This window comes from Sardina pilchardus, chromosome 12, assembly GCF_963854185.1.
Source record: "Sardina pilchardus chromosome 12, fSarPil1.1, whole genome shotgun sequence".
NCBI lineage: Eukaryota > Metazoa > Chordata > Actinopteri > Clupeiformes > Clupeidae > Sardina > Sardina pilchardus.
In genome coordinates, this window is record NC_085005.1 from 31851222 (window position 1) to 31923310 (window position 72089).

The window sequence follows — 72089 nt, forward strand, 5'->3', positions numbered from 1 at the left end:
CAACAACGTACTTTTAACTTCCAGGCGTGAATGTGTCATTGACACATTTGTAGAAGATTCTATGAGGACTTATCACCTCTCCCACAAACACCCCTATAACACACTTCTGCAGAGTCATGTGACTGCTCTGCTCTGAATGCAAATGCACAACAACAACTTCCCTATTCTGCACTGTTTTGCCCGAGATAATAACCTGGGGCTACAACACATATGTGCCCAATAACCTGTACAACACATATGTGCCCATGGTAATAACACACATGTGCCCATGGTAATAACATGTACAACACATATGTGCCCATGGTAATAACACACATGTGCCCATGGTAATAACCTGTACAACACATATGTGCCCATGGTAATAACCTGTACAACACATATGTGCCCATGGTAATAACCTGTACAACACATATGTGCCCATGGTAATCACCTGTACAACACATATGTGCCCATGGTAATCACCTGTACAACACATATGTGCCCATGGTAATCACCTGGAGCTACAACACATATGTGCCCATGGTAATAACCTGGGGAATCTCACTCTCACTCACACTCACTCTTGTTCAAATGGGATTTCTGAGGATACCACAAAATCTGATCTACTACATGCAGTGTCCTCTTTAAGCTTAAGGGCAGCTGAATAGGTGTGGTGGTATATCCTATAGTGGAAGGTTGGTGGAGGATTGGTACTCAACACCCAATCAAATCAGCCCATCCCCCCCTGACTCATGCTGCTGAGGGCTCTGCATTTGTGTCCCACGGCCAGGACTATTCAGGACTATTCGGGACTATTCAGGACCATGCAGGACTATTCAGGACCACGTGCAGGACTATTCAGGACTGTGCATGACTATTCAGGACTATTCAGGACCATGCAGGACTATTTAGGACTATTCAGGACCATGCAGGACTATTCAGAACCATGCAGGACTATTCAGGACCATGCAGGACTATTTAGGACTATTCAGAACCATGCAGGATTATTCAGGACTATTCGGGAATATTCAGGACTATTCAGAACCATGCAGGACTATTCAGGACTATTCAGAACCATGCAGGATTATTCAGGACTATTCCAGACACGCTGGACACACAGTTTGAGGAACATCAAGAGAACTTTTCTGAATCTAGAAAGTTTCACTGATTATGATCAAGGACCTCATTTTTAAAGCATGATTTAGCGGCAAATGTCTCCCTGTCACAAGCCTATTTGTGGTTTTGGAGGTTTGTGTGCGTGCGTGCGTGCGTGCGTGCGTGCATGAATGCGTGTGTGTGCGTGTGTGTGTGTGCCAACTTGTAAAATAAGTGCCCTGCTGTAAAAAAAGACAAGCACTAAATAAACATAGCCCATTCAGTGAAATAGACCATCTAGCCCAGGGGTGTCCAACATGGTGCTCACAGGCACCAGGTAGCCCGTGGGACGCCTATGAGATGCCCACAGCGCACCTTCTCAAAATAGCCTACAAGTCGCCTGCAGATCACGCTCTAAAAAAATTAATAGATATTTAGCTGTAGACAAGAACAAGTGTAAGAATATGTAGACCATCCCTCCTGTGCTCCACTGCAGCTGCTCCCCCTAGTGTCACGTGCTGGTCACTACAGGCCCTTGGCCAGAGCAGGACAGAGGGAAGTCCACAGGCACATTTGACCCCGCAGGACGCCATCATAAGTGTCTCAGTCCAGGTGTAGTTCACACACACACACACACACACACACACACACACACACACACTACAGAGCAGGTGTCGCTCACACACCAACATACACACCCTCTACAGTCCAGGTGTATCTCACACACACACCAACACACACACACACACACACACACACACACACACACACACACACACACACACTCTACAGAGCATGCAACTGTTAGGTAGAGCAGTAGTATACCAGTCATTGACTGTGCGTGTACTGAAGTGAAGTTCAACCTTATAAAGAGATAATGTCACTTTACTCTGGTGTTTATTGATTGTTCGTTGTGAAGTGAAGAACACAACAGAGGCGACGAAGGAGTTCAAAGGGCTGATGTGAGGATACTCAATAGAGAACACCCCCCACCACCAGGCTTGTGCAAAAGTCAGAATTGAATTGAGAATTACTCCTAAATTCCAATTCAATTCTTGAGTTTGAATTGAATTTGAATTTTGAAGTCAAAAACAGGATGCAGAATTACAATACATATACATAATTTAAGGGTAGTGTATAACAATGAAGTTTCACAAATAAGTCAATGATCGCAACAAACACACAACTTATAATTGAAAACAGTAATCAATTACATTTCCAAATCTTCCAAAAACTGAATGTATGTGAGATTCAACACATTCTTCCTGTTATGTGACTAGAATTGTTTTGGATTGCCATGAATTGAATTCCACTTCCTGTCATTCAAATTCAAATTCAAATTCATCTTCCTGTGGGGTGGGGCCAATTCAATTCAAATTCCAATTTATGAATTGAGGCCAATTCTAAAATTCGGAATTGTGCACATGCCTGCCCACCACACGCACACGCACACGCACACGCACACACATACAAACATGCACAGTGTATTTTACACGCAACCCAATAAATATAAAGACCAACTACTCTTTAATAGGGATGAGATTTACAAAAGAAATGATTCAACATAGTATATTTCTGACTTTACAGACACACTTTAGCACTGATGGTGCTGCTGATGGATGAATAAGAATAAGCACACACACACACACACACACACACACACACACACACACACAGATCAATTTCATAAATTCAATCTGACTAAGAAGGAAGCAGAACAATCCATCAGCTCTTTGGAAACATTGAGAGAGAGAGAGACAGCTTTGGCCACTAGGTATGTTGTGTATGAGTGTATCACGGTTTACTACATCCTGGACTTCTAAAGACGTCATCCTGAATACATCACATTAATCCAGCACCTGCAGCTCAATGGTTGGTGCAGCCTCTGTGAAATGACAGAAATTATTTATAAAATCATTACAAAATAAACTACTGAAACAATCAAATATGCATCTAAAATATATTCCCCGGACTCGACTGACTGGACTATAGGCCAGAGAAGGCTGTTTCAGCAGCACATGTGTTTAGGCTGCAGCATCAGCAACAGCATCCTCTGTCATACAGTGCCTATAGAAAGTCATCATACCCTTTTGAAATAGTTACTTTTTTTGTCTTACAGCCTGAAATCAAAACCCATTTTAAAAACAATCTTTTTCCAGTTTTATTTACAAATTTAGCTGTACAACATCAAAATAATGAAAAAAAAGTCAACAGTTCTGAAAATTAATAAAAAATTATATTATATTAAGAATAACAGGGTTGGAAAAGTCATCATACCCCTCAATTAATACTTTGTAGAGCTTCCTTTTTCTTTCTTTACAGCCATCAATCTGTTTGGATATGTCTCTATTAAAGCTTTGCACACCTACCTAGATTGGGGAATATTTGCCCAATCTTCTGTGCAAAATTGTTAAAATTCAGTCAAATTCTGTAGGAAACAGTGATGGACTGCTCTCTTCAAGTCAATCCACAGACTTTGTATAGGATTTAAGTCAGGGCTCTGACTTTGTCACTCAAAGATATTCACCATCCTATCCTTAAGCCACTGCTTTGTTCTTTTGGTAGTATGTTTAGGATCATTGTCGTGTTGGAAGGCGAATGACCTGCCCATCTTCAACTGTCTAGGAGAGGGACGCAGGTTTTCCTTAGGACCCCACGTCCATTGCAATGGACATGATGGTTAATTGGGTCTAAACCAATAAAAATCTGTCATTTCACCATTTGAAAAATTATGTTAAAATGCAGTTTTGACCTGTAACTTGATCTGAGGGCACTTCAGACATCAGACAAGACAAGCATGGCACTGAAGCTTGACAGGAGGAGGCGTAAGCATGTTTTAACCCTCATAAATATGAATTTATGTGTATGCTAGTCTAATCATTTTGGACTCATTATAATTCTAACCATCTTAAGTGATGATATGTGAAGTAAATTTGAATATATTTCATAACAGTGTAGTACAGGATTTTTTTAAAGTTTAATGTCCATTGCAATGGACATCAGGTACTTGGAGAGGTTAGCCAACACCTAGTTCCCTAGTTGTTTTCTTATGAGTCATTTTTTGTCAAGGATTCCTGGGACACTGAAAGACCAGGGTGCACAAAAATTGGTGGGCATGTAGGCCCACAAGGATAGCATGGAACCATAGTTTTTTGTTTTGATCCGTGGCCCCCCCGCCGGACTGGACCCCCCAAAAGGAGGGTACGGCGGACACGGTTTTCTGTGAATATCTTGAGAACCATAGGATGTAGGAGGACCATATTTTTTTAATGTTGGTCTTAAGGGGTCATGTCAAACCATCCCATAACCACTAATTATGTATAGGGCAACCTAGTTAAAAATTATGAAGCAGAATTGAGATGTTGAATCTGAATGCATGCCAAGGTTCATGGAACTCCGTTCATGGGGGGGGGCATATAACAAATTATTTTATGTGTACATTCAGTGACTGTACACCAACTGGCCTGTAGATGGCCTGACACAGTTTTCTGTGAATATCGAGAACCACAGGGCCTAGGGGCCATGTCAACCCATCCCATAACATGCCCATCATATGCATGAAATTTAAAGTGTAGGATCATTATGACACCCTCTGAATGTATGCCAAGTTTGGTGCAATTTGGTTAACGGGGGACCATGTAGTGTACATGTAGCGACTGTACACTACACACACACGCACACACACACACACATATAAAGATACATGCACACACATGTAGAAACACACACACACACACACACACACACACACACACACACACAGACAGATACTGAACCACACAGGCACACACACACAAACACACACACACACACACACACACACACACACACACACACACACACACACACACACACACACACACACACACACACACACACACACAGACAAGCACACACACACACACACACACACACACACACACACACATACTTGATCACACAGCTATCCAGATTGTTTCCTAAGAAACTACAGGGTCTCAGCTTTCCAAAGAGGTCATTTGATAGGCCAAAGTATGTAGGAGCAATGCCCTCCTAAGTAGATGATGTGCAATTCCGGGCAAAAAATGGGGCATATGCATAAGAGTTTAAACACAATCATACATTATTTTACTTAATGTGCATGTTTTGACCTGCTCTCAGACATATAAAAACATTTAGACACATGAAAACATTCAGTTCTAAATGTATAAGTCATGTGGGATTATTTGTTGCAAGACTACTATGTTAAAAACATAGTGTTTTCCCCCTAAGTTCTCACGTCATTTTACACCCGTTTAGTCGAAATGTCCACTGGAATGGACATTAAAAAAATCTTATAAAGAAATAATTTTTCCAAATTTTTTTTTTCACGTTTATCTCTACATTGGATAGGAGTAAGAATCAGCTGAATATTATTTTTTTTGCCCAACAGAAAAAATGCGGGTCTGAAGGGGTTAAGAATGTGGGTGTACTTGGCAGCATCCATTTTCCCTTCTATCCTGACCAATTGCCCAGTCCCCGCTGAAGAGAAACATCCCCACAACATAATGTTGCCCCCATAATGTTGAATATCCTTGAGTGGCAAAGTCAGAGCCCTGACTTAAATCCTATAGAAAATCTGTGGATTGACTTGAAGAGAGCAGTCCATCACTGTTTCCTACAGAATTTGACTGAATTTTAACAATTTTGCACGGAAGATTGGGCAAATATTCCCCAATCTAGGTGTGCAAAGCTATAATAGAGACATATCAAAACAGATTGATGGCTGTAAAGAAAGAAAAAGGAAGTTCTACAAAGTATTAATTCAGGGGTATGATGACTTTTCCAACCCTGTTATTCTTAATTAATTTTTTTATATATATACATTTTCAGAACTGTTGACTTTTTTTCATTATTTTGATGTTGTACAGCTACAACAAATTTGTTACTAAATTTGTAAATAAAACTGGAAAAAGATTTTTTTAAAAAAATGGGTTTTGATTTCAGGCTGTAAGACAAAAAAAGTAACTATTTCAAAAGGGTATGATGACTTTCTATAGGCACTGTATTCTGCTCCTTTCATATTCACTCGAACACTACACATCTTGTCTATGACCAACAGGGCAACTCTTTATTCAACTCAACACACACACACAGCAATCCTTCAGCGTTATGAACAACTAACCCATCTGTCACCAGTATGAAGTCGGTGTGTGTGTGTGTGTGTGTGTGTGTGTGTGTGTGTGTGTGTGTCACTCTCACCTCTACTGGTCTGCTTCCTCCTCCTCACTAAATGAACAGTTCCAATGAGCCCAGGAATAATCAGCACCATGGAGAAGATGCTGAGTCTGATGGCAGCCTCTGGAGGAGATGGACACACACACACACACACACACACACACACACACACACACACACACACACACACACACACACACACACACACACACACACACAAATGCACACTCATAAATACTCTCACAGACCTGATGGCCACTAAGGATGTATTTAGTGGAATGAATTCCAATATGTCCACAGCTGCTACCATCTAACAAATGGCCGTTGTTCAAACAATGTTTGTGGAGGCCAATTATTAGTACTGTAGTTCACATAGAGCTAGTATGATAATTCATTTGTATTTGTATAAGGCTGAGCAAGAGAGAGGGAGCGAAACAGAGAGAGAGAGAGAGAGGGAGAGAGAGAGAGAAAGAGAGAATAAAAGGGAAATTAATAAATGATAAGAACATGTATTGTTTTGGACACTGCACTGGAATAATATCATTTCTGGATGACATGCCACTCCTACAGTATCACAATGACAAACTCTTGTCCTCGTGGGTTTAAATGAACTCATTTAGGATGATTTGACATCATGAGAAAGGACACCCATGACAGATGACCAACCTGGAGACATGTGACACCTGGTGGAGGACACAGGGCTTGTTGCTGTTGGTGGTGCTGGTGGTGTTGCTGTTGGTGGTGCTGGTGGTGTTGCTGTTGGTGTTGCTGTTGGTGGTGCTGGTGGTGTTGCTGTTGGTGTTGCTTTTGGTGGTGCTGTTGCAGAGGGGAAGACATGTGATTCTAGGGTGACCACAGTGATTACAGCAATTAACATCAGGGTAGTGATCAGTAGAAACGGTGAAGTCAATGTGTGGCATTTGTGGCATAGTACAATAAATGACATAGGCCTATCAGAAAATAATATCAGGAAAACACTATTTAATACAATAGTCTAACTGGATGATATGTCCATCCTATAGAGTCTTCAGTGGGAAAATCCCATAAGCACTCACTAGCCTCTCCAACGGTGTGGGATGCAGATGCTTGAACCTGCCCTCCTGCGGTTAACTGGCATCTCCAGGTCCTCTGGGTGAAAATGGGGAGCTTCAGAGTCAGACTAACGTCACAATGAGTTATTCTGCCAATCATGACGTCATCTGAGCTCCTCTGCACAACTCCTCTCTCATTCAGCCACTGCAGATCAAGACGCCTCTCCTGAACTAAACGGTCACAGCCAGCAGTGGTGTTCAGGACGCAGAAGACCATCAAATCAGGAGTCAGTCTTGAGACAGCTACAAAAAAGAAAACACATTATCTCTGAGTGCACTGAACAGGAGACACTTAAGTATTATTAAAGCTTCTTTTCAGACACACATGTGGACACGTGAGAACAACAAACCAAAAGAGAATTCATGTTTGATCAACTGCATGTACTGTAGCACTTAATCTGATGGCTATCTTAATTTATGCATTCATTGTATGTGTGTTTAATCAGAATATATACAAGATTAAATCTAAAACTGTAGAGCTACAGCAATAATATCAGATGATCTAATAATCTGACCGACACACTTACTGTAAAGAACTGAGAGGTGGACTGGGGCATCAGGTCCATCTCTCTGTTTGTTCGGGTACTGCTGACAGATGTAGAGTCCAGCATCCTCAGTGGTGACATCAGTAATGTGGAGAGAGCAGTCAAGGAGCAGACTCAGTCTATTAGCTCTGTGTGTGTTCTCTGGTCTGATCTTCCCCTTGGTGACTTTCTCAGTATAGTATCTTGCTTGATTGTTCCTGCTGTAGATCCATGTGGTTGATGAGCAGTCTGTGTTACCATGGCGCACATTATCACAGGGCAGAGTGGCAGTCTCTCCTTTAGTAGAGAACACAGCTGGGTCTCCAAGGACATCTGGACAACACACAATGGCAATTAGCATCACCAACAGATATGAGAATTTTTGCTCATACACGATCTGAAATCCTTTTATACGCCTCATACAACTTCAACTTCATTCATTCCACTTCAAAATACATGGACATGTGAATATTTGTCAGGACATTATGTTCTGGGATATCTGTTGAATAAAATGTGGAGAAGAAGCTGAAGTGATTACTCTCTTAATTACCATCTTAACACTGGATACATTATTACATTTCTGTATCCTGCTTGACTTTGTAATGTGAAAACATCTCTGTAGATGCTTAAAAGGTGTTGGTGTTATGACCTTGAAATCCCAACAGATAAGGAAACTGATGCTTTCACAGGTCCAAAACACCATGTGAAATCTACAGGCACCATGTAAACCAGCTCTCTTGTAATATCACTTTGTGCCACTGTCAACATCTTATGTACAATGTAAGTCAATTGAACTGTGCTCTGTGTCTGATCAAAACAATTTGAAGCCTACAGAACGCAATATAGCTACTTTAATATATATGAGTCTCACCTTGCAGTAGCAGCAGCACAGTCAGCAGTCGTCCCACTGTTGGGTTGTGCAGCTTTGCCATTTCCTCTGCTCTCTGAGCTGCTGTGTCTCTGCTCTGAGCCTCACACAGGCGGTGATGAGGGTCCATATGCCCAGTGCACACACATGCATCACTTCCCCAAACGATGACATGGTGCTGTGTACTGACCACTGTAACCCAACCACTAGCTATGACTATTTTAACTTCTCCCATGAGAGAATTGTTTGTGAATGTTCTCACGCTATGCTGCTGTGCTGTCCAGTGTCTCGCTGGGGGATTGGGAACAACTTTCTCCACTTCTTCCACTACACACAATCAATTAATTTATTCATTTATTTTGATAGACTGACAAGAGAGTGGGAGAGTGAGATGTGATTGGATAGGAAATTACCTGGGCCAGAGAGCGAGATGTGATTGGATCAGGAAATGACCCGGGCCAGAGAGCGAGATGTGATTGGATAGGAAATGACCAGGGCCAGAGAGTGAGATGTGATTGGATAGGAAATTACCCAGACTTGAACCCGGGTCCCCATAGGCACCCCCTGCCCACCCAACCCCCCACATACACACACACACACACACACACACACACACACACACACACAATCACACATACAGACAGATACACTCACACACACACACACACACACGCACACACACACACTCAACAGAGCAGGAGGCGGCCCAGGAGCTGATTTGAGGATACTCAATAGAGAAACACTCCCCCACCACACACACACATACACACACACACACACACATAAGTCCCTTTCCCACATGAGCGAGACATCCGGATGTCAAAAGGATATCAAACGGGTGGCTGTATGTGGGAACGCAAAACTCGGGTATTTTCTTACTCGGAACTCACCCTACTAGCCCCCTAGTACTACTTCTAGATGCGCTTAGGTGGGAACGCAGCCGACACAGTTCTGGGTAGAGATGGTGGGCGTATCGATGACGTATAGAAATGCGCCCTTGCAGCCTGCTTGCAGCACGAGGCAGAAAGTACAAATTGCCATGGTAACGATAAACATTGCCCTACGACTCGAGTATGAACCATGGTATGAACACAGACGAGAACACGGGAGTACAGAAAGTCCCCTTATCTCACTCGGACATAAAGCTCATGTGGGAAACGTCCGTGTCGTGCCTCTACCCGGGTAAATATGTCCGGGTAACTTCTAGAAGTTATGTGGGAAAGGGACTATAGAGTACAGTAGGTCTACACAGCTCATATTAATATGCACTTGTGTACTTATAGTTTACTTACAGTAAACGTATCACTAGTTCTGTGCTCAGCCCACTACAGGGAGACTACAGTATTACCAAGACTATTACCAGAGAGGGTTGAAGTGGATCTTAGCTATTAAAGGGGCTTCATATTGCACACGGCATGTGGTTCATTTGCCGCTAGGTTGCTCTTGGTTTTGGTATAATGTCCAAAAGACTATTGTTGTGGTTGCTGCCGGGCAGCACACCGAGGTCAGAGTTCAACATGGTTGAACTTTGACCGCAGCACACACAGGAGCGGCAAAGCTCCACAACGCGCTTTGCACAGTACAGCGGCAGACCGGTTGTTACGCACGCAAGCCATTGAAAATAATGTGTCTCATATCATAGCGCAGTGCCGCTGTTTGGGCATGCAATGTGAACCCAGCTTTGCCGTATGAGTCATCTGCTCTGCCCCCTAGTGTCAGATCAGGGTCACTACTCACTCACCCCTGGCCCAGAGCAGAAGAGAGGGCCCCCAGCCTCCCATTCAGCCCTGTGGGACCTCACCTCTAGTCTCCAGTAATGCTGCCCTGTGGGACCTCACCTCTAGTCTCCAGTAATGCTGCCCTGTGGGACCCCACCTCTAGTCTCCAGTAATGCTGCCCTGTGGGACCCCACCTCTAGTCTCCAGTAATGCTGCCCTGTGGGACCTCACCTCTAGTCTCCAGTAATGCTGCATTCAGCCCTGTGGGACCTCACCTCTAGTCTCCAGTAATGCTGCCCTGTGGGACCTCACCTCTAGTCTCCAGTAATGCTGCATTCAACCCTGTGGGACCTCACCTCTAGTCTCCAGTAATGACCTCACCTCTAGTCTCCAGTAATGCTGCATTCAGCCCTGTGGGACCTCACCTCTAGTCTCCAGTAATGACCTCACCTCTAGTCTCCAGTAATGCTGCATTCAGCCCTGTGGGACCCCACCTCTAGTCTCCAGTAATGCTGGCTTTCGTCTTTTGCGTTACGAAGTTAGCCCATGCATTTCAATGGGCGATTTTTCCAGTGCAGTGTCTCCTCATATATAAGTGTCTCTGCTTTCACTGCACACAAACAACTCTCACACACTTCAACAGATAGCATGCAAACCAGCTAGCATTGGTCCAGCTCTCGCACACACTACACACACACACACACACACACACACACACACACACACACACACACACACACACATACACACACACACACACACACACACACACACACACACACACACTGCTACAAACAGCATGCAACCCAGCTAGCATTGACCTAGCTCTCTTGTGTCACTTCATATGAAGCGAATTAGTTGCTGTATTAGAAGGTCAACTGAAGTGTGCTCTGTGTCTGCATTCAACACAACACAACACAACACAAGTCAGTCAGGGAGTAATGGTGGGCAGCAGGGGATGCCACACAGAATCAGGAGAGACACGGCTCTGCCCACTGCATGCTTGTCACCTGATGGAGTAATCGGCATTACAATAGCTCCACAGTAGCCTGGGAATATCCACACCAGCCTTTAATTTGGCACATTTGGGATGTGCTGGAATATCCACACGAGCCTTTAATTTGGCACATTTGGGATGTGCTGGAATATCCACACGAGCCTTTAATTTGGCACATTTGGGATGTGCTGGAATATCCACACGAGCCTTTAATTTGGCACATTTGGGATGTGCTGGAATATCCACACGAGCCTTTTATTTGAAACACAAACACAATGGCTAAACTGGCACAGACGTGTATTTCTTTGAAATTGAGTAAACAACTGCATTTAAAACCGAATTCGTTTATGAGATTGCTACACTTCTGAAACTATTTTAATGGAGTTTAATGCACCTATTTAAGTTTCATTTAATTTCTATTTACGCCTCTGCTGGAAGTTGTAAGTCAATTAACTTTTCCAGACCCACTCACAATTACTTTGACAAGGACTGCATGCTAACCAGGCTAGCTCCAGGGAATATCATATGGAAACACATTCACTCTGGTGACCTGTTAGAATAGTCTGATTGGATTTCTAAATGACAGAAACTATTAATGAAATGAAATATGGACATTTAGAATTATTATGAATTATCATGACTAAAATGACTAAAGCAATGTGACACTATAGCCTACATCTCAAATATAATTGGGAGATACTCTGACTGTGTGTGTGTGTGTGTGTGTGTGTGTGTGTGTGTGTGTGTGTGTGTGTGTGTGTGTGTGTGTGTGTGTGTGTGTGTGTGTGTGTCTGGAGAGAGAGAGAGAGAGAGAGAGAGAGAGAGAGAGAGAGAGAGAGAGAGAGAGAGAGAGAGAGAGAGAGAGAGAGAGAGAGAGAGACTACCGGGCCTGGCACAGGAGTACAAAGGATATTACCCACTGCTGCTTACTGCTTGCTGGGAGATCTAGTGAAGGTGATTTACAGTATTGCCTGCTTTGTTTTGCTGGGAGATCTTGTAGACTACACACACTGCACTTTATACTCTGTCTTGCTATTCATTAAAAAAATATTTTTTTTGATCTTTCATTCTTCACACTCGCACAGAAAAATCAGAACACAAAATGAAATTTCACCATATACTTTAAGTTAAACCTCCTTGTATCCTTGTATCATTGTAGTGTAGCAGGGGGTGAATTACAGTATTGTCTGTTTTGTTTTGAATGTATTGCCGTATCCAGCCTGTCTATTTTGTCACCCAGTATCAGTGAATAATCTGTGTGACTCAGTAATGTAAATATACAGAGAGATTGTGAGCCCAACTCCCTTTGTCTGGTTCTACCGTCCACTGTCTGACACTCTGCACATAAATAGCCATTAGGGGCTTTCACTGTCTCCACTTGCAGCGTATGGTGGCGGCGCCTGCCACTATAGCGCCCTGTGACATCAGTATGATCTAGTCCAGTTCTCTTAATCCTCTGTGTGTAAGCAAGACCGGGCTTGGAATCAGCCCATTCTCCCTGTTCTTCTCTGTGTGTGTATGCTATGCTGATGTGCACTTTCAAAACAGTTCTCTGCTCTGCTCTCCACGCTACAGGGAGCAGCATGCGAGCTGAAAGGAGAGGACTATGAAGCAGCTGCTCTGCAGTAGCTCCCTCTAGAGTCTGATTATGGTCACTACATGAGAGCTGAAGAGAGGGAGGCCCTTCGACCTCCAGTTCTCAAATCAGTGGTTCCCAACCTGGGGGCCGGGGACCCCAATAGGGGCCGCCAGAGATTCCAGGGGGTCCACACAATGTTGCCTGGGGCTAAGGTTGTGAGATCACCCAATAACATCCCAATAACACACCCAGTTACACAAGTCTGTATCATCCAAATTAAAATATATGTTTGTTCCACATTTAAATTCATATAGCTATTTATTACCTTTAATCTCTGAACTTGCACAAGGCAAACCTTCAGGTCGGGTTAGGCTAGGCATTGGTCATTCATCCCCAGACCGCGATTGTTGAATAAAACAATGTCTTGTGTGTGTATGCGGGTAGGAGTTCAGGCAGGGGGCCCTTGCTTGTTTTAGACACAGGCAAGGGGCCCTTCAAGGAAAAAAGGAAACTGCTCTACACAGTCAGTCTCTTTCACAAACTCAGACTCACACATGGCCATCGCTTAAATCAAGGCCCTTGGAGTGGGACCAAGATAACCAATGGTGCCAAAGGGGACAAGCCCCCATCAATACCACAACTGGCACAACCGCAAAAAACAGCAACACCAACGTAATCAACACCACAACTGAAAACACCACTGTGAACACAAAAATAGCATCACCGCCACTGAAAACTACAATGTAAAAACAACAATAGCGTCACCACCACTGAAAACTACACTGTAAAAACAACAAGAGCGTCACCACCACTGAAAACTATAAAAACAACAATATAGCGTCACCACCACTGAAAACTACACTGTAAAAACAAGAACAAAGGGATCAGTCCACATAATAGCCCAGTCAAGTTTATGGTGTTACGTGTGTGCATGTGTGCTAGTTTATGTGTAATTCTTGCCGGTCGGCACCATCCTATAAGCTCTGTGATTCCACTTTATTCCCCAACTGGACCACATTAGCCCATGATGAGATCTGTTGTCTCAGCCCTCCCTTAGCATAAGAGTTCAGACAGGATTCTTCATACAGAATACACGTTGCATGTGCTGTCTGTTATGTTGTGTTAACTTCACCTTTCCTTTTTAACCACCATCTGTCTAATAACAGATGTAGCCTAATTGAACCTATAGGCTACTTTGAAACCTTTACTGAGGGTTATTGCCAATATTGTAATATTTTAATGGTTTGTTTTTTCCAATAGCCTAACTGATTCTGTTCATGTTAATTCAGTGATTAGAGTCGTTGTCAGCTGTTGTTGTAGCGTAACTGCTTTGGGACAATGCATAACCACCCTAAGCGAACCAGAGACCTCCTTCTCAGAATTTAAGCATGATTCCAGATTTTTTTTTTCTCCAAAACGAATCTCTCTCCCTTTAAGACCAACTTCTAGACTTCGTTTCACCCACTAACCTTCCTTATTTTCCCAAATCTGGAAAACAATCATTCCTCAGTCATTCCTCATTCCACAAGCCTATTCCAGACCAAGCCATAGCTGTTCGCAAACCTGTGGCACAACCCACACTTGCAGTTCGAATCAGAACGTCCAATAGGCCAAATTGTAACCACAGAATCAACACATTCGGACCGTGGCGATACGCAGTCATTTGGATCCGCTCCCAAATGTAATTGGTTCTTTCTTCGTAATAGGTTATAATAGTGTCAGTGTGGTAGTCACTACTCAAATGTATAGGCGTAGCCTATAGGCTAAGTGTTATAATCTCTAATGGTGCTAAAATAGCCTGTCTGCCTGTTCGCGTAGATTAGTCTAAAACGTGGACACGTGTTTTGTTTTTACTGTCGTACAGTGATAATATCCTACATTTTAATACGCCACACACACACTATCTGTCCTGTTCTGCCCTATGGAAGACACAAGTTCGGGTGTGAGTGTGTGTGTGTGTGTGGCTTACATCTCCACAGGCTATTTCATTCTCAGCGCCGAGTTTTGCCACTTGACGATTTCTGAATGCAAACGTAGCCTACATTGTGGTGTCATCTACTCAAGACATGGCCATACTAGTATGGGATGGTATTCATCAACAAAATGTGTTGCATTCGTGTTTGAAGCCTTTATGGCTTCCCTTCCCTTCGAGAGACAGCGCTTAGTGGTCACTAATGAAGTGGTAGCCTACGAGTCACCTCTGGAGGGAGCCTGCGTATTGTTCGAAAAGCCGCCATGGTGCTTCTTACGTCACTCCTTGTGAGCACGGATGTGTGTGTGATCTGTGTGAGTGTGAGCGAGAAAGAGTGGTGGAAGTGTGCCGAGTACTACTGCTAGTGAGAAGCACGGTGGAAAGCCCGTGAGAGTGTAAACGACAGAAAATAACAAGGATCTGAACTTCCGACAACTTAATCCACGAGACATGCTGATGGGTAAGCGATACACGGTTTGTATGCACGAGTTTTTGACGGACTTTGGAGTGTGCGCGAGTGGAGCTCGGTGGTGGTGACCACCACGGGATGGACTCACGTTCCCATCGCGGTACTGCAGGAAACACGCGCCATTGGGGTTGATGTGCATGCGCTCTGACTGGCCTTTGCAGCCTAAGCACGATCTGCGAGTGGCGGCCTCCATTACAGAGTTTGAGGTGTTCGTCGAAGAACAGAAGTCTAGAGACCTCTCAGCGAGAGACCTATACACAACAGTTCGATTTGGTTTGTATCCACAACAACATGTAGAGTGGGTTGGGGGCTTGGAAGGCGAGGCGCGGTGATATTTTGGACTAAAAAGTTCGACCACACCTGGCTAGCAGCAGGGCGGGCCTGGCAAAGAGCTACACGACGAAATCACTCGTGCCAGTGTCGGGGTTTCGATGGTAAATCTAACTTCGTTTACATTGTATACGTGTAGAACTTTCTTGTGTAACCACTGCTGAAAATTGAGTGATTGCAACTCATTTTGGCGCTTTTAGAGCTCGTGACCTTGCGTTCACCAAGTCTGCGTCAACGCAACTTTAGGCCTAGCGTCGTCGTGAAGTGGAGGGGCTTGACAGTCGAACAGGAAGTGAACTGAGTTGTGTTTTTGTGTATTTTAGCTACGCTTTGGTGACTTTTCGAACATATTGTTTTATTATGTCAGTATTCAACTTAGTTTAATAGCGGAGTTTGTTTAACCGTTTTTAGGGGCTAAATTACACTTAAATGAGCCTCGGGGTCAAGGCAAATTAGGACAAAAATCATGTTTACATGTTGTTATACGCTTATAGCAAGTTCTTTCCCAATTTCATTGTTACATCTGCTCGCCAATGAAAATGGCACAAGAACGGCAGTTATATGGTTCCAGTGATGTTGGGGCCCCACAAATTGGACCAAGAAATGACGTTAAACATATGTAGCCTACACTATACGAAACCCTAGAGAGGTCATCGCAAGATATTCGCTCATTTTAATAACATTTTACTAAATAGTGTTCTCAATTTAGTAAATCGTGTGCACAAATTTGTCAATTATGCGCCAGTTTTACTAATTAGTGAGCTCAGTTTGCTAAATTGTTCTATATTGAGTTCACACTTTAGTCAAATGTGTGCACAATTTCCTAAATTTAGAGCACAATTTAGTTAAATGATATTAATATTAATTAAAACGTGCACACAAGTTAGTTAAATGACCGCAGTATACTAAATTGTGCAAACAATGTAGTAAAATGAGACCACTATTTAGTAAAATGAGTGCACAGTGTAGTACATTTACAGCACATACATACAGACGGCATCTCGTCATAATCGTGGTTACCGCCCCCAGTTACCGTGTTAACCATGGCTGAAACATCCCCCGTGGGGGAAAACATTTGTTTTCTGCTAGCGAGTTAGCCCATTAACTTTCATGTGTGATGTTAGCATGTTTTCCCCCACAGAGGGGGCGGCAACCTTCTAACCGTCTGTATCTATTCTCTCGACACACAAAAATATCTTCCAATGACTCCTCCTGGCCTCTAGTATTCAGCGTAGTGTTGGATATTTAATTGTGGCGTAGTATTCAGCGTAGTGTTGGATATTTAATTGTGGCGTAGTATTCAGCATAGTATGTAATTGTGGCGTAGTATTCAGCATTTGCCACACCATGCCTTTGCATAAGTGTGTGTGCAACTGTGCATTTCCACTTAAAGGGATAGTTCGGATTTTAAGACACGAAGTTGTATGGGTTCCCTGTCAGCAACGTAGTGCATCAGCACTGACTTACCCCCGACAGCGTCCTGTGAGCCGAGATCCAGCCGGTTTTTGATCGTTTTTGATGCCGGACTATTTTCTTCAGCAAGTTTCTGGGGTCACGAAAGTAAAGTGTTTTTCTTCTCAAAACCATATGCGTTCAACAGAGTGATATATTTGCACCACAAAAACGTTGTCCAGCTGTCAGTAGCGCGCAGTGATAGGAATCGCGAAAAATAAGTAAGTGATAACGAGGTTTGAATTTTTCCTGGACAACGTTTTTGTGGTGCAAATATATCACTCTGTTGAACGCATATGGTTTTGAGAAGAAAAACACTTTACTTTCGTCACCCCAGAAACTTGCCGGACTACTTTCTTCAGCATCAAAAACGATCTAAAACCGGCTGGATCTCGGCTCACAGGACGCTGTCGGGGGTAAGTCAGTGCTGATGCACTACGTTGCTGACAGGGAACCCATACAACTTCGTGTCTTAAAATCCGAACTATCCCTTTAACCTTGATTCATGCTATTTGTAGTGCTTAACTGCACAATGCAGACAACCAGTCTACACATTGTATGTGTAACAAAGTCATGTAGGCATTTGGTCAAAACTGTTATCTGACATTTCTGTAAACCGGTTTTCATGAATAACTTTTTTAATCTTGTATCTTTCCTCTCTGGTCTTCCAGAATGAGTCACCAGCACCGCTCAGGACCTCAGATCAGCAGGCCAGAGCTGAAGCTGTGTGCAGCATTGCAGCTCCACTAAACCCACTCCGCTGCCCACAGCCCCAGTGTGGCATGACTGGCTCCGGGGATGAGGAAGAGGAGCAGGACGTCCGCCTCTCATCCTTCCTCTCTGCTACGCCACGCACGGCTGCACAGCGCCGTGACGACCACGGAGCTCCGTCCGCTCCCAAATCTAAGATGGCCGACCGACGCGGCGCTCTCTGGCCCTCGGACGTGGACACGGACAGCGCGGTCCGCGTCATGCTGGACAACGACGCCGTGTGGCAGGAGTTTCGCGGCATCGAGACGGAGATGCTCCTGACCAGGAAGGGCCGCCGCATGTTCCCGTTCTGCCGCTACCGTCTGACCGGGCTGGCCCCCCGCGGCCTCTACTTCCTGGTCATGGACTTCCAGCTGGTGGACGAGCAGCGCTACCGCTGGACCGTGGAGGGCCGCGTGCCGGGCGGTCCGGGAGAGGCGCACGCCACGGGCGGCCGCGTCTACACACACCCCTCGTCGCCCACCATGGGCTCGGTGTGGATGGACAACCCGGTGGTGTTCCGCGCGGTCAAGCTGACCAGCAACCTGCGGAACGACGACGGGCTCGTGGTGCTGCACTCCAACCACCGCTACGTCCCGCGGCTTCACGTGGTGCCCTTTGACCCCTACGGGAGGAGCGCCGTCGACCTCGACGGCCCCGAGACGCAGACCTTCGTGTTCCCGCAGACGGAGTTCTACGCCGTCTCGTGCTACCAGAACCCGCAGCTCATCAAGCTGAAGATCAAGCACAACCCGTTCGCCAGCCAGTTCCGCCACGACGGGATGCAGCCGGGCGAGCTCGTGCAGTCACCACCTGGGGGCGCTCATGAGCCCAGCGTGTCTCCCTCCCCCGATAACCAGCAGGCCAAAGGCAACAAGTGGTAAGAGGGGTCGCCATGCAACACACAAGCACAACAAATCAGACCGTTGCATCAGGAATGAGGGCGGGACTCACTTCAGAGTCACGCTTCCTGTGCCATGAGCACGTCTCTCATAGCAACAACTGCTGCCTCTGAAGCTAAGCAAAACAAAACCTATGTTATTTAAACAACGTAAAACAGAGCTAAATCCCCACATGATATGCAATGGGTGGTGGCTAGATAGTGAGTTGGCTTGTTGTCGTAGCGGCAGGCAGCTGATACAAACATGCTGTTCACTTTTTAAGCATGTGAACTAATGCAGACATTCTATTCACTTTAAATGCACATGTCACCTTTTTGGGAGATGAGCTTATGTGCCATATTCCCCTAGAGTAGGTAGGTTAGAGGTTAGATTAGAAGACACATCCTCTTCTCTTTTCTGTATGCAATAACCCAGTCCGACACCATTAGCCTAGCCTAGCGTAGCGCAACATAATTTACTGGAAGTGGGTTAGTCCAGTTGGCCTGCAGGCTGCAGCCCCCTTTTAGCTATAGGCTAGACATGTTCCTTTAATCCACTTCACTGATATTAAAGAGTGCTAATCCACTGATGTGTAATAGATAGATCGATAGATAGATAGATACTTTATTGATCCCTAAGGGGAAATTCAAGAATAGTGTACATCCCGGATTCAGGAAGTAACACTAATTCCTGCCACATATTTGATTCAGTCATTTACCAGCTAATCCTTATTAGTTGCCCGCTAGGTTATCAAATTAGTGGTATTGTTAAGCACACAGGCAGAACGAATACATGGCAGGACTTTCTTTCTGAACCCGCGATGCCTGACTCTGATAGTAGTGTGTGTTGTGTGTTTGGTTAAACGGGCCTCTCTCTCCTGACCTCCCCAGGGCTAAAAAGCGTTCGTCCCTCCCCACCTCTGACGAGTTTGGAGTCGGCGCGTCTCCAGTGCTGAAGAAGAGGATGCACCTCTCGGAGCGCTCGTCACGCGACGACTCCTCCTCGCGGCTGTCGGGAGGCCTGGACTGCACCGAGGAGATGTTCTGCACGGACGACGAGGAGTCCAGTCAGTACGGGGACGACGAGTCCAGCGAGTGGCCTCCAAAAGCCCCCCTCAGCGCTCCGCTCCCGAAGAGGCACGTCCCAGCCAAGCTGAAACCGCGCGCCACTGCTTCCAAAGCGTCCGCACGCCCCTTCACCTCAACGCCGCGGGTCATTAAAAGGCCTCCGCTGACCTCTCTGAGAACGCCAAAGATACCCCCCCACAGGGGCAAGATACCCCCCCACAGGGGCAAGATACCCCCCCACAGGGGCAAGAGCAGCGCCAGCGGCAAGCACGCCAGGAGTTCTAACACAGTCACAGAACCGGCTGCAGAGCCTGCAGAACCCGCGGCCCCAGTGGCCTGTGAGCTAGCTGTGGATGACGTCGAGGGCATGCTGTTCGTCTCGTTCTCCAGCAAGGTAAGGGGCAGAGACTCCAAAGCTCTCCAAAGCTTGTGAGAATAGCAGGATTGTGCAAAAGTTACTCGTTTCTCTTGCATTCCTATGAGTTCCTATGTTTAGATTTTTATGCATTCTGTTCTGTCGATTAAGTCAAAAACTATTCCTGTGATTTCTTCTTTTCACAACTAGCCTCCAACATTTGCTCTTAGAGTAAAAGTGTCTGGTGGATTATTATAAAACATGATGCTCACTTGACGGTCATCTACCAGATACCTAGAACAACTGAAGATTTAATACAAAAGAAACCAAAACAAAATGACACGACCGACGTCTGTATGCGCTTGCTGATCTTGACCCCGTGGTTTAGTCTGTCGGTCTTCTCAACACTTCCTCTGGCGATTCATGATTCCTCTTTTGCGCATGACAGGCTCACTAGCCTGTTTATTTACTGAAGTTGTAATGGTGTACTACACGATTCTCTGAGACTCGTCCTTGATCATGTGCGGGTGTGTGTTGTCTGCAGGATTCTCACGATACCCACGTGCCTTTGAAGAGGCAGCCGCCTCCGCTGCCCTCACCGCCTCCGTTGCCCCCGCCACCCCCGTCGCCGCCGCCACCCCCGTCACCTCCGACTAACTGCCCCCCTGTCCTGCCGGTCCAGGTGGTGACCAGGGCAACAGAACCTGAGGAAGTCACTGAAGGTAGAACCGACCCCCTGCTCTCCGTGTAGCCTCCTGACCAAAGCCTGTCAGGCCTGTTCTTCCTCCATCGTCCATCGACATCTTCCTCCCCTGTTGCCCACACACTTTTATTTTGTGTGTGTGTGTGTGTGTGTGTGTGTGTGTGTGTGTGTGTGTGTGTGTGTGTGTGTGTGTGTGTGTGTGTGTGTGTGTGTGTGTGTGTGTGTGTGTGTGTGTGTGTGTGTGTGTCTGTGTCTGTGTCTGTGTCTGTGTGTCTGTGTGTCTGTGTGTCTGTGTGTCTGTGTGTGTGTGTGTGTGTGTGTGTGTGTAGAAGGTCCAGAGGTCCAGCAGGAGAGTATTGTGCAGCTGCAGAAGGCGTTGCTGTTGGATCTGGGCTCCTACAAACACAGACAGGTCATCCATCCTGCTCTGCAACAGGGTGAGCACACACACACACACACACACACACACACACACACACATACAGGATGATGCAGAGAGGCCCAAAGAATATCAAGGCCATTCTCGGGATTCTGCTCCAAGAAACTGCTTGCACATACACACACATATCCGCTACTCATTGTCTGGGCTCATATGTTGTTTTTCTGCCTACATGATGAATGGAATATCCACTTGGTAATCTATCCATAGTGTTGTGCTGATGAAAGGTATAATCCATGATTTTATGGACCCATAGTGCTGTTCCTCCGCAGGCCTTCAGGCTGATTTAAAGGGGAGGTCCATGATTTTATAGACGTATAGTGCTGTTCCTCTTCAGGCTGATTTAAAGGGGAGGTCCATGATTTTATGGACCCATAGTGCTGTACTGGCCACTCACTTGCAACTCACTGACGTCAGGTTCACTTTAAGAACACAAATAGGCCTAGCCTATTGTTGTTTTTGTTAAAAGCTGTACCATTGAGGACTATTGTAAGTTCTGTCTATCATTGGTGATTACTGCAATTAAATGATTCTTATTAAATGCCGTCCCCAATTCACTTTTCACAATTTTTTTTTTAAGAGTACTATTATCAGTTATTGTATCTATATCGACCATAATAAACTAAAAAATATCGGTTATGGTTATCGGCCCTCAAATTCCACACCGGTGCTTCTGTAATTTGAATGGCTGTTGAGTTCAAGTGAAGCGCACACCAAAGACTGTTGTTCAAACAGAGCGCACGCTCTGGCTCCTTATGGAGGATATTATTCATGATAAAGTTTCAGCCTGAGGCCTTCTGCAGATCATCAGAGTGTGCAGCGCTTTCTCTATCCTCAATGCAAATGTTCAAATGTCAACCACGTTTCACCAGGATTGTAGATTGTGCCTTTGTCTTCGACATTGGGTGCCTCCCCAACATGCCTCCTCGATCCTCGAGGGGCGTTCCCACTGATCTATAACTAACACTGGATAGTCTATCCCATTGTTTCCCCCCCATCATTCTTTATGTAGATCAGTGAGGATCGAGGATTGAGGCCTGAGGAGCGAGGGAGGACATATAAAAGCCCAAATGAGAGGCACCCATATTGTATTTATTGAACCAGCACATCATCAGTCCCATGCCACGAGTGGAAGAGCTTAATTTGTGCTTCTGTTCTCTCCCTCCAGTGGGCCTGAAGCTGCATCTGGTGGGTCCTGAGGTGGCCATAGACCTGCAGTACCTGGGCGTGGCCCTGCCCCTGCCCCCCTACCCACAATCCTGTGCAGGTCAGTACGCATCTCATGTCACCCCACTGCTCTCTTCTGGTGGGTGCAGCGGAGAACTAGTTAGTCATAGCCAGTCCTGGTATGGATAGTCCAAATGTATATGGATAGTCAGTTTACATTGCAAAAGTATGGCTTTTCAGTTTGTATGCCAAAATAATTGATAGACTGCAAATGTATTGTATGGATAGTCCATGTATAGTGCAATGTATGGAGAGGCTGAAAGAGGACATCAGGTGGCTACTTGTGTGAATATATATACAGTATATAGATGTCCAGTCATGCTGATAATGGAATAAAACACTGGCGAGTGTCTTGATTGGACTGCCGAGAGTTTCAATTGCGCAATTACTTTAGTGTAATGAAGCATCAGCAGGCTAGATGGCATTCAGTCAGCATCACGACTGAGTTCCCCACCAACAGACGCCAATATAAAGTTTTGTTTTTAATGTTGTCATCTATTATGGGAGATTTATTTGGTCTGTTTGACCTGGAAGTTGATATGGCAACCCGGAAGCTGATTGTTTGTTTTTCTGTGACCCCATTCTGTGCAGAAGGGACCATTCCATTTGTTTCGCGCACAGGGAAGACCAATGACCTCACTAAGATAAAAGGCTGGAGAGACAAATACAGCAGCTCTGCAGACCTCCCCCCTGGACCACCACAAGGTGAGTCGGCCCGTTGCTGCAAGCAGGAAATCTTGAAAAGAAAAGCGTCACACACAGACACAAACACACACACACACTGGTGTGTCTCATGGTGATGTGTTTGCAGTGCGCTGGTGTGTGTGTTATGATGGATGTGTTCAAAAAGTAGTTGTGTTAGTGTTATCTTTGTAGTGTTATCTACTGTGTGTATGTGTGTGTGTGTGTGTGGGATGTTTCTTCATACGGTGTGTATTTAAAGAACTGTGTGCGTCATGCTGTGTGTGATGAGTGTGTGTGTTTCAGATGTTGGGGCTGTCTGTATTTTGCATGTACCTAACTCTGTGTGGTGTTCGTGTGTGTGTGTGTGTGTGTGTGTCCAGAGAGGGCGGTGAAGGTGAAGGTGCCGTCTGCGTTCAGCAGCTCGCTGCTGGACGAGTATCTGGAGAGTGAGGGCCAGAGCATCAGCGCGCGGGCCGACGCCTTCTCGTCCCTCTCCGCCGGAGTGGCCTACAGCCTGCCCTCCCACAGCAGCAGCTACGTGCGCACCCTCGACAGCGTCCTCAAGAGCCACGCCCCCAGCACCACTGGCACCCTCGACAGCGTCCTCAAGAGCCACGCCCCCAGCACCACTGGCACCCTCGACAGCGTCCTCAAGAGCCACCCCAGCACCAGCACCAGTGCCAACACCAACACCAGCACCAACACCAGGCCCAAAGCGCCCACTCACAGTCTCACGTGGCCAGCTGGCACCAGCGATGCCAAGCCGAGTCCCAAACCCGGCCCGAGTCCTCGCCAGGTGGCGGTGCCCGTGATGCCCGCGCCCACACACAGCCCCATTCCGGGCGGCATGTCGCCTGGCGTGACTCACACGAAGGGCGTGGCGTCGCTGGCCCCCAGAGTGCTGCCCGGCGGCGGCGGGAAGTCGCTGCTGCTGAAGCGCGACGCCAGTCTGGTGGGCATCGGCCGCTACGTGGGCTTCACGGCGCCACAGCGCCACCTGCAGGCTTTAGAGAGGCACGCGTTCTGCAGGGGACACGCCGGCACCCACGTCACCACGCAGAGGGCCACCGTCGCCCTGGGGGTGCTCCTCACCGCACAGGTGAGGCATCATGGGACAGTGATGGGGGGGGGGGGGGGTGCTCCTCACCGCACAGGTGAGGCATCATGGGACTGTGATGGGGGGGGGGGGGGGTGCTCCTCACCGCACAGGTGAGGCATCATGGGACTGTGATGGGGGGGGGGGCGGGGGCACTACAGTGAGGCATCATGGGACTGTGATGGGGGGACACTACAGTGATGCATCATGGGAGAGTGATGGGGGACACTACAGTAATGCATTGTGGGAGAGTGATGGGGCACTACAGTAATGAATTATGGGAGAGTAATGGGGGGCACTACAGTAATGCATTATGGGAGAGTGATGGGGGGACACTACAGTAATGAATTATGGGAGAGTAATGGGGGGCACTACAGTAATGCATTAAGGGAGAGTGATGGGGGGGGGGGGGCTCAGAGGACTCTGTCAAAGTGTCTTTTTTATTCACACTTGCGCTTTCCTTTTCCTTTTTAGATAATGGAGTCATGACTCCAGATTTTCTCAGGCTTCATGTTGCACCCGTATTTATCTAGAGTCCTCAGCTACTGCTGTGTTCTGCACAGGACTATAAAGATGTGCCTCATTACCCTACAGTCACACACGCTACAAGAGACAGCGACAACTCCACCAACTTGCCGTTGAGTGGGGAGGTGATTCGCGAGTGATTGACGGCTAACGATTGCTACGTGGCTGACCGATAGCTCCTACATACCTTCAGATATATTTTTTGGTTACAAAACCTGGCTTTTTGGATTTTAAAGTTCATATTCCTCACAAGAAGTGGCAAAATATAAGGCAACAAACCCTGAACTTACTTGTTAGTACAGAAATACTGCCTTCGATTAGTTAGCTCCGCCATCTTGGATAAAAATTTCAACTTTACTTTCAAACAAGGAACGTCACGCTGCCTTCACTCCGATTGACAGTCGCTTTGTCGCTTCGCTCAACATTTGCATAAAATAGCCTGCTTGTCTATTTTAGCCCCGCCTTGCTCGCGACAGCGGCAAGCTTGTCGCTTGTCTCTGGCAAAAGCCTACTCCCATTGAAAATGAACGGCAGCCTGTCGTTTTGTCGCTGTCTCTTGTAGCGTGTGTGACTGCAGGGTGAGTCTGTCCTGTCATTGATGATCTCCTCGTTGATTGGCTCTCTGTGTCCTGTGTCATTGGTGATCTCCTCGTTGATTGGCTCTCTGTGTCCTGTGTCATTGGTGATCTCCTCGTTGATTGGCTCTCTGTGTCCTGTGTCATTGGTGATCTCCTCGTTGATTGGCTCCCCGTGTCCCCTCAGGGCTCGGTGAAGGCGGAGCGTGTGGGCTGGACGACGGCGGACGTGCTGGGGCCGTGCCAGAGGGACTGCTGCAGGCTGGGGTGTGTGTGCCTCAGCCTGCAGAGGGAGCCGCGGGGCCCCACACACTGCCGCCGGCCCCAGTGCATGTTGGAGTGCGCCTGCTTCAGGCACCGCGTGCTGCTCATGAGGCCGCACCACCCCGAGAGCAGCGCCACCCCCGCCGCCCAGGACAACGCCAAACCCGCCGCCCAGGGGTGGAGGAAACCGCGCCCGCAGAACACCACCCACGAGGAGCCCAAGTTACTGGCCTACCGTAAGTCTGCAGATGTGATGAAGTTACTGGCCTACCGTAAGTCTGCAGATGTGATGAAGTTACTGGCCTACCGTAAGTCTGCAGATGTGATGAAGTTACTGGCCTACCGTAAGTCTCCAGATGTGATGAAGTTACTGGCCTACCGTAAGTCTCCAGATGTGAGGAGGTGTGGAAATACACAATCAGAATTAGACTTCATAAGCACAAAAGAAAGGACACAGATAGGACGGTCACACAGATAGAGGGAACACAGATAGGATAGTAGAGAGAGAGAGAGAGAGAGAGAGAGAGAGAGAGAGAGAGAGAGAGAGAGAGATGGATCCATTCCAGCCTTGTATTCATTAACACACAATGACCATAGTTTTCTTCTTACCCAATCCAACATACAGTACACACACACACACCATGAGAACCAATTTCACTGTCTTTAAAGACCCAAATCAGCCTTTTAACCTATTCCTATTAGGTGTGATTATATGTTACAACACTTAAAGAGAAACTATGCAGGATTGGCGATTTCATCTCCGGTTTCGTTTTCGCTCGTTTTATGCTTGCATATTTCTCTGCAGAGCTTCCCCTACAGCTTTAGCCTGTATATTTATACATAGGCTATATATAAATATATAAATGGCAAGCGTGGTTCTTCTTGTTCCTTACGAGCGATCGCATAGGGTCTCTTTAAGCAGTAAACTTGAGCTTATAAATAACCATCTAACCATCTCTCCCCCCCCCCCCCCTGTACAGCCATCTCTGACGCTAAGAGCCCCCGGCCGCCCCCAGGCCAGCGTGTGCGTGCGCTGTGGGGGGGCATATTGAGCGGGGCGGACCCTGAGCCCCTGCACCAGCCTGAGAGGCAGCGTGTCAACACAGACCGCTCCCTCCCAGCGCCCCCCAAACCAGCCAGCAAACCCCAGCCCCGGGTAAGGAGCGGGGATGTGTCTGGAACATTAAAGGCCGTATTGCAGGTTCATTTTCCAACAAATTTGCATTATTAGCTTGTTGGTACTACAGTACTCATTCAAACTGGTTATCCATTGTATTTGAATATAATACGCAAAAGTATACTATTTTACAGAGGTTTGCAATGATTCTTCTTTCATCAACCGAATTCCGTTAAAATTCCATCAAATACCAAAAACAACAAAAACTGGCCTTTGACAACACCTTGAGTGTTTTATTTACCCATTAATCAACAGTAGTTGTTAGCCTGCACTACGGCCTTTAACTTGTCTGACTGCATGAGTTACCTTATGTCCTTAAAGGCGTGCCAAGTGATGTTATGCGGTTTCTAAGCTAAAACATTTGTTGTCACATAAAGCAAACATTACTTCAGCATTCGCTAGCTGCCTGTGCCCTGAATACGCTGTAAAAAACGTTGTGTGTACCGGTCACATGTTATATTAGTCCCGGCCTGCTGTGATATTTTGCTGTGGTCTCATGTTGATGATGTGTTTGCTCTGCAGGGTGGTGGTCTCATATTGATGATGTGTTTGCTCTGCAGGGTGGTGGTCGTAGGGTGGACGAGGTGGAGAAGGACAGTCCGGTGTACATGTACTTTGACAGCATGATGACGTGCGCGCGCGTGCGCCCCATCAATAGCAAGCCGCCGCCCCAGATGCACATCATACCCGTCGCAGTGACCGACAGAGCAAAGGTGAGGTGACCAGTCCTCAAGTGTGTGTGTGTGTGTGTGTGTGTGTGTGTGTCTGTTGCATGTGTGTGTGCTCCATCAACAGCATGCTACATCCAGCATGCACATCTGGTCCAATGTCAGCTATACTACATCAGTGCCAAAGTGAGACACTCAGTGTTTTCAAGTGTGGTGTGTGTGTGTGTGCGCGCGTGTGTGTGTTTCCAAACAACATGTCACGGCCACGGGTGCAATGCACAATCCACGTCCAGTGTTTGCAACAGGGCAGAAGTGAGACACTGAGTGTGTGTTATTGTGATAAACGTGTGTCATTGTTAGTGACGCGTTGATTGCCTTGTTCTCCTACTCTAGGAGAAAGCTCATCAGTCTCCCGAGACGTCTGCAGGCAGGTTAGACGCCGCACCCTCCAAGAAGGCTACGAAAGGTGAGGCATCACAACACCATTGACTTGAATGAATGCGTTAGCTCTACAGTATGTGTGAATGGGTTTGCTCTACAGTATGTGTGAATGCGTTTGCTCTACAGTATGTGTGAATGTGTTTACTATATGTGTGAATGTGTTTGCTATACGTGTGAATGGGTTTGCTATACGTGTGAATGCGTTTGCTCTACAGTATGTGTGAATGTGTTTACTATATGTGTGAATGTGTTAGCTATACGTGTGAATGGGTTTGCTATACGTGTGAATGCGTTTGCTCTACAGTATGTGTGAATGTGTTTACTATATGTGTGAATGTGTTTGCTATACGTGTGAATGGGTTTGCTATACGTGTGAATGCGTTTGCTCTACAGTATGTGTGAATGTGTTTACTATATGTGTGAATGTGTTAGCTATACGTGTGAATGGGTTTGCTATACGTGTGAATGGGTTTGCTATACGTGTGAATGTGTTAGCTATACGTGTGAATGGGTTTGCTATACGTGTGAATGGGTTTGCTATACGTGTGAATGGGTTTGCTATACGTGTGAATGTGTTAGCTATACGTGTGAATGGGTTTGCTATACGTGTGAATGGGTTTGCTATACGTGTGAATGCGTTTGCTTTATTACTTCTGCCAAGGAGGTTATGTTTTCATCGGGGTTTGTCTGTCTATTCGCAAAATAAGTAAAAAAATTATGGATGGATTTCGATGAAATTTTCAGGGAAGGTCTGAAATGACCCAAGGAAGAAACGATTAAATAAAAAAATGTAGGAGTGATCCGTATCACTGTTTGGATCCAGAAGGCGGTTATGTTTTTGCTTGGAGGAGGTTTGCGCTCCCTGAGTGCTTTTCTAGTACCCTGGAAATCCAAAGCTCTCACAAGAGCACAATTTGAATTGTGTCCGCAAGATACTCTGGCCACGAGCAATGATGCACGTTACGTTTACCTCAACCATCGGGGGTAGCCAAAAAAGGTGTGGGCGAGTTAAACTGATGACGACAGTGCTACAACTTTCATTTTTTGGTCGTAGTGTTATCCAATTGCATCGAAGTCCAGAATCAGTCAGAGTAAACATTGGTCGTAGTGTTATTCAGTGCGTGCAGTGAGATTTTCAAATGCATGCTTGATGCCGCCCCTTGAATTGGGCCATTTTCATTATTCGTGGCCAGACCCTTAATCTGAAAGATGTGTTGCAGTGGCTACTAGGCTGCTTGTCTAGTGTGTGAGTGTGTGTGCTCTGTGTTGCAGTGGCTACTAGGCTGCTTGTCTAGTGTGTGAGTGTGTGTGCTTTATCGGTTGCAGTGGCTACCAGGCTGCTTGTGTAGTGTGTGAGTGTGTGTGCTCTATGTGTTGCAGTGGCTACCAGGCTGCTTGTCTAGTGTGTGAGTGTGTGTGTGTTTTATGTGTGAGTGTGTGTGTTCTATGAGTGAGTGTGTGTGCTATGTGTGTTGCAGTGGCGACCAGGCTGCTTGTGTAGTGTGTGAGTGTGTGTGCTCTATGTGTTGCAGTGGCTACTAGGCTGCTTGTCTAGTGTGTGAGTGTGTGTGCTTTATCGGTTGCAGTGGCTACCAGGCTGCTTGTGTAGTGTGTGAGTGTGTGTGCTCTATGTGTTGCAGTGGCTACCAGGCTGCTTGTCTAGTGTGTGAGTGTGTGTGTGTTTTATGTGTGAGTGTGTGTGTTCTATGAGTGAGTGTGTGTGCTATGTGTGTTGCAGTGGCTACCAGGCTGCTTGTCTAGTGTGTGTGTGTGTGTGTTCTTTATGTGTTGCAGTGGCTACTATGCTGCTTGTCTAGTGTGTGAGTGTGTGTGCTTTATGTGTTGCAGTGGCTACTATGCTGCTTGACTAGTGTGTGAGTGTGTGTGCTCTATGTGTTGCAGTGGCTACTATGCTGCTTGACTAGTGTTTGAGTGTGTGTGCTCTATGTGTGAGTGTGTGTTCTTTGTGTTGCAGTGGCTACCAGGCTGCTTGTCTAGTGTGTGAGTGTGTGTGCTCTATGTGAGCGTGTGTACTTTATCGGTTGCAGTGGCTACCAGGCTGCTTGTCTAGTGTGTGAGTGCTTGTGCTTTATGTGTGAGTGTGTGTGTTCTACTGTATGTGTGAGTGTGTGTGCTTTGTGTGTTGCAGTGTCCCAGGCCCAGGAGCAGGAGGCCGAGCAGGAGGCGCAGCCCACCAAGCTGCTGGAGATCGTGTCGGAGTGCAACTGGGAGCCGCACCGCAGCCTGGTCCTGAGCGCGCTCAACCGGCGCCTGAAGCTCAACCTGCTGACGCCGTCCTTCCGCCTGGGCTTCTACCGCGTCCGCTTGCTCTCCGCCAGCCAGCAGAGGGGTCCGCACAACTCCACCATCACCTACAAGCTCAGCATCTCCAACGTGGACGACGACAGCGACGACGGAAACGCCGCGGACAAGGAGAAGGAGAAGGACAAGCCGCAGAAGAAGCAGAAGCTCCAGCCGTCTCAGCCCCCAAAGCCCGGCTACCTCAAGGCCTTCAGGCTCAAGCCCTGCGGCTCCCCCAACAGGCTGGTTGAGGTAATTGCTGAATGCCGAGGTGCATGTATCTGTACTGTTGTGGGCGATATTCCTCAGGACCATACACGCTAATGTGAATATCTGTACTGTCAGGACCATACGCACTAATGTGAATATGTATCTGTACTGTCAGGACCATATGCACTAATATGAATATCTATACTGTCAGGACCATGCGCACTAATGTGAATATGTATCTGTACTGTTGGGGGCGATATTCCTCAGGAACATACGCACTAATGTGAATATGTATCTGTATTGTTAGGACCATACGCACTAATATGAATTATATGTATCTGTACTGGTAGGACTATACGCGCTAATGTGAAAATGTATCTGTACTGTTGGGGGCGATATTCCTCAGGACCATACGTGCTAATGTGAATATCTGTACTGTCAGGACCATACGCACTAATATGAATGATATGTATCTGTACTGTCAGGACTATACGCGCTAATGTGTATTTGTATCTGTACTGTTGTATGGGCACATTTAGGTGAATAGACGGCCTGATGACTAGATCTGCTTGCATTTTAACATTACCAGCCAGAGGAGGACAGAATCTCGGCCCTGAGTGTTTGAGTGGACGATCAGTGTCCGTCTCTTATTCTAGTCAAGTTAAATGAAGCAGGTTATAGCGGCTCAGACTGCTCATAGAGGGCTTGACCAAGTCGTGTCCAGCGTTGGTCAGCTCTGGTGCGTGGCAGGCAGGTCATGGTGTGTTCCTGAAGCTGATGTTTTGTGTGTTTCAGGTGAACGGGAAACACTACGCAAAAGCCAGACTCATGCTGGGTCGGATGGGAGCGCTGCATCCAGCCAATCGGCTTGCAGCGTATGTCACGGGCCGGATGGTGACCTTACCGGAGACGAAGGCTGAAGAGAGGCTCAGGGCAGCGGCTAGAAAGGCCGCAGAGGCTCTGAGCTCCTCAACAGCGTCCACCCAAACCCCAGCGTCCACCCAAACCCCAGACGCCTCCGTCGAGGAGAGAGCAGAGCCTGAACCACTGGGTGAGTGGGTCTCAGTGTAGCATCCGTCATTATTTAACCACTGAGGGAAACTACTGAGAGAAACTGGTTGTGTATGTTGTTTCAGCAATCTAAGCAATGATTCCAGCTTTGCATTATTTAGGTTTGTCTGTTCTAACACTCTGAGTGGAGTTGTCATTTGGGTCCAGTTCAGTTTAATCAGATGTCTGATCATGCAGCCCGGAATGCAGCTGCCAAGAAGCATTTCTCCTCAGATAGACCTCCTCCTTTCCCGCCAACAGAACCGACTCTGATCACGCTGCCCAGAATAGCTTCCTCAGATAGACCTCTCCCGCCAACAGAACTGCAGTACTGCAGAAACTGCAGTATTTAGATTCATTTATGTTTAGCTTTGCATATATTGTATAGATCTCTCTGTGTGATTGTGGTAATGTTTTGTTTCAGCTGATGCTTCTCCAATGGAACCTTGCGCCTCTCAACTTCTCTACATCCCCATTGGAACCCCCGACGGAACCATGCCACTTGTCCCATCGACCCTTGACCCCTCCGGTTTGGCGGCTCACGCCCAGGTCATGTTGAAGCCGGTGGGCAGCACCCAGACTGGTGCTCTCTACCGCCAGCCCAACGGCCAGCTGATACAGCTGGTGCCCCTGAAGCCTCTCAAGGTTATCAGGCCCAAACTCACCCCAGGTTCTGCTCCAGGTCAGTTCAGTGGGGTTCATCACACAGCCACAAGCCTGGTCTCCAATTCAACTGAATTACACAGCGGGGAATTCAGTTCAATTCAGTTCAGTTCAATTCAATTCAATTAACCAAGATGTGACTGAGTTGCACAGCGCTGTATGAAATGAGGGGCTGGTTCTAGAGCTGATCCAGCGGTTCTGCTCAACGTTAGTGTAGGGGCCTTTAAAATGTCATGGAATGGAATGATACGGAATTAATTGAAAATGAACTAGTTCTAGATTAGAATTCACATTGTTATTTTGATCTAATATTGCCCATTGGTCTGATATTGCTGGCTTGCATTGGACGTGGTGTCAGATGTTGATGACCTGCTGTTTGTGTTTGTGTTTCTGAGCAGGCACTCCGAGTGGCTTCCTGATGCCCAGTGGTCCTTGCCCAGAACTCGCCACCTCCTCCGTGTCTCAGGACGGAAGCACAGACCCAGACACTCCTCCCGTCGCCCCCGACGACCTGGCTGTTCTCCCCAAGCCCTTCTCGCTGTCAGGGAAGAGCACCATGTGCATCTCTCAGGGTTCCGTACCCGTCAGAACCCTGCCTGGAGCCGGTTCCTTCTCCTTCAGGATCTGCCCTCCCTCGGAGCAGCCCAAACCGCTGGTGCCGGACTCGCCGGTTCTCAGGGAGGACGAGAACCCGTCTCAGAACACGAGCTCCTCGCTCGCCCTGCCAGGGGGCTTCACGCTGATCCAGCTGCCCAAGGCTTCTGACGGGGAGGGGAGTACATCTGTGGGGGGTGCTAAGACGGCTACCACAGCGTTCCCTCACGCCACCGACAAATCATACGGAACGTTGCCCAGAAAGGGTTCTAAGATCGCAGGAATGTCTAAGCTGGGTGCTCAAAATGCCGGAACGTTGGTGGAGGAGAAGAAGAAGGTAGTCGCCCCTGTGGTGGTTCCACCAGCGGTCTTGGGAACACCAAAGCCTAGTTACATATCATCTAGAACATTCAAACAGGGTTCTGGAACCCCTCAGGCTAGTAGCTCATCATATAGAACCTCCAAACAGGGTTCTGAAATATTTCAAGTTCGTGACCTATCATCTACTACATTCAAACAGGATTCCGGAACACCTCAAGTTAGTACCATATCGCATAGAACATCCCAGCAGGATTCCGGAAAACTTCAAGTTAGTAACATATCACACAGCGCATCCAAGCAGGATTCTGGAACATCGAAGGCTAACGTAGCTGCAGTTCCTCCCAAGGCCACCGGGGCGTTGCCTAGAGGCCCTGAAGCGCAGCAGTCCTCGGAGCCGGAGCTCTCCAGCCACAGCCAGGCCACTAGGGAGCGCCATCGCCGCTGCCTCCAGGAGAGCGGCTTCAAGAGGCTCAAGGAGGTCCTGCGCATCAGCAACCTCAAGGTCACCCAGCAGGACATCCTGGACCAGGTAGGCTGCCCTCCGCCGAGGCCCCGACGGCTCATTTTGAAAAATTACTTTCTTAATAAAGTAAAAAATAGTTGAAAAACAGTTGCTGGTGAATCTTTTGATCTTTTTAAATTCCAACGGTCAAAATGGCCGCCTTGGTAGTTGTAGTAGTTTTGAAATTCTTGGCAGCTCTAGTGTTCAGTGTCACCCTAGAGCAACAGGCAACAGTGTGTGTTCAGTGTCACCCTAGGGCCACAGGCAGCGTGTGTGTGTGTGTGTGTTGACGGTCGTGTGTGTCTCAGGCCCGGCTCATCATCAGTGCGCTGAAGAGCAGAGAGAGGAGCCTGGAGAGGAAGAAGAACGCCCTGAGTGGTGCGCAGGACGCCTACATCAAGACCATCTCACAGCTGTCCGGTAAGGGTCCCTATAGGAGTCTTGATGTGGTGTTGCTCCCTATGGCTGTGTCCCTATTCACCCCTTACTGAAACGTCACAAAGTGACGTGACAGCGCCGGACGGCACCATGACGGACGGCAGAAAGATAGGAGATGTACGGCAAATTACATTATGAAGAAGTGAACATCTTCACTTTAACATCTTTTGTAGTTCAATGTATTACTTTCAGCGTCTGGTAGTCAAATAAACATGGCAGATGTGTTGTAAGGTGAAATGGGTTGTGATCGCAATTTTACATAGTTATTAAACTAGTGATAACAGCACTAACATAGGGCTGCTAGATCGTAGTCTACTGCTAATATTAGCCTACTGTATATTAACACCCATATTAGTATTTCTGGGCTAAAATATTTCAAACCGATTTGGCCACTTTATTTGTAATGCTCTTAACAGATGTAACATAGTCAAAACATAACACATCAGTATATGAAATAACGTTAGCGGTCATTGAACACTATTATTAGCTAACCTAGCTTACGTTTATCCTAGCACTGAACTCGTTAAACGTGCCGTCCCATTCAGAGTTTATGGTTGCTATAACAACCCTTGCTGAGCTAAGTAGACGGGCCAGATGACAGTGCAATCATGGTTGAAATACTCCCGAAACACTCAAGAAAACAAAGCAAAATATATCTGTTTCAAGTAATCGGATGTTGATTCATTACAGACAATATGCTAACAGTGGTGGAAGGACATTATGAAGGTAAAATTTCAATATAATCTCTGAGCTAGCGCTATACGTCCCATCAGAACCCATTGATTCGACTCGTCTTCTTGCCGTCTAGTTAGCTATTTCGCTGTGGAGCGAACTTTTATGACATCATTGGCAAGGGGTGAATAGGAGTTGATGACGTTGTGTTGTTCCCTATAGGAGTCGTTGGTGTGTTGTTCCCTATGGCTGTGTTGTTGATGTTGTGTTGTGCCCTATGGCTGTTGTTGATGTTGTGTTGTGCCCTATGGCTGTTGTTGATGTTGTGTTGTGCCCTATGGCTGTGTTGTTGATGTTGTGTTGTTCCCTATGAATGTCGTTGATGTTGTGTTGTTCCCTATGGCCGTGTTGTTGATGTTGTGTTGTTCCCTATGGCTGTGTTGTTGATGTTGTGTTGTTCCCTATGAATGTTGTTGATGTTGTGTTCCTTATGGCTGTGTTGTTGATGTTGTGTTGTGCCCTATGGCTGTGTTGTTGATGTTGTGTTGTGCCCTATGGCTGTGTTGTTGATGATGTGTTACTCCCTATGGCTGTGTTGTTGATGTTGTGTTGTTCCCTATGAATGTTTTTGATGTTGTGTTCCTTATGGCTGTGTTGTTGATGTTGTGTTGTGCCCTATGGCTGTTGTTGATGTTGTGTTGTTCCCTATGGCTGTGTTGTTGATGTTGTGTTGTTCCCTATGAATGTTGTTGATGTTGTGTTGTTCCCTATGGCTGTGTTGTTCCCTATGAATGTTGTTGATGTTGTGTTGTTCCCTATGGCTGTGTTGTTCCTTATGAATGTTGTTGATGTTGTGTTCTTATGACTGTTGTTGATGTTGTGTTGTTCCCTATGGCTGCCCCCCCCCCCCAGGCAAGTCGGAGGAGCTGATCAGGAAGAAGCTGCAGGAGACGAGCAAGCGGCAGCGCCTGCTGGAGCAGTACCGGCAGCGGCAGCACGAGCGCAACAAGCCCACGCAGGTGAAGCTCACGGCCAAGGAGTGCGACTGGCTCACGGAGCGCTTCGCCATCTGGAAGCGCCACAAGAGGAAGCGCAAGAGGAAGCAGCTGCTGGACGAGGAGGAGCCGCAGGAGGAGGACGCCGCCGCCGCCGCAGGGGAGCTCGCCGCGGGGATGCCCAAACCCAGCTGGCGCTCAGGCAGGTTCATGGGGGGGGGGGGTTGGGGGGGGGGGTGTGATGGTAGGCAGGTTTATGGGGGGATGGGGGGGGGGGGTGATGGTAGGCAGGTTTATGGGGGGGTTGGGGGGGGTAGGTGATGGTAGGCAGGTTTATGGGGGGGTTGGGGGGGGTAGGTGATGGTAGGCAGGTTTATGGGGGGGTTGGGGGGGGGGGTGATGGTAGGCCGGTTTATGGGGGGTTGGGGGGGGAGGTGATGGTAGGCCGGTTTATGGGGGGTTGGGGTGGGCCTGTCCACCAGGTCTCAGGAAGGTTTATGGGGGGTGTAGCGGCCATATGCCTTGACTGTTCCGTATGTGAGTCTGTGTGGGGTTTTGATATCCACCCGCGGTGTGTGGGTCACGTGAGTGCAGGGTGTGGGAACCAATTAGCCAATATAGGCACCTGGGCACTGGTATTGCAGTATTGGAGAGGGGCTCAGTAGGGAGAGCACACTTTTCGTTGACCGTATCAGTTTTTGTATCGTTTAATTTCACGTCTTACTGGCACTAGCACTGGCACTGCACGGATGCATTGGATTACATTTTAAACATGAATTTTTGGATGTTTTTAAACTTTGCTAATAAACGACAGAACTCTGAACAAGACTGCTTGCGCGTCAGCGTTGCTCCCTCCCTGTGCTCCTCGGTGGCCTAAGTATCCACCGCAACATTGTCAACGAAAACGTGCAGCTAAGTTTGTAGCCCAACAAGTATCGCGAACGTTCTTTGTGGATTAAGCCGACAGGCCTACGGCTGAAGAAGGAGATTGGGTTTTCTGTCTAACGCCGTTGGAAACAGGAACAGTTGAATATATGGACAAAGAACTTCAAATCAAGGGACTACAGCAACGCGAACTCCAGACTGGTAGGCCTATAAAAACCACTTTATTCAAGCTGTGCATCGGCTAACGCCGTTCTGCTGATTCGTGGTGAGTACGTTGTTGGAGAGCTACAGCCTGCCTGAGAAGTTTGTGGGTGTGTTGAACTATTCAAACGTAAAATTGACTTTAGAGCTGAACTTGTTGTGGCTACCGCTGTACTGCAAACAAATGAACTGTCGACCAACGGCAACATGAGTGATAAAGGCGATTCCAGCGAAAAAGTTTCTGATGCAGTGCTTGCTAAACGTGAAATAAAACCCACTGAGAAGGCATTAGCATTACAAATTGAAAACCTTCAAAAGGATCGCAAAAAACATGTAGATAAAATCAAAGCGTTGATTCCAGCAATGAAAGAACTTATGAAACGAAACGAAAATGCACCACAGGTGAAAACTAAGTTGCCTATTCTAACACAATTATATAAATCTGCCGTTGAGTTTCACGATTCATTAATTCCATTATTGCCTGACGATAGGAAAACAACTCACAATGAATGGTTCTCAAGCATAAAAAGCTATACCAGCGCATTTAAAGATGACGTGCTGATGTGGTTAAATGAACATGAAAAGACTCGTGATTCTGTTGAAACATTGCCCACTTTTGTTACAAATGACAGCGTGGCAAGTGTGCTTCAAATGAGTAATGCATCTCAGGAAAATGATGTTGATCAGGTGAAAATCAATTCTAATCCTGTTGAAACAATGTATGCCTCTGCTACAAATGACTGTGTTGCAAATGTGCCTCAAATAAGCAATGTGTCTCAAGGAAATGATCTTTGTCAGGTGCAAACAAAGACAGTAGACCATGACACAGGCCTACATAGGCCTACAGACCTAATGTTACAGGATGACGTGCAACCAGAAGACAGCATATCAAATGTGCCAAGTAGACGCTCTGTACACGGTTCACAAAGGAGTTCCACATCAAGCACCTCTTCTGCCCGTATAAAAGCTGAAGCTGACCTGGCGGCGTTGATGGCACGGCAAAGGATGATACAAGCAAAACACGCACTTGAAGAGGAAGAAGAGCAGTTAAGGAGACGGAAAGAGAGGCTTAAGCTGGATGAGGAGATTGCTGCACATACGGCTAAAGTAAGCGTGCTCAAATCTGCTAGTTCGACCAGTGGGAGCACTTCTAAACGGTTAAAACCTAAGGATTCCTATTTGAGACAAACTCAAGCAAACCCACTGAATGCAAATGCAGCCCCATTCACCCTTTGGACATCTGAGTCACCGAAAGTAGTCATGCAGGCCACAAACAGGAGTGGCGACCCAGCCACAAGGCCCAAAAGCAAAATGGCCAACCGAGACTCTAGAGTTCAGTTCTCTTCCTCAGAACACCACAAACCGCAGCCAAATCCTTGCATCGGGCCACATGACCAGTCACAGAGCATGAAGCAACGCACATGCAACGCTGAAAGTCTGCTGGCTAAATCTGGTCAAAGTACAGTTTTTGATCTTGTGAACAAGCAAAATGTAATAACCACGCTACTGATGCAACAACAGCAAGCGTCCTCTTTGCCAAAAAGAGAAATTCAAGTTTTTGAAGGCGATCCATTGCAGTATCACTCCTTTATGAGGGCCTTTGAGAATGGAATTGAAAGTAAGTCAGATAGCTACAGTGACTGTTTATATTTTCTTGAACAGTTTACTAGAGGGCGCCCAAGAGAACTGGTAAGAAGTTGTCTGTACGCCGATCCTGAGAGAGGATATGCTCAAGCAAAAGGGCTGTTGCAAGAACATTTTGGCAATGAGCAGTCCATTTCGGCTGCTTATATGGAAAGGGCTCTGCAATGGTCTCCAATTAAGACAGAGGATGTTAAGGCGCTGCAAGATTACAGTCTCTTTCTCCGAGGTTGCTGTAATATGATGAACGATGTACAATACATGTATGAATTGGATGTGCCAGCTAACATGCTTGCCATCATTAAAAAGTTGCCTTATAAACTAAGAGATCGCTGGAGAACAGTAGCCTGTGAGATACAGGAAAGACGCCGCCAAAGGGCTGTTTTTAGTGACCTTGTTCATTTTATTGAAAGACAAGCAAAAATTGTAAATGATCCAATCTTTGGAAAGATTCAAGACTCCTCGCCAACGCCCAGTAAAGGGCTGAACCAAATCTACTCTGCCCCCCGGGCTCGACCAAACAGAAGTAGTTTTGCGACGACTGTCAATACCGTTGGAACAAGTGAAAGGACTCCAGATAATGACCCACCCATGAAGGCCTGTCTGTTTTGCGGAAGTGGACACAAATTGGATGTGTGCCCCCAACTGAATAAAAGGTCTCACAGAGAAAAGATCGCCTTCTTAAAGGAAAAGGGTGTTTGTTTTGCTTGCCTGTGCACAGGTCATATAAGTAAGGATTGTAGGAGGCGTCTGTCCTGTGATGCATGTAGTTTGAGGCATCCTACAATACTTCACATACAATCAAAGGAAAGGCAACACGAATCCGAGACTGAGGCATTATGTGCTGCAGTGAGCAAAACCTTTGTGTCCAATGGTTTGACTGGGGCTGGTGAATGTAAACTTCCCATAGTGCCGGTGCAGATTAAGTCCAACAAAAGTGATAAAATTCTGACAACTTATGCCTTTTTAGATCAAGGCAGCACGGCCGTCTTCTGCACTGTCAACTTGATGAATAAACTCAACCTCTCAGGGAAAAAGAGACATATTCTGTTACGAACAATGGGTCAAGAGAAGGTAATTGACAGTTATGTTGTCACTGGGCTAGAGGTGGCTGGTCTGGATAGTGATGTGTTCTGCCAATTACCTTGCACTTTCACGCAGCAAAAAATGCCCGTCAATAGAAATAACATCCCACGTCAGACTGATATTGAAAGATGGCCTCACTTGAGGCATGTTACTTTACCACAAATCAACTCTGAAGTTGAACTGTTGATAGGCACTAATGTGCCAAGGGCTCTGGAACCCCTAGAGGTGATTCGCAGCATTGACGACGGACCCTACGCCATCAAGACCATTCTGGGATGGACCGTCAATGGACCACTTGGAGGAGATGGCGGCGATCTCGGCACTGCAACGGTTAACCGAATCTCTGTTGTGAATCTTGATGAACTTTGGCAGCAGCAGTTTAAGACTGACTTTCCAGAGTGCAGCCACGATGAACAGCAAGGCATGTCAAGAGAAGATCAAAGATTTCTGAAGCTTGTAAAAGACTCTGCTAAGCTGGTGAATGGTCATTATCAGATCGCTTTGCCCTTGAGAGATAGTCAAGTAAGCATGCCAAACAACAGGAAGGTTGCAGAGCAGCGTACTGTAAGCCTACAAAGGAGATTCAAGAAAGATGTGTCTTTTCGGGAACAGTATACAGACTTCATGAATGACATTGTCTTAAAAGGATATGCAGAACAAGTGCCTAAAGAAGAGCTGACTCGTGATGACGGGAGACTGTGGTATATCCCACACCACGGTGTTTACCACCCTCGAAAAGGAACTATTCGTGTGGTGTTTGACTGCGGGGCAACTTTTCAGTCAACATGTCTTAATGCCCAGCTCTTACAGGGACCGGATCTCACGAGCTCGCTGGTTGGTGTGATGACCAGATTCAGGAGAGAACCGGTAGTGATCATGGCAGACATAGAATCCATGTTTCATCAAGTGAGGGTAGCAGCTGAGGATGCTGACCTACTGAGGTTCCTCTGGTGGCCGGAAGGTGACCTGACTCGTGAATTGGTGGACTTCAGAATGAAGGTACATCTCTTCGGCGCAACTTCATCACCAAGTTGTGCAAACTTTGCTTTGAGGAAATGTGCAGAGGATAACGCACATCAGTTCCCGCAAGACACAATCGACAAAGTTTTACATTCCTTTTATGTCGATGACTGCCTAGTGGCCACAGCCAATGAGAAAGACGCCTTGAGGTTGTTTCACGATTTGGTGTCTTTGTGTTCTAGAGGTGGTTTCAAGTTGACTAAATGGATGAGCAATCGACGTGCTGTCATGGATGCAATACCAGAGGAACAGAGGGCTAAGGATATGAAAAACTTGGATTTGGATCGTGATATACTCCCTGTGGAGAGAGTGTTGGGGGTACAGTGGTGTGTGCAATCAGACGCCTTTAAGTTTAAGATCACGGTGCAAGAAAGGCCTCCAACAAGAAGGGGCATCCTCTCCATTGTGAGTTCAATTTACGATCCTCTAGGAATCCTGAGTCCTGTCGTCCTTACTGCTAAGATCATTCTGCAGCAGCTGTGTAAGAAGGGGCTTGGCTGGGACGATCCTATACCATCATCTGCTGCATTGGAATGGACACAGTGGCTCGAAGAGCTTAGCCATTTGGAACAGTTCTACATTACAAGATGCTTGAAACCACCAGACTTTGGAGAAGTAATTACAGCACAGTTACATCATTTTGCAGATGCAAGTGAAGACGGCTATGGTGTTGTAACCTACCTGCTCTTGCAAGATGCACATTCACAGCTGCATAGTTCCTTCATCATGGGAAAGTCCAGGGTAGCCCCCTTGAAATCCATCACTATACCACGTATGGAGCTCACAGCTGCTACGACGGCAAGTCGAATGGATACGTTCTGGAAGAAGGAGTTGCATATGCAGCTTCAACCATCCGTGTTTTGGACTGATAGCACATCGGTACTGAAGTACATCAAGAACGAAACATCGAGATTTCGTACCTTTGTCGCTAATAGGGTCTCTGAAATTCTGAAAGTATCACAAGTATCTCAGTGGAGGTATGTTAACACCACCATCAATCCAGCTGACCTGGCCTCCAGAGGATCACGAGCAGACGTGTTCTTGAAGAATAAGATCTGGCTGACAGGACCTGAATATCTGCTGCATCCAGAACAGGATTGGCCTGTGAATCCCGACCACACAATCAAGCTCCTGCCAGATGATCCAGAGGTAAAGGTCAGTGTTGAAGTAAACGCTGTACATGGCTCAGAGGCATCAGACCCTACCACCAGTTTTATCAGTCATTTTTCTTCTTGGACGCGATTGAGGAAGTCCGTGGCCTGGATCTTAAGGTTGAAGAATTTGCTGCGTTCCCTGTGTCAAAGGAAGCATATGGGCTTGAAGGAACAACAGGCGCCCTCTGGTGCAGATCACATGTCAGAGGTCCATAAAGGGACCGAGTTCAGAGGTCTGCTAACAGTGGATGAAGTGAAGAATGCGGAAATAGCGATCATCAAGTTTTACCAAAGAACACAGTTTTCTGATGAGTTAAATAGCCTGCAGAATGGTAGAAGTGTCAGTAAGAACAGTTCTCTCTACAAGCTTTGTCCTGTCTTATTGGACGATGTTTTGAGAGTGGGTGGGCGATTAAGTAGGGCAGATATGCCTGAAGATGCTAAGCATCCCATCATATTAGCCAAAGGCTTTCACATCTCTGACCTTCTTCTCAGGCACATTCATCAAGAAGTTGGCCATGGTGGACGCAACTATATGTTGTCAAGACTGCGTCAAAGGTACTGGATCACTGGTGCTACTACAGCTATACGACGCATCCTGTCCCGCTGCGTCATCTGTCGTAGGCTTCAAGCAGCTCCTGGGTGTCAGCAGATGGCAGATTTGCCCGAGGACCGTGTCTGCTCAGATGAAGCCCCTTTCTCAAGGGTTGGAGTAGATTACTTTGGACCCTTTGAGGTTAAAAGCCGAAGGAGCATCGTGAAAAGATACGGGGCATTATTTACTTGTTTGTCAATACGAGCAGTACATATTGAAGTTGCATCTTCATTGGACACAGATTCTTTCATCAATGCACTGCGACGCTTCATAGCCAGACGTGGTCAAGTTCTTGAAATCCGCTCTGACAATGGAACGAACTTTGTCGGAGCAGAGCGTGAGCTGAGGCAGGCCATCGAAGGTTGGAATCAGGCTCGCATTAATGACATGCTTTTACAGAAAAACATCAAGTGGATTTTTAACCCCCCTGCAGGCTCTCACCATGGGGGTGTTTGGGAAAGATTGATCAGATCTGTACGCAAGGTCCTTAACTCCATAATGAGATCACAGAGTCTGGATGAAGAGGGTTTTCACACAGTTCTCTGTGAAATAGAATCAATTCTCAATGGTCGGCCACTCACTAAGGCGTCGGCTGAACCCGACGACTTGGAAGTATTGACCCCCAATCATTTGTTATTGTTAAAAACCTCTCCATCCTTACCACCAGGGGGTTTTCAGAAGGACGATGTCTATGCTCGCCGCCGCTGGAAACAGGTCCAGTATATGTCAGACCTGTTCTGGAAACGGTGGGTTCAGGAATATCTGCCACAGTTGCAGGAACGACAGAGATGGGCCAGCACCAAGCGCAATTTCATTGTGGGAGATATTGTCCTTGTTGTTGACGAGACTTCACCGCGTAACTCCTGGGTCATGGGTAGGGTCATACAGACTTTCCCTGACAAAAGAGGTCTTGTCCGAAGAGTTCAGATTAAGACCAAGACTAACTCCATAGACAGACCAATAACAAAGTTGTGTCTTTTGCAAGAGGCCGAAGCCTGAAGATCTTGTTTTTGCTCTGACCATATAACTGACATGACTGACCATACTTTACTCACTTAGGACAGAGGGTGGTGGTAAAGACTACTCTGACGGGCTATGTGCTTGAACCTCTGGCCCAGACTGACTTTGACCTTTTGTCAAGAAGAGGACACATTCCGCAGGAGTTGGAGCGTGTTTATATGGATGTTCGTATGTGTGTGTGTGTTGTGTGTAATTATTACATTGGTACATGGTTGTAATAATTAGGGGCTGGAATGTAGCGGCCATATGCCTTGACTGTTCCGTATGTGAGTCTGTGTGGGGTTTTGATATCCACCCGCGGTGTGTGGGTCACGTGAGTGCAGGGTGTGGGAACCAATTAGCCAATATAGGCACCTGGGCACTGGTATTGCAGTATTGGAGAGGGGCTCAGTAGGGAGAGCACACTTTTCGTTGACCGTATCAGTTTTTGTATCGTTTAATTTCACGTCTTACTGGCACTAGCACTGGCACTGCACGGATGCATTGGATTACATTTTAAACATGAATTTTTGGATGTTTTTAAACTTTGCTAATAAACGACAGAACTCTGAACAAGACTGCTTGCGCGTCAGCGTTGCTCCCTCCCTGTGCTCCTCGGTGGCCTAAGTATCCACCGCAACAGGGGGGTTGGGGTGGGCCTGTCCACCTGGTCTCAGGCAGGTTTATTTGGGGTGGTCTCAGGGTCTGGTTTCAGCCTAGGTTTGGAGGTGATGGTAGGTAGGTCTGTTCACACCAGACATTTCCAAGGGGCGTAACCAGCAATGAAATTAGCAAAAACGTATCTCTCCTGTAATACAGATGCCATTGTGTAAAAGTGGTTGCCAGCTTGGCAACCAGGCATGAGGATTTGGTAGCCAAGGGCAACCAGGCAAGCATTAATGTGGAGCTCTGGATGTTCTCTTGAAGGGTGTTAAAGTTTGCTGTGCTGTGTTACAGACGTGAAGACCAGAGACTCTCCTGAGCTTAGAGCTGCTCTGCTGACTCCAGGAAGCAACGGTAGGCCAAACCTTACACTGTTTACACTATTAACTACTTAATCGTGGTTAATATCTCATGGAATTCAACTCCCATATGATATGCAGGTTTTGATGGATTTATTCATTCATATCCATTTATTCATTTATTTCTCGTGTTGTTCGCAGCGCAAGTCAGCAGTTCTAGCCAGCTGTCATCACCTAGCAACAGTGGTACACAAGGACAGCAGAGCATCCCATCATCGGGTTTAGGTGAGCAGAAGAGCTAGCCCCTTTTGGCAGAGGAAAGGGCCGTTCACAACAAGACCGATAACCATAACGACAACCATACCGATAAAAGTGTGATTGGTTCTGATTGGCTGTTAGCTTTTTATCGTTCTCTGAACTGAAAGTGATCCCGAACTATATCTTTCTTCATGTTGCTATCGTTATAGTTAATGTAAAATATAATGTGTGAATGTCATCATTCATATCAACGAGACCGATATTTGTTTATCGTTATAGTTATCGTTCTTGGTGTGAACGTTCCTTTACTCTGAGAATCTAGTTCTACAAGTACAGCAAGGTTTCTGTCAGTGAGTGGATGGATGAGCGGATGGGTGTGTGTGTGTGTGGCATCATTATATAGAAAAGTATATATGACTAGGTTTCTAAATGTGTGTGACGCTTAGCTCTACAAAAGCAGCTCTGCAAAAACGTGCCTAAAAAGCCGTTCAGTACAGTGCATAATAGTGCTTTAATGCTTTATTTTCTTTTTCAGATATAGACAAGGTGCTATCGCTGCTCAAGGTGAAATCCCTGCCCCCTCAATACAGCCACTTGGGTAATAGCTTTTCTTAGCCTTCCTCTGTTGTGCTGCTTATACTGTATAACATAATGACAATAGTGGACATATCCAACTCATGGGGTGACTCCGTCTCAGTTGTGTCTTTGATTAGATTAGATTATATTCAACTTTATTGTCATTGTGCAAATGCAGTTACAACAAAATGCAGTTTTGTTTGCCTTTTTTTTGTCAGAAGAACTGTTTAAGCAGGGTTTTTTTTCTTTTTTTTCCGGTTTATCCTCAGGTGCGCCTGTAAAACTGCTCCTCGTCCCCATCTTGAAAAACATCGGCAAGCCCTCCGAGAGCGGCGACACAGAGGCCAGAGACTCCGCAGCGCTGACCGACACCCCGAGCACTGCTGGCGCTGCAGAGCCTGCCGCCGTGCATGCTGGGAAAGTCGCCTTCGATCTTTTCCCACTCGCTCCTGGGACGACCGAGGGACCGTCCGTCTGCAACGCCAGAGATCCGACAGGAAAGCGCCCGGACGCGGACAGCTCTGATGACCACTCCGAGTCGCTGGCAGAGGATGCTGGGAACGTGTCCCCTAGCGGGCCGGTGGACGCCTCGAGGTCGGAACGCGAGAACGAGAGTCGGCCCAAAGAGGTTCCTGCTCCAGGGGGAGGGGAGGTTCCGGACGGCAACATGGAGGAAGCGGAAGAGCAGCCGTGTTCAGATGCTGCCGGTTCCACGCCGGCTCCTGCTCCTGCACCAACGCCGCTCGTAGAGAACGGCGTCCCAAAGCGCAAACGAGGCCGGCCACGCAAGCATCCCAAGGCTGACGACCTCACACCAAAAACCCAGTCTGCACCACCACCTCCACCCAAAACCCAGTCACCTCCACCAAAAACCCAGTCACCTCCACCCAAAGCCCAGTCTTCTGCACCCCCACCCAAAGCCCAGTCTGCTGCACCTCCACCCAAAGCCCAGTCTGCACCACCACCTCCACCCAAAGCCCAGTCTGGTGCACCTCCACCCAAAGCCCAGTCTGCTGCACCCCCACCCAAAGCCCAGTCTGCACCACCACCCCCACCCAAAGCCCAGTCTGCTCCTCTTCCACCGCATTCGGTCAAACACTCTCCCAGGCTGCAGACTCGCCAGCTACGGAGCCACTCGCCTGTGACCACACGTACACACACACGCAGTGGAAAGCGGAGGGGACGGAGATGAACACACACACACACACACATATATATATATATATATATATATATATATATATGCGCGCATGCATGAAAGGGGCCGACAGGAGTCCACACACTAAGCAGCAAAGAAAGACATGGACACAAAAGAGCAAAGAGAAGAAGAATCTTCACTACCGGAGAATAACACTTTGACCAGGAGCGCACCGGAGAGGAGGGGGGGGGGGGGGCGGGGGGGGTTCCATCCATCCCTCCCTCCCTCAGACAACAGGAAGCTCACAGGAGTGTTGCATTTCCCTTTATTTACAGAGCAGATGACCTCTGACTTCTATAAGCTAAATTATGCCTGAATCTCAGTTCAGAGAGACAACCGAGCGCTGTACAACTGCAGGAATCCGCAAACACTCAGGAATGTTTCACACTGAAAACAGCTCTAAACAAATGTCTTTGCTGCGTCGATGCATTTTTTTTTTGTTTTCTACTGAATTACTAAACCAATGTCTTTATTGAGTTGATGTGTTTTGTTTCCTATTGAATCACAAGGAAGAATACTACAGCAAAAACCAGAGCAGACCCTTTTTCTCAAGTGTTTTTGTAAAGCATTAAATTAATGTGTTGCTAGTGCATGTTATTGGTGAGCACGAATGTTAACTCTACCCCATATTGGGGACTTCCTTGTTGCTGTAACCATTCCGGCCTCTACCTACAAAAGTGCATATTTAAGTGCCTGAACAATAAATTGTCATGATACAGGTTTCTCCTTTAGACACACGTGATATTGGGTTGTAGATTGTATTGTAAACCATAGAGAAGTTGATCATGCCTTCTGTAGTTGTGAGAACGCAACGGTGTTCAATAAACTAACCCTGAAAAGTGGTCCGTGGTGAGCGTGAATTTAGAGGAGTCACCCTTCAGTCACGGAAAGTAACATGCTGCTTATCTTGTGTGTCAAACTGAGAAGATCTCGTAATCGTCGTAGTTAACTCAACACTTGTACAGGTTTACTGAGTCAAACTGAGAAGAGCTCTTAATCGTCGTAGCTAACTCAACACTTGTACACGTTTACTGAGTCAAACTGAGAAGAGCTCTTAATCGTCGTAGTTAACTCAACACTTGTACAGGTTTACTGAGTCAAACTGAGAAGAGCTCTTAATCGTCGTAGCTAACTCAACACTTGTACACGTTTACTGAGTCAAACTGAGAAGAGCTCTTAATCGTCGTAGTTAACTCAACACTTGTACAGGTTTACTGAGTCAAACTGAGAAGATCTCGTAATCGTCGTAGCTAACTCAACACTTGTACACGTTTACTGAGTCAAACTGAGAAGAGCTCTTAATCGTCGTAGTTAACTCAACACTTTTACACGTTTACTGAGTCAAACTGAGAAGAGCTCGTAATCGTCGTAGTTAACTCAACACTTTTACACGTTTACTGAGTCAAACTGAGAAGAGCTCGTAATCGTCGTAGTTAACTCAACACTTGTACAGGTTTACTGAGTCAAACTGAGAAGAGCTCGTAATCGTCATAGTTAACTCAACACTTGTACAGGTTTACTGAGTCAAACTGAGAAGATCTCGTAATCGTCGTAGTTAACTCAACACTTTTACACGTTTACTGAGTCTTTTATCTTCCAGTCTGGTTCAATACACACAAGCACAATAATGGGGAGGACTGAGGACTGCAGACTTGACAGTTGTCCAGAAGACAGTAATTGACACTCTGTCTTCTGTGCCTTACTCTCCTTGTATTGTGCATTGCCACTCTCAGTCTCCACAAGGAGAGTAAGGCACAGAAGGTAATTGCTGAAAGGGCAGGCAGTTCACAAAGCGCTGTATCAAAGCATATTTGTGGAAAGTTCAGGGGTAGGAAAAGGTGCACAAGCAAAAGGATGATCACAGCCCCTGAAAGGATGGTGAAGCAAAGACGATTTAACAACTTGGGGGAGTGGATAGAAAGAACTGGACCGTTGCCCAGTGGTCTCAGATGAGAGCACATTTTGCATTTCTTTTTTAAATTCAGGGTCCAGTCTGGTGGAAGAGTGGATAGGTACCACAACCAAGTTGCATGAAGTGCAGTGTGATGTACAGTTTAAACAGTCAGTGATGACTTGGGGTGCAATGTCATCTGCTGGTGTTGGTCCCTGTTAGCAAGTCCAGAGTAAATGCTGCCATCTAGCAGGAGATTGTAGACCACGTCATGCCTACATCCAAGAGCTGCTGATTTCCTATGGCGTTTATTTGCATGTTACATTTGCGTAAACAAACAAGGAATTTGACTCCGGTTAATCTTTGCTCTCAAAGTACAACACTCAACAAATAAAACATAAAAGAACAGTGTGAACAGAATGAATAAGGCTGTGTATAAGAATAAATACAGTACATTTGCAAATAATAGACACTATGGGTGTGTGTATATACATACAGTATATATATATATATATATTTATTCCACTGCTCGGTTGAGTTCCCCATTGCCCTGCGTTCTATAAGGGTGTGCATTAACTTTAGATATACGTATATACATTATATATATATAAAATATGCAAAAAAGTTTGCTCAGTTTGCACCTCCAGGTGGCGCTGGTGTGGACGTCCCAGAGGACGCGGCGATGATGGGACCCCAGAGCAGGAGCCGGATGGGCCACGGGGTCAAAGGTCAGCTGGCCTTGAAATGAGTGCACTGTAGGTGGATGACCTGGAATAGGAAATGGATATCTTATTATGTTTAAGTATGTATGTATATAAAAACGAGCATCATCTCTGTCTCTAACTAACTCTATGAATGTTGTTGAACGTGAGACACATGCACATGCGTACTAAAAGGCAGGCCTGTAATACAGCCCCACCGCCCCACCACCCCCACCATCACCACATCCTGTGGCTTGCTTGGTGGTTGCATTAATGTTTTGGACAAAACTCTTCTGAACTGACCAGTTCTGCAGACGCGTCTATTTTGGGGCTCAGGTGTGAGAAAGTAGAAGGTGTCAGACCACAACAGCATGAGGACACAGAGTTCACAGAATCTCCACCACTAACTCTATGGGTGAGAGGTGCACTGAAACTACAGCCCCAAACTGCCCATCTACGCTTCATCACTGTGGTGCATGGGACATGGATGATGCTTGTTAATGTTTAAATGATGAATACATTGCAGAGGGGTAGCTTTTGCCGGGGTTGCAGTGCATCACATTTTAAGTCTGCTCTAACAAGGAGGATAAACAGATTCCAAAATTCACTTCTGATACACTCCGTGAAGAAAGGGGACGCTCGATGGAGTTTTAAGCCCCCAAAGTGGCCCCGCTGCCACTGTCGACTTAAAGGCACCTGCTCCTAACCCATGCCTAACCCTAGCAGTCAAAACAAAACATGAGAAATAGACCGAGCGGTCTAAACCATTATAGTGGTTGTGTTTCAGTGGTCAGTATGCAGCACTATGTCATCTTTTGAAGAGGACTGATGTGTGTCTGTGTGTGTGTGTGTGAGATACAGTAGGCATATTAATTCTCATCACCACCTGTGTGAGGCTCAGAGCAGAGACACAGCAGCTCAGAGAGCAGAAGAAATGGCAAAGCTGCACAACCCAACAGTGGGACTACTGCGGACTGTGCTGCTGCTACTGCAAGGTGAGACCAGGACAGCTGCCACTGTACACTGTACACGTGCACAAGGTGCCACAAGTATTTATACAACTCGTTCGTAATGTTTGACAATAATCTGCCTGTAAACAACTGATGTCATTGCCGTTGATTTAATATTTTTAATTCCTATGCTCAACCCCATGTAGGTGCCAGAGGAGACCTCATCTCTGTGTTCTCCAGTGTGGGGGGAGCTGCTACTCTCCCATGTCATAATGAGATGGTCTGGTTCCCACGCTGTTCATCAACTACATGGACGTACACCTGGAGTGAGAAGGATATTGTGGAGGAAGTCCAGCTTGGAAGGGTCAGACCAGGGATCACACCCAGATCAAAGAGACTGAGTCTGCTCTCTGACTGTTCCCTCCACATCACCGATGTCGACATTTGGGATGCTGGACTCTACACTTGCCATCAGTACGCAAAAGGCAATAAATTCAGAGATGATGTACAAGTCTACCACACAGTTCTTCACAGTAAGTGATCACTTATGACACTGGAATAGTCTCATATATTTGTCCTAAAGCCAGATCCACTAATGGATGTACCTAGCTTTTTCTGTTTTATTAGATAAATACTGTAGATAGATAGATAGATGGATACTTTATTGATCGAAACTCGAGGTCCCAGCAGCTTAAGACACCACACCACACACAACATACACTACAAACAAGATGATAAAATAACAAATCAACAACACTAAAAAGAACAGTAAAAAATATTAAGATAAAGATTGCCATGTTTAATAATTAATAATTATTCCAGGTAAACAGGTTAGGCCTACAGTACATATCTTAGATAACAATAAGACATTTCTGTTGTACACTGTTGTGTGTTTTATAGTTACCAAGAAAGACTCAGGCAGTGAGGTGACCCTGGACTGCCACCTGCACACCCATAAAGACCTTCAAAGTATATATAACACCAACATATTTCTGAGCTGGGTGGACGAGACAGGCCTTGACCTGCGGAACACCAACGACATCCAATTCAGACGAAAATCCCCCTCACGCACCACACTGACTGTGAAACTCAGGGCACTAAATCCTGCTCTCCTCCCGAGGCCTTGGAGATGCCAGCTGACTGCAGGAGGGCAGGTTCAGACCTCTGCCACCTACACCATCGATGTACCGGGTCAGTGAGTACTGTATGTCTCAGATGTTCAGCTGATATTGTCGTATGAATCCAACACAGCATATACCAGACTTCACTCTTCGTCTTGGTACACCTTTACACAGGAAGACCAGCACCAACCCCAGCGGTGACGAGAGGACCAGCACCATCACCATCACCCCTGTCGTCAACAGCAACAGCAGCATCATCACTACCACCTCTCCCAGCAGAAACAACAGCAGCACCATCACCACCAACAACAACAGTAGCTGCCACGGCCCCAGTGTGTGTGTTTGAGATCCCCATCAGACTCTGCATCTTCTTCATGGTGCTGATTGTACTTGGGCTCATTAGAGCTGTTCATTTGGTGAGGAGGAGGAAGCAGACAAGTAGAGGTGAGAGTGGCACACACACACACACACACGCACACACACACACACACACACACACACACACACACACACACACACACACACACACACACACACACACACACACACACACACACACACACACACACACACACACACACACACGCACGCACACCTGTGGGATCACGTTGACATATCAGCTGTTCATACAGTAAGTCACACACAGACTGGTGTTTATTGCCTGCTTATTAGAGGCTATTGGTCTGAGTGATCTACAAGTTGTATTTGAGATGTACAGTAGTGTCAGATTCAGCTTCAGTGTTTTTATTCATAATAATGATGTAATTAACATTATAAATAACATTATTTATTCATAATAATGATGTAATAACATTATTCATCACTTCTGTCATCTCACAGAGGCTTCCGCTGCTATTGAGCTGCAGGTGCTGAATTAACATGGTGCTCTCAGGATGTCGTCCCTGTTACACTCTCTCCAGATCCAGATCCAGTCTAGAACATTCCTGCTGCGTCCTTCATGTGTGGTGATGAATTCATCTACTTCATCATGTAAGTTCAGAATGGTTTGATTTGATCTCTGTTCTTAGTTCATTTTGATTTGATGTCTGTTCTCACTAGTTCTTACTAGTTTATGGGTTATGTCATTTGAAGAACATTTGTGGCCTACTGCTTAGGACTCATGCCTGAAGGGTAGCCGGTTCAATCCCTGACTGGTAAGGACAATGTGGTTAGGGGCTAGCCTGGCTAGCTATATTATTGCTATAGGCTAGACTTTTTAACACATCTTATAAGCCTTCTTTCTTCATATTTTCTACTTTATTGTGTATATTTTAGATTAATTATTGTTATGTTAGCCTATGCGTTATGTTACTGTGTATATTTTCGTTAATAAAATGTGTTTTTACGAATAAGTGTTGTCTGCTGTTTTTGTGGTCAAAGACGAGTGAAATGACGTGGCTGAAAAACTAACGTAAACTCCACTCACACACTGACATGCTGTATATTTTCACACTATGCCACGGGCCTTGCTTGGTGGTTTGATGGTTTGATTATTGTTCAGGTCAAAAACCTGAACTGACCGGTGCACTATTTTGGGGCCGAGGTGTGAAAGAGCATCTGCAGAGTAGAAGGTGTCGAACCACATCCGCATGAGGACACATATAGTTTAAGTTTAGTTGGGGGATGGGGGGGGGGCAGTTAGGACGATTCGTAGGGCCCAGCATTAATATTTATTGTCATAGTTCTACAGACAGAATTATTGTCTGTCATAGGGCCCAAGTTCTCAAGCAGCAGCCCTAGTGGAGAAAGAATAATAGGCAAATCTATCTTAACCAATACAGTGGTTGGGCTTCAGTGGTCAGTACGCAGCACTATGTCATCTTATGAGGAAGTGATGTGTGTGTGACAGGCACATTTATTCTCATCACACCCTGTGTGAGGCTCAGAGCAGAGACACAGCAGCTCAGAGAGCAGAGGAAATGGCAAAGCTGCACAACCCAACAGTGGGACTACTGCCGACTGTGCTGCTGCTACTGCAAGGTGAGACCAGGAGAGCGAGTGTTACAAGTATTTAAAATGCCTGCCATGACATAATCTGCCTCTGAATAGCCAGTCTCATTACCCTTGATTTGACATGTTTCAATCCTACTGTCGTCCCTTCCCAGGTACCAGAGGAGACCTCATCTCCGTGTTCTCCAGTGTGGGGGGAGCTGCCACTCTGCCCTGTAACAACGTGATGGTCTTGTCCCCACGCTGTTCATCAACTACATGGACGTACACCTGGAGTGAGAAGGATATTGTGGAGGAAGTCCAGCTTGGAAGGGTCAGACCAGGGATCACAAGCAGATCTGAGAGACTGAGTCTGCTCTCTAACTGCTCTCTGCACATCAGGAATATCACTGTCCAGGACGCTGGACTCTACATCTGCCAGCAGTACGCAAAAGGCAATAAAAGCAGAGAGGATGCTCCAGTCTACCACTCCGTTCTTCACAGTGAGTGTGCTTACTCACGACACATCTGTTCATATCTGTCCTTGAGCCAGACCCCCTAATTGCTGTCCCTAGTCGTGATTTTTGACATGGTGTATCACCCGAGAGTTAGCAACTGCATTGTAATAGCATTGTATTTGAAATAGCTTTTTGTATTTTATTATTTGGATATATTACAAATGGATGGGATACAAATATTAACTGATAGATTGCATTACGTCAAATAAGACATTTCTGTTGTACATTGTTTTGTGTTTCATAGTTACCAAGAAAGACTCAGGCAGTAAGGTGACCTTGGACTGCCACCTGTGCATCCATAAAAACCTTCAGAGTTCAGTTTATAACACCAACACACTTGTGAGCTGGGTGGACGAGACAGGCCTTAACCTGCGGAACACCAACGTCGTCCAACTCAGACGAAATTCCCCCTCACGCGCCACACTGACTGTGAAACTCAGGGCTCTAAATCTCCGACCGATGACTTGGAGATGCCAGCTGACCACAGGAGGGCAGGTTCAGACCTCTGCCACCTACACCATCCATGTACCAGGTCAGTGATTATGTCTCAGATGTTACCCTGATATTATACTACAAATACCCGTACAAGCGACATTGAACATCATTTTCTCAAATGTAAACATAACCAAGCACGCCTCAAACATAGACGGAATCAACACAGTCATAGCACATACCTGTGTCAAACATTCATTTAAATCAGCTGATTTTATTTAGCACAACTCTTCAGCTAGGTAGAGCAGCTGTATCAAATACATGCAAGTCAACACACATAATGGGACTTCAAGACTATATCAGGTCTACACATAGGGCTGGATTGCCCTAATGTGTGACATTTGTTGCTTTTTGGACTTATGTAGTAGGCTATATTAGGCCACAATGTGAAGGCAACACATTAAATCCACATCAAAATGTAATCACAGGACCCTACAGCTGGCATTCTCTTGGCCTATTTAAACAGATGCTATCTATGGTATGAGATGCAGCACAGCACTGCTCAGCAGACTCCACTCTTCTTACACCTTTGCAGTAAAAGCACAAACCACAGCGATGACGAGAGGACCTGACCCCTCACCAATAACAACAGTAGCTGCCACGGCCCCAGTGCGTGTGCGTATGTTATCCGTCGATAACCCCATCAGACTCTGCATCTTCTCCATGGTGCTGATTGTACCTGCGCTCATTGGCACTGTTCATTTAGTGAGGAGGAAGCAGACAAGTAGAGGTGAGTGTGGCACACACATGCACGCACGCACGCACACACACACACACACACACACACACACACACACACACACACACACACACACACACACACACACACACACACACACACACACACACACACACACACACACATACACACACACACACACACACATACACACACACAGAATGATGATGTTGTCCTGTTTATTAGAAGCTATCATTTCATTGAAGTAACATTGTTTGAGAAGTTCAGCTTCAGTGGATTTATTCATAATAATGATGTAATTAACATTATTCATCACTTCTGTCATCTCACAGAGGCTTCCGCTGCTATTGAGCTGCAGGTGCTGAATTAACATGGTGCTCTCAGGATGACGTCCCTGTTACACTCTCTCCAGATACATACAGTCTAGAACATTCCTACAGGGTAAACCCAGACCATCTGACGGCGACTTCACCCTGCAGCTCAGGCTGGAAACCTGCACATTTACAGTGAGGAGAAAATGTATTTGATACCATGCTAAAGTTGCCTAAAAAGAGGAATATAAAATCGTCATTTGACAATTGATCTTAATGTCTTAATTCAAAAATTGAGTAAAAATAAAACCGCTAAGTACGCCAATTTTCTTTGTGATGGAAGAATGTTTCGTAAATAAATAAATGTTCTTCCTAAATGCTAGGGGGAAGTAAGTATTTGACCCCCAATGTAACCCTATGGGAATTCAACACATAGGGTTAACATAGGGGCGGGCAGATTTTTATTTTTTAAGGCCAGCTATTTTATGGATTCAGGATATTATGCATCCTGATAAAGTTCCCTTGGCCGTTGGAATTAAGATAGCCCCACATCATTACATACCTTTCACCATAGCTAGAGATTGGCATGGTGCTTTTTCCAGTAGGCCTATTAGCCTGTTTGATGCTCATTGAGCTCAATGCAAATCAAACAGGCTAATAGGCCTACTGGAAAAAGCACCATGCCAATCTCTAGCTATGGTGAAGGGTATGTGATGATGTGGGGCTATTTTAATTTCAAAGGCCAAGGGAAATTTATCGGGATGCATAATATCCTAGATCCATGAAATAGCTGGCCTTTAAAAATAAAAATCTGCCTGCCCCTATGTTAACCCTATGTGTTAAATTCCCATAGGGTTACATAGGGGGTCAAATACTTCCTTCCCCTAGCATTTAAGGAAAACATTTATCTATTTACGATACATTCTTCAATCACAAAGAAAATTGGTGTCCTTGGCGGTTTGATTTGTACTAATTTTTTGAGTTAAGGCATTAAGATCAATTGTCAAATGATGATTTTATATTCCTGTTTTAGCAGGGTATCAAATACATGTGCTCCTCACTGTATATACTTTGACATTATATCATCTGAAATCAGACATTTGTCAGGCAGCTACCACAAACTCCTGAGCTTTGTTGAGTTGTTGCCATTTCAGAAGTTCCTGTCCAACATAACTCTGCTTGGGTGCAATACCCCCTCTGGCCTCTAGTTGCTGGAAGGCAGATTTTCTGACTGCTGGACTTCACATGCTAAACCAAAGCTGCTGTTCTCTGTACTACTGTGTATGATTGTTGGGTGTTTTGGGGGGTGTTTGGTGGCTGTGAACAAGCACTTTACAATAAACTGAATTCAATGGCATTTATGGTGGTATCTTTATTTAACCAAATTAGATTTCTCCCACGGATGGCTTATTGGTCAGCAAGACTACATACAGCACGGTGAGTTAGAGTAGACTACATGTACATACAGCAGGGTGAGTTAGAGTAGAATACAGCAGGGTGAGTTAGAGTAGAATACATACAGCAGGATGAGTTAGAGTAGAATACATACAGCGGGGTGAGTTAGAGTAGACTACATGTACATACAGCAGGGTGAGTTAGAGTAGACTACATACAGCAGGGTGAGTTAGAGTAGAATACATACAGCAGGGTGAGTTAGAGTAGAATACATACAGCAGAGTGAGTTAGAGTAGACTACAGCAGGGTGAGTTAGAGTAGAATACATACAGCAGGGTGAGTTAGAGTAGAATACATACAGCAGGGTGAGTTAGAGTAGACTACATACAGCAGGGTGAGTTAGAGTAGAATACATACAGCAGGGTGAGATAGAGTAGACTACATACAGCAGGGTGAGATAGAGTAGACTACATACAGCAGGGTGAGTTAGAGTAGACTACATACAGCAGGGTGAGTTAGAGTAGACTACATACAGCAGGGTGAGTTAGAGTAGACTACATACAGCAGGGTGAGTTAGAGTAGACTACATACAGCAGGGTGAGTTAGAGTAGAATACATACAGCAGGGTGAGTTAGAGTAGACTACATACAGCAGGGTGAGTTAGAGTAGACTACATACAGCAGGGTGAGTTAGAGTAGAATACAGCAGGGTGAGATAGAGTAGACTACATACAGCAGGGTGAGTTAGAGTAGAATACATACAGCAGGGTGAGTTGGAGTAGACTACAGCAGGGTGAGTTAGAGTAGAATACATACAGCAGGGTGAGTTAGAGTAGAATACATACAGCAGGGTGAGTTAGAGTAGAGTACAGCAGGGTGAGTTAGAGTAGAATACAGCAGGGTGAGTTAGACTACATACAGCAGGGTGAGTTAGAGTAGAATACATACAGCAGGGTGAGTTAGAGTAGAATACATACAGCAGGATGAGTTAGAGTAGAGTACAGCAGGGTGAGTTAGAGTAGACTACAGAGAGGAATCAGAAACAGCACACATCTCCATGTGCCAGCATGTGTGTTTAGTGTGCATACAAAACTGTGTTGCATCATTTCTTTTACTCTGAATTACACAAAACTCAAACAGACACATACATGCACACGCAAACTTGGTGGGTTTTTTTTTATGTTTTGGTCAAAAACCTTGGGAACTGCAGCTCAGGCTGGAAACCTGCACATTTATATACTTTGACATTATATCATCTGAAATCAGACATTTGTCGGGCAGCTACCACAAACTCCTGAGCTTTGTTGAGTTATTGCCATTTCAGAAGTTCCTGTCCAACATAACTCTGCTTGGGTGCAATACCCCATCTGGCCTCTAGTTGCTGGAAGGCAGATTTTCTGACTGCTGGACTTCACATGCTAAACCAAAGCTGCTGTTCTCTGTACTACTGTGTATGATTGTTGGGTGTTTTGGGGGGTGTTTGGTGGCTGTGAACAAGCACTTTACAATAAACTGAATTCAATGGCATTTATGGTGGTATCTTTATTTAACCAAATTAGATTTCTCCCACGGATGGCTTATTGGTCAGCAAGACTACATACAGCACGGTGAGTTAGAGTAGAATACATGTACATACAGCAGGGTGAGTTAGAGTAGAATACAGCAGGGTGAGTTAGAGTATACTACATACAGCAGGGTGAGTTAGAGTAGAATACATACAGCAGGGTGAGTTAGAGTAGAATACATACAGCAGGGTGAGTTAGAGTAGAATACATACAGCAGGGTGAGTTAGAGTAGAATACATACAGCAGGATGAGTTAGAGTAGAGTACAGCAGGGTGAGTTAGAGTAGACTACAGAGAGGAATCAGAAACAGCACACATCTCCATGTGCCAGCATGTGTGTTTAGTGTGCATACAAAAACTGTGTTGCATCATTTCTTTTACTCTGAATTACACAAAACTCAAACAGAGTATGTTTTGGTCAAAAACCTTGGGAACTGACCTATTGGCCTACCTTGAATTTCCCCTTGGGGATCAATACAGTATCTATCTATCTATCTATCTATCTATCTATCTATCTATCTATCTATCTATCTATCTATTAACAGCAAACATGTCTATTTTGGGGCCGAAGTGTGGGAAAGCATCTTCAGAGTAGAAGGTGTCAGACCACATCCGCATGAGGACACATTATGTACGTTTAGTCCTTAACACACAAACGCTGCCACTAACTAGACCAGAGGAGCACTGAAACCACAGCCTCATTGAAAGACATGAGCGATGCGTGACATCTAAATTATTAATAAGTACATTGCAGGAGTGGAAGGCTGTGCAGTTTGCAACACGTTGCATCTTAAGTGTGCCCTAGTGGGGGGGCTAGGACGATTCGTAGGGCCCAGCATTGTTATCTATTGTCCTAGTTCTACAGACAGAATTATTGTCTGTCATAGGGCCCAGGTTCTCAAGCAGCAGCCCTAGCAGGCTCACTAATGATGCGCTAGTGGAGTTCAGGGTTAGCCTGTGTGTACTTTCCCCAGTAAGGCACACTCTGACCATACTAGGACAGTGTACACACTCTTGTCATGTGTCCAGAGGAAGTGATGTATACATCAAGGGCAGATATAGTCTCAACATACAGTATGTGTGAGGCTCAGAGCAGAGACACAGCAGCTCAGAGAGCAGAGGAAATGGCAAAGCTGCACAAATGTGTGGGATAATAAGAGATGTTTTATAGCGAGTAGAGTATCTCATGTGGGATAATAAGAGATGTTTTATAGCGAGTAGAGTATCTTATGTGGGATAATAAGAGATGTTTTATAGCGAGTAGAGTATCTCGTGTGGGATAATAAGAGATGTTTTATAGTGAGTAGAGTATCTCGTGTGGGATAATAAGAGATGTTTTATAGTGAGTTTCTCACGTGGGGCCAAAAAGCAGAATGTAAAGGATGCAGCATAGGGTGACGGAAGTCACAACCATAATGCCCTAACTTAGCTATAGCTTGTGGCTGGGGTATAGCACTTAGAATGTAGTCTGTCACGTTTTGAGGAAGTGATGTGTGTAAGGCAGATTTCTCCTTGTGTGGGGCTCAGAGCAGAGACACAGCAGCTCAGAGAGCAGAGGAAATGGCAAAGCTGCACAACCCAACAGTAGGACTACTGCTGACTGTGCTGCTGCTACTGCAAGGTGAGACTCATATATTAAAGTAGCTATTGCGTTCTGTAGGCTTCAAATTGTTTTGATCAGACACAGAGCACAGTTCAATTGACTTACATTGTATATAAGATATTGACAGTGGCACAAAGTGATATTACAAGAGAGCTGGTTTACATGGTGTCTGTAGCGGATTTCACATGGCGTTTTGGACCTGTGAAAGCATCAGTTTCTTTATCTGTTGGGATTTCAAGGTCATAACACCAACACCTTTTAAGCATACAGAGATGTTTTCACATTACAAGGTCAAGCAGGATACAGAAATGTAATAATGTAACCAGCGTTAAGATGGTAATTAAGAGAGTTGTAATCACTTCAGCTTCTTCTCCACATTTTATTCAACAGATATCCCAGAACATAATGTCCTGACAAATATTCACATGTCCATGTATTTTGAAGTAGAATGAATGAAGTTGAAGTTGTATGAGACGTATAAAAGGATTTCAGATCGTGTATGAGCAAAATTTCTCATATCTGTTGGTGATGCTAATTGCCATTGTGTGTTGTCCAGATGTCCTTGGAGACCCAGCTGTGTTCTCTAATAAAGGAGAGACTGCCACTCTGCCCTGTGATAATGTGCGCCATGGTAACGCAGACTGCTCATCAACCACATGGATCTCCAGCACGAACAATCAAGCAAGATACTATACTGAGGAAGTCGCTATGGGGAAGATTAGCACAGAGAACAAACACAGAGCTGAGAGACTGAGTCTGCTCTCTGACTGTTCTCTCCACATTACTGATGTCACCACTGAGGATGCTGGACTCTACATCTGTCAGCAGTACCCGAACGAACAGAGAGCTGGACCTGATGCCCCAGTCCACCTCTCAGTTCTTTACAGTAAGTGTCAGTCAGATTATTAGATCATCTGAAATGATTATTTAGCGCTACACTTCTAGATTTAATCTTGTATATATTCTGATGCAGGGTTGTCACATTCAGCAAAGAGCTTCCCTTGGTCCTCCAGTTCTCTGTTCTATCTCTATGTGTATAAACACTTTTAACAGCGGGAACAGAGCAAAACGTACAGTAATTTCCTGTATATTTGCCGCGTTGTGTGTAAGCCGCAGGGTAGTGTTTTATGCCAGTTAAAAGAAACAAAACCATTTTAACACCATATTAACTGCATCAATGTATTAACCTCATAGCTGAAGAAATTGAGCAAAATCAATATAAAGAAGATCAGGAAATTACGGTAACCCTACCTCCTGGAAGAACCTATCAATGTCTTTCAATTAGCTTTCTCTCACTTTTCTGTCACACATACCAGTTAGACCTTTGCATATAGTTTTATACTTTATTATATTATAGTTAGAAATGGAATTTACCGTATGAACAAAATGCAGTGACTCATATTTCTATTGATAGCTGCCATGGTAGTTGTTGCCATGACTATGGTCACCCTACAATCAATTTCTTTGCTCTTTGCAACAGCAAGACCAACACCAGAAATGACCACAACAACAACAACAACAACAACAACAGCAAGACCGACACCAGAAATGACCACAACAACAACAGCAAGATCAACACCAGAAATGACCTCAACAACAGCGCCACCAACAGCAACAGGAAGTAGCACAAGCCCTGTGTCCTCCACCAGGGTTCACATGTCTCCAGGTTGGTCATCTATCATGGGTGTCTTTTCTCATGATGTCAAAACATAAATGAGTTCATCTGAAACCACAGAGTGTTTGCTTTCACACACTGCACAGCAAGCTGCCAATTTGCCGGCTTTTTTGCGGCTTGTCCCAAGCTTTCACACTGGAGCCGGCAAAGTGGCGGCATGTTTTCTGGGGGCAGGCTACACAAAGTGCCAGCTCTACTGCAGTGTGAATGCAAGCCGGCAATGGGCCAGTTTTTCTGTGAGATGGGCGGAGCTGTCGATTGTGATACTGTAGTAATGGCATGTCATCCTTATCATGCAAGTTCAGAATGAATTGATTTGATCTCTCTTTATACTGCTTTGATCTCTGTTCTTACTAGCTCATACTGACTTGATGTCTGTTCTTACTAGTTCATACTAGTTCAAAGCTGCACAACCCAACACGTGCGTATGTTATCCGTAGAGGTCCCCATCAGACTCTGCATCTTCTTCATGGTGCTGATTGTACCTGCGCTCATTGGAGCTGTTCATTTAGTGAGGAGGAGGAAGCAGACAAGTAGAGGTGAGAGTGGCACACACACACACACACACACACACACACACACACACACGCACACACACGCACGCACGCACACACACACAGACTGATGATGTTGCCCTGTTTATTAGAAGCTATCATTTCATTGAAGTAACATTGTTTGAGAAGTTCAGCTTCAGTGGATTTATTCATAATAATGATGTAATTAACATTATTCATCACTTCTGTCATCTCACAGAGGCTTCCACTGCTATTGAGCTGCAGGTGCTGAATTAACATGGTGCTCTCAGGATGGCGTCCCTGTTACACTCTCTCCAGATCCAGATCCAGTCTAGAACATTCCTACAGGGTAAACCCAGACCATCTGCCGCCGACTTCACCCTGCAGCTCAGGCTGGAAACCTGCACATTTATATACTTTGACATTATATCATCTGAAATCAGACATTTGTCAGGCAGCTACCACAAACTCCTGAGCTTTGTTGAGTTGTTGCCATTTCTGAAGTGCCTGTCTAACAAAACTCTGCTTGGGTGCAATACCCCATCTGGCCTCTAGTTGCTGGAAGGCAGATTTTCTGACTGTTGGACTTCACATGCTAAACCAAAGCTGTTATTCTGTGTATGATTGTTGGGTGTTTTGGGGGTGTTTGGTGGTTGTGTACAAGCACTTTACAATAAACTGAATTCAATAGCATTTATGGTGGTATCTTTATTTAACCAAATTAGATTTCTCCCACGGATGGCTTAACTGTTGGTCAGCAAAGGTTAGATTCGTCTAGACTACATGTGCATACAGCAGGGTGAGTTAGAGAGGAATCAGAAACAGCACACATCTCCATGTGCCAGCATGTGTGTTTAGTGTGCATACAAAACTGTGTTGCATCATTTCTTTTACTTTTTGACAAACTCTATGATTCATACAAAACACAAACAGATGTTTGCATACACTCATTGACATACACTCACAGTCATGCTGTATGTTTACACACTATGCCACGGCACAGGCCTTGCTTCGTGGTTTGGTGGTTTGATTAATGTGTTGGTCAAAAATCTTCTGAACTGACCAGTTCTGCAAGACGTGTCTATTTTGGGGCTGAGGTGTGAGAAAGCATCTGCAGAGTAGAAGGTGTTTGACCACAACACCACGAGGACCCGTAGTTCACAGAATCTCCACCAATAACTCTATGGGTGAGAGGTGCACTGAAACTATATATATATATATATATATATATATATACATACATACACACACACACACACACACACACACACACACACACACACACACACACACACACACACACACCCCTGATGAATGATGAATGTTAATTTATTGTTGTTTGTGTTTAAATGGTTGAGTGACTGGAAAGAGTTGCAGTTCATTGCATCAATAGTGAGTAGGAACAGTCTCTCACTGGGGCAAGAGGAATTGAGTATAGAAGGCAACCAGCAGCAGAGGAACAAGACCATAGCTCTCTGAATAGAGATGGTGGCTGCGTACAGGTGCCAGTATGTAACGTGTGTTACAACAGGAAGTGATGTGTGTGTGACAGACAGATATATTCTCATCACCACCTGTGTGAGGCTCAGAGCAGAGACACAGCAGCTCAGAGAGCAGAGGAAATGGCAAAGCTGCACAACCCAACAGTGGGACTACTGCTGACTGTGCTGCTGCTACTGCAAGGTGAGATCAGGAGAGCTACCAGTGTTGAGGGCGTGTTGCAACTTTAAATGTTAAAATGTTTAAATGACTTAAAATAATACAGTTGTTGTCATTGATTCAATTCAGTGCATTGTCATCTTCATGTCCTATAGTGTCTACAATGTGTGTAAATAAGAGTGTGTTTATAATGTAAGTTTTATTTAAGTCTCTTGAAATCTGATTTGACACATTGTCCCCTGATAGGCACCAGAGGGGACCTCGTCTCCGTGTTCTCGAGTGTTGGAGGGGCTGCCACTCTGCCGTGTCATAATGCCCAGTCAAACTGCTCATCAACCACGTGGATCTTCAGCAGGAACGGAGATGTCTTCACTGAGGCCGTCACCCAGGGCAACATCACACCAGACAGCACCCTCAGAGCTGAGAGACTGAGCCTGGTGTCTGACTGCTCTCTCTGCATAGCTCACGTCACCACTGAGGATGCTGGACTCTACACCTGCCGGCAGTATGCACATGGGAATAAGAGCAGAGATGATGTGTTCATATACCACTCAGTTCTTCACAGTAAGTCTGATTTCTCATGACAAATCTGATCACACTGATCATCACTGAGCATTATCCAATCACATAGGTTGTACTCTTTCGGGCTTTGAAAAAAGTTTTATGACACAATACAATGCAAATGTCTTAAGTCTAACTAAACGTATTTCTATTCATAAATCTAACTAAAGTTCATTTAATGCGTCTATTTCTATTTGTAAATCTCTATCTGCCAATTTCAAACCAAGAGCAAGATCCTAAGATGAAACACTGGTCAGTACTCCGACACACCACATGATGGCTTTAGCTGATCAGACAAACATTCACACACACACACACACACACACACACACACACACACACACACACACACACACACACACACACACACACACACACGCTTGAAAAGTCACATGTAGCCTAAAGGTGAAAGGTGTTAAGATGTTCAGGTCAGATATACACAAGCAAGATATTTCTGTTTTGTTTTCATTTGTTGTAGTTACCTCAAGAGCGACTGACAGAGTAGTTGCCAGTAAAGTGACCCTCCACTGCCTGCTGCACACGTATTACGACTGTGAGACTGTAGCCTACAACAGCACCGTCCATCTGAGCTGGGTGGAGGAGGGAGGGGCTGAGCTCCAGAACACCAACAGCCTCCAGATCAGCAGAGAATCTCCATGTGACATCACACTGAGTGTGGAGCTCAGAGATCCAAACTCCGTTCACACTCAGTGGATGTGGACGTGCCAGCTGACTGCAGGAGGGCGGGTCCAGACCTCTGCTGATTACGCCCTCATTGCACAAGGTCAGTGATTACGTCTTAAAACGTTCTCAAATATAATAGGCCTGTGGGGCAGTGTATATGTGTTGGGGAAGTGTGCATTTGTGGGGGCAGTGTGTTTTATGTATGTGGCATAAAGATGCTGGTAAGGGGCAGTGTGTGTGTGTGTGTGTGTGTGTGTGTGTGTGTGTGTGTGTGTGTGTGTGTGTGTGCTGGGGGGGGCACAGTGTGCTGTGTGTGTGGGGCAGTGTGTTGTATGTATGTGGCTTAATAAGAAGCTGGTAAGGGGCAGACTGTGTGTGTTGGGGGAGGGGGGGGTGACCAGTGTGCTGAGTATGTGGGGAGTTACTGAAGGTTAAGGTGGGGTAGGAGGGCAGTCAGGTGTGTGTGTGTGTGTGTGTGTGTGTGTGTGTGTGTAGGAAGAGGGTAATAAATAATAAAATAAATTATTTTTTAAAATGTTCATGAGCAACTCAAATTTGGCACATTTACCCTTAAACAAATGCTATGTATGGAATGTAACCACTAGGCCAGGGCAGCGCCACCTAGTGGACCAGGAATTGTTTTCAAGTTTAAGCTATTTATTTATGTAATTATTTTAAAGTTGTAAATCCCTGAAATCACCATGAAACATGTGTAATTTAAGTGAAATTAAATTGAAATTGAAATTGAAAGGCACCCAACTCTGGTCAACTGGTCAATTGACTATGACTATGGCTATTGACTAATGGGTCTCTGTCTGTTGCAAGTATGAATAGGTGGGCCTTAAAGCAGAAAAGGCTGAGGACCCCTGGTCTAACAGACTTCACTCTTCTGAAACGTTTGTAGTAAAACCAGTGGTGACAGGAGTACCTGCCCCACCCCTGCCAGGAACTGCCTCAACACCAGGGGGCGTGGTTTCCATTGAGATCCCCATCAGGCTCTGCATCTTCTGCATGGTGCTGATTGTACCTGCGCTCATTGGAGCTGTTCATTTAGTGAGGAGGAGGAAGCAGACAAGTAGAGGTGAGAGTGAGAGACACACACATACACGCACACACACACACACACACACACACACACACACACACACACACACACACACGTCATACACACATCATGATGATAACAGATGGGTTAACTTGATTTGCACAAATACCAGTTCATAAGTCATAATGTCTATATTGCCAAATGTAATAGAAGCCATAATTTGATTTGAGTGACCTGCACATTTTATGAGTTGTACTGTACATGTCCTAATGATGTAAATAATGTGAAATTATCGTTTTATTCGTCATTTCTGTCATTTCCCAGAGGCGTCTCCAGCCATTGAGCTGCAGGTGAGGAATTAACATGGAGCTCTCTGGGTGTCTTAGATGCTCCAAGCCTATGCTATTCCTGCAGCATGCTTTAATGGTGACAAATCTCCCCTGGACAAGACAGGTCAAGCCAAGTCACTTTTATTAGCACATTTTTGTATGCGCAAAGAGCAACCCAAAGCTCTTGAATTGGCACGTTTTTCTCTTGATTTGATCTCTTGAATTGACATGTTATTCTCTTGATTTGATCTCTTGAATTGGCATGATATTCTGTTGATTTGATCTCTTGAATTGGCATGATATTCTGTTGATTTGATCTCTTGAATTGGCATGCGATTCTGTTGATTTGATCTCTTGAATTGGCATGATATTCTGTTGATTTGATCTCTTGAATTGGCATGCTATTCTATGTGTATATTGCTGCACTCACATGTGCTCTCATCACACTTGATAGTTCCCTTTGTTGAAAGTTGCTTTCGATAGAGACGTTAAATTACTGATGCTATGTATGTATAAATATTTATTGGTTTCTGTATGGCCTATGAACAAGCACTTTTCGCAATAAACTGAATTTGGCAGAATACTTCCTGGTAAGTGACTTTTTTATAATTTTGCATCACATTTTCACTAAGTTTTAATTACTTTTCTCAGGAAAGTGAGATATACGTTTTTCCCAAGGATAGACATACTGTAGCCTGGAAACCAATACTCTCTAACTTCGCAGAGAGTCTGGCCTAGATCCATTGGCGATTTCCTGGTTGGTGGACGCTTGTCTGAAGTTTGAAATCATTGGAGTTCAATCACTAACGTTTGGTAATGATGTATGTCTTGTTATTTGTATTTTATCTGTGAAAAGCGCTATACAAATAAAATACTTTCTTACTTACTATGTTAACCACAGGGGGCACAACAATAATGATAGGCTTGCAACTTAAATGGAATCACTCTGAGGAACGCTGTTTGGTTAGTCTGAGGTGCTCTTGCCGGAGAAAACGAGGGCGGATCAAGCTATTCCAGACAGAGTACTGTAGGGAAAAGAAATTGAGCGGAGGTACGTAGACAGGCGGAGTCAGGCTAGATACAGTATACTGTAGTTATTGCTGTCAACTAGTGAAGACATTTTTCTAGATGATTGAGTGAAGGACATTGTTTGTCCTTATTGATCAATTCACTTCCTGGATTCAAACCTAGCCAATTGGCTATGAGCTTTTGGAATGCGAATTCCCTCTGATGGATCTCAGACGGGTTTGTGTATGTGGCCTGGGACAAGAGCTCGGTTAGTTATATTTATTTGTTATTTGATACGGAGGCTGGTTTGAACTACATGTTCTTTTGGTACTATTATTAAAAAAAAAAAAAAAAGATCATCTTTTGGTGGATTATCTTGCCTGAACTTTGAAAAAGAGAAAAATCCAGCCATGGTGAAGAGAATTTATTTTGGGAAAATGAAATATCTCATCAAAAAGACGAACAAAACCAAAAAACTTCTTCAAAAAGATAAATATTATCCATGTGAAATGTACTGCATCCCTGCATTAAAAACAAAACAAACAAAATTAACAAAAAAAAAAATTCTAAATCTCAATTCATCGCCCCTTATATGGTCGGGGAATACAGTTCCCGAATTAGGACCAGTCTATTATCTAGCCTTCTTCTTGTGCGTGGATTGGACACATCTTTTAGTCTGATGTTTGTTGCGATTACCGACTTGAGTAAAGCCCCTTCCACAGTAACAGCACAGGTAAGGCTTTTCCCCTGTGTGCGTCACCTGGTGGATAGCGAGACCGGAGCTGGAGCTGAACCCTTTCCCACACGTCGCGCACACACACGGCTTCTCCCCCGTGTGGCTCCTCTGGTGAATCCTGAGGTGTGCGTTGGTGCCGAAACACTTGGCACACGTGGAGCACTTGAACAGGCTCACGCCCGAGTGCTTGGACTGATGGGCGGCGAGCTCTGCTTTGCCCCTGCACCTGTACCCGCAGGTGGCACACGCGAACGGCTTCTCCCCCGTGTGGACGCCCTGGTGCCGCCGCAGACTGGTGCCCCGCACAAAGCTGGCGCCGCACTGGGAGCAGTGGAAGCGCTTCTCGCCCGTGTGTGTGACCTCGTGGACGCTGAGCGATAAGTGGCTCCTGAAGCTCTGGCCGCACGTGGCGCACCGGTTCCTCCCGTGCGTGAGCCGGTGCTTGCCCAGGTCCCCGCTGCAGGCGAACGCCTTCTCACACACGGTGCAGCGGTACGGCTTCTCTCCGGTGTGGGTGCGCTCGTGTCTGCTGTGGTTGGCCACCTGACTGAAGGCCTTTCCGCAGTAGGAACATTTGAACGGCTTTTCTCCGGTGTGGGTGCGCTGATGCTGGATGACGTGTCGGTCTCTCCTGAATCCCTTCCCACAGATGCTGCACTGAAAGGGCTTCTCATCGGAGTGGACTTGCTGATGAGCTTTGAGAGCGGAGGCTATAGGAAAGGCTTTGGGGCATTCGGGGCATTTATGCGGTTTCTCTCTGGCGTGGAATGGCTGCCGTAGTTTCTTCTGGCCCGGGGGCAATTTCGGGCGTCCCCCTTTCCTCTTTTTTTCCTCAGTGTTCCCACTTTTCCCAGATTGGATCCTTTGAACGTCTCCTATAATATGAAAACGAATATTTTTAAACAATATTCTCGAACACGGCATAACAATTCACTGAATTCAGAAGTACCAACAAGTTGTCTGTTGGATCATGCTGCATGGCTGGAAGGAATTCAATTCAATTGAAAGTGCAATTGGGTCATTTCTGAAAATGTCATCAAAATCCATCCATTACTTTTTGAGTTATCTTGCTAACAAACATACAAATAAACCCTGATGAAAATATATACCTCCTTGGGGGAGGTAAAATATTGCATATGGTTCGTCAGATGGGAGCATAAACATAAACATGTTTATTATAGCACCCCCTGTGGACCAAAAATGGCAATTTCATTCACGTTAGCCAATTCAACATTTGGGAATTGATGGTCAAAACCTGGTGCCTGTGTGTCTTACAGATTTTGCCTACTCCTTTTTCATCAGTGTGGTGATGCAAGGTCATGGTGAAATTACTCCGAACCATCCCTTTAATGGAGAGGACATGAAGGATCATCTTTATGCAACATGAAATTGGTGCATTTGAAAAGCAGTTTGCAGCTAATTTTTTTAAAAGGACATAGACATGCATGCAAGACGTAGAACACCAATGGGCATATGTGTAGATGCAGAACACCGTTGGACATGAAACAAGCTAGCCTACTCAGCTAAGCTGTGCTACAACAGAGCATGACACTCTGAATCATTGATGTAAAACACAAAGAAATGATTTGGCTACTATCCCTGCTGAAAAAACCAGCCTGACCAGCTAAAGGTGGTTTGCTGGTTGACCAGCTTGTTAACCAGCTTATTTGACCACCCTTTGATGGTTAACCAGCTAGACCAGCAAAACTCTCGCGAAAACACACCTTCAGCTGGTTTACCCAGCTTATGATGGTAATTCAGCTGGTTTTGATTGTCGTACCACCTTATGCTGGTCATTTTAGTTGGTGTTGCTGGTCTACATTGCTGGTTTTTACTGGCCACGCCAGCTTATGTTGGTTATTCTAGAAAACCAGCTTGACCATCTTTGTCAAGCTCGACAGGCTGGTCACCAGCATGACCATCTTAAACCAGTTGTATCCCAAACGACAGGCTGGTCACACCAGCACGACCAGCTTCCTCAGATGGTCACGCCAGCATGTCTAGCTGGTGGCCTAACCAGCTACACCAGCAAAGACCAGCAATAATAACTGTGTTTTGGGCAAAGACCAGCAAAGACCAGCTAAAACCAGCTACCAGCTTAAGCTGGTTTCTTGCTGTTTTTTTCAGCAGGGATAGCTCCAATGGATCTCAATCTACAGAGAAAAGACACCCTATTTGCAGATACATTCTCTGTGAGGAGTCTATAAGAGATATTTTTTATCTAGTAGGCACCCAAATATAAGATGGGACCAAAGACAACTTCCTCTGTAAATAGCATCCTTTCTTGATATCAGTTTAATTCACAGCACAGTTCACAGTAACTTACTTGCAGGAGAGGTGTCATGACCATATCCACTTGAATCAGAGTCTTCCTCTTGTTTGATTTCCACAGGTGAGTGCTGTTCTTCTTTGCAGGTGAAGGTGAACATTTCAGTCTCAGGCCTGCAGCAACCATGTTCAAGCCTGGAGTTTTCTACTGTCTGAGATCCAAACAGATAGTCTTGTAGAAAATCGTCGAATTCTTCTTGTTTTACCTCCTCAGCTGACAGGATCAGTTGTGATGATTCAGTCAATCCTGCCATTGCAGACTTCAGATCTGTTTTGAAGAAGAAATCTAGTCAAACTTCCTCAGTGGAAACATCATAGGGAAGTCGTGTACAAAACTACGATAGGCTACTCTACGGATGCATGACTTATTTAAGTAGACTTTCATGAGTAACCTACACAAGTGTTCCTTACCTTAATTCTGTCATCAGTGTTTTATAAACGTGTCCTATGTTTGGTAAAACATGCTTCTGTTCTGTAGGCTACCATTAGCTTCCTGTATTTAATCGTAGCCAATCAGCTGCAAGGGATTTTACTATGCAACCAGGAGCATTGTGGGAAGGTGTTCCAAGATTCCAGTGATTATTTTTAACATGACAGGGTAAAGATTTCCTCTAAACCCTCCTGTGGAATTGTTATCACATATTGTGCTTGAATTAAATACTATGCCAATTTAAACGAGAAGTTGATGCTTTGTGATTCATATTCTAACAGAATCGCGTTTGCATATGAGAACAAAAATGTCACCTATTAGTGATTTTTTTTTTTTTTTTTTTTTACAAAATCGTGCCTAAGCCCATAGCATACTTCTGGCCTTCCTTATAAATTATCTAGACGTAGGCTATAGGCTACTAATTTCATTCGGTAGCCTAGGACGTCAGGCATGTTTAGACTGACGCCTAAGTTGAGTAAAATGGATTCGTTTATGCTACTTAGGCTACTACCTCGTGAAGAAACAATTATTTATGCAAAAACTCTGTGCCATAAAAAAACAGGTACATTACTTATGGCAGCAATTAGGCCTAGTGGTTCTCAACATGGGGTTTCTACAGGTTCCTACTCTGCTGCACCTAAAGGGCTGATATGACATAATCACTGATATGACCATGTATATGGATATGACAGGCCTACTGGCTACTACACATACACAGGGCATATCAACAAAGCAAACAGGACAAGACAGTTTGAGGGCATCAAACAGGAAGAAAGACTCACAAATAGGTAGTTCAATAGCTCCACACAATAAACAGCCATACGCTATAGACACTCAAGGGTAGATAGGATGTGGATGTGGGCAGTTTGTGTGTGGACTACATTTGATTTATTTGTTTGTTTATTTAAAAGGGACAATGCACATCAATTGACATTCCTTGTTTACACTCAAAATGTAAATGTGCCAGAGTTAGCAAAAGAGCTAGTTTTCATCTGTAGTCCCTTCGTAGTGCTACAGGACCAGTTATGGAGAGAGGTCAGAGGTCGCAGTGGCTCTGTTTGTGTGCTTTTCTGAAATGTGTGATAGAGATTCCGATGTGATAAGTGATCTCATTCCAAAGTTGAATATGTACTCTGACATCAGAGAACACAGCACAATACTCAATTAATCCATGTCCCTTTCACCTAACCATAAAACACTGTCCCAGTCGACCACTGCAGTCTGAAGACGTAAGAAAAGATCAGATAATTAGTTTACCCAAGAAACAGACAACATGAGAATCCCAGGCATTTATTTACCACAGCCTACTTTAACAGGAAACAGTAGTGCATCTTTCTCTACGAGAATATTTCATTACAGAAGTCGAAATGTAAAAGGAGCCAAGTTATCTATATTCAGACCATTTCAGGGTGAGGGAAACTCTTCATGCGTGATCTCTGTGGATTGGTCTTGTCTCTTATGTGCCTTTTCAGGTGTGTGCCGAGATTAGCCCTCTGTGAAAA

The 72089-nt window shown here is 45.6% G+C and overlaps 3 protein-coding genes across 3 annotated transcripts in view; 1 reads left to right on the forward strand and 2 right to left on the reverse strand.

The window, feature by feature from the left end:
• Positions 1-15334: 15334 nt before the first annotated feature.
• Positions 15335-46615, forward strand: magl (MAX dimerization protein MGA-like). The gene is made up of 23 exons (XM_062550328.1): positions 15335-15479; positions 17942-18900; positions 19792-20362; positions 20868-21045; positions 21356-21463; positions 22634-22732; positions 23284-23397; positions 23757-24053; positions 24093-24475; positions 25760-26072; positions 26817-26992; positions 27574-27726; positions 28075-28147; positions 30272-30675; positions 31429-31684; positions 32108-32365; positions 32745-33790; positions 34072-34183; positions 35786-36070; positions 44407-44466; positions 44613-44696; positions 45205-45267; positions 45515-46615. Exons 2-23 carry the CDS (start codon positions 18053-18055, stop codon positions 46435-46437), a joined length of 6804 nt encoding a protein of 2267 aa, XP_062406312.1. The 5' UTR covers positions 15335-15479; positions 17942-18052; the 3' UTR covers positions 46438-46615.
• Positions 46616-67502: 20887 nt separating this feature from the next.
• Positions 67503-70701, reverse strand: LOC134098195 (zinc finger protein ZFP2-like). The gene is made up of 3 exons (XM_062551184.1): positions 70569-70701; positions 70156-70425; positions 67503-68704 (listed from the first exon to the last, which is right to left on the reverse strand). Exons 2-3 carry the CDS (start codon positions 70409-70411, stop codon positions 67725-67727), a joined length of 1236 nt encoding a protein of 411 aa, XP_062407168.1. The 5' UTR covers positions 70412-70425; positions 70569-70701; the 3' UTR covers positions 67503-67724.
• A 1213-nt stretch (positions 70702-71914) lies between these two features.
• Positions 71915-72089, reverse strand: part of LOC134097459 (zinc finger protein OZF-like) — a 2013-nt gene continuing 1838 nt past the window's right edge. Inside the window, exon 2 of the mRNA XM_062550329.1 lies at positions 71915-72089. This exon is cut by the window's right edge and continues 902 nt beyond it. Within this exon, the coding sequence (XP_062406313.1) occupies positions 71982-72089 (108 nt within the window). The 3' untranslated portion in view covers positions 71915-71981.

Bases quoted from the DNA above. Each gene is read 5' to 3' on its own strand.
- LOC134098195 (XM_062551184.1), bottom strand. From the start codon at position 70,411: ATGGCAGGATTGACTGAATCATCACAACTGATCCTGTCAGCTGAGGAG. The intron at 68,705-70,155 runs GTAAGTTACTGT...TTCATATTATAG, and splicing joins TCATGACACCTCTCCTGCAA to GAGACGTTCAAAGGATCCAA.
- magl (XM_062550328.1), top strand. From the start codon at position 18,053: ATGACTGGCTCCGGGGATGAGGAAGAGGAGCAGGACGTCCGCCTCTCA. The intron at 22,733-23,283 runs GTCAGTACGCAT...CATTCTGTGCAG, and splicing joins CTACCCACAATCCTGTGCAG to AAGGGACCATTCCATTTGTT. The intron at 26,993-27,573 runs GTAAGGAGCGGG...TTTGCTCTGCAG, and splicing joins CCAGCAAACCCCAGCCCCGG to GGTGGTGGTCGTAGGGTGGA.